General features: G+C 46.8%; 3 protein-coding genes across 3 annotated transcripts; all 3 read left to right on the top strand.

Annotated features, from left to right (window-relative positions):
• The first annotated feature begins 12,442 nt into the window (after positions 1-12,442).
• LOC124673409 lies at positions 12,443-17,222 on the top strand. The gene is made up of 5 exons (XM_047209492.1): positions 12,443-12,559; positions 12,911-13,045; positions 13,155-13,328; positions 13,546-13,631; positions 17,144-17,222. Exons 1-5 carry the CDS (start codon positions 12,482-12,484, stop codon positions 17,220-17,222), a joined length of 552 nt encoding a protein of 183 aa, XP_047065448.1. The 5' UTR covers positions 12,443-12,481.
• A 41,145-nt stretch (positions 17,223-58,367) lies between these two features.
• LOC124669807 (peroxidase 70-like) lies at positions 58,368-59,797 on the top strand. The gene is made up of 3 exons (XM_047206352.1): positions 58,368-58,574; positions 58,946-59,137; positions 59,231-59,797. Exons 1-3 carry the CDS (start codon positions 58,377-58,379, stop codon positions 59,795-59,797), a joined length of 957 nt encoding a protein of 318 aa, XP_047062308.1. The 5' UTR covers positions 58,368-58,376.
• A 5,218-nt stretch (positions 59,798-65,015) lies between these two features.
• Positions 65,016-66,160, top strand: LOC124669806 (peroxidase 2-like). The gene is made up of 3 exons (XM_047206351.1): positions 65,016-65,216; positions 65,321-65,497; positions 65,597-66,160. Exons 1-3 carry the CDS (start codon positions 65,016-65,018, stop codon positions 66,158-66,160), a joined length of 942 nt encoding a protein of 313 aa, XP_047062307.1.
• The last annotated feature ends 5,097 nt before the right edge of the window (positions 66,161-71,257 follow it).

The following is a 71,257-nucleotide window of genomic DNA, read 5'->3' as shown; positions in this document are numbered from 1 at the left end:
ATCCCCTATACTTGTGGGTCATCAGAGGTTTGTTGGAGTGGCATACTTAGCTAGCCACGTCTGCTTCTCAAGATCTGATCCAGAAGCTCCTCCTGCTGTTCCAGAAGTCCCCGTTGCTGCGGCCTCGGTTCGTGAGTGCCCGAGCCATCGCGACTGCGGTACGTATGTGCACGTGTACCCGTGAGGGATCTCCTTAGGCGCCTCGTACAAGAACCGGTAATCACTAGGGTCACCACCGATCTTGTAGACGACGTAATGCCGTGAACTCGGCACTTCTGGTGCTGCCAACGCGAACGGCAGCGGTGGTCGGGACTGGAGTGGTATCTCTCCTTGGTGAGTCCCTAGAGCAGGTCCCGACGGTGAGTACTGATGCCTCATGATCTCCTGGACCACCCGAAGGGCGACACGCTCCAAAGTGTTCACTAGGTTCTCAGAATGGCGGTGCAGCGAATGAGCTACCATGAAATTAATCTCCTGGCGCAGAGACCTGGTGCGTTCTTCTGAAGGGGTGGACAGGTCCACTCCATCGAGCGCGCCTTCAGGTGAGAACCCTTTCCACCTAATGCCGTGTGAGCGGGTCCTCTGGAAAGAGCCGATGAGGTCGGCTTCGAGGATAGCTTTGACCTCGTCATACTTCTTCTTGAGCTCCTCGGCCGATCTTCGTACGTGATCGGAGTACCTTCCGCCATCTCGGATGTAGATGGCGATGCAGCTTGATGTCGAAGACTGTCCCACCGGGCGTGCCGAATGTGTTGCGGTCGGAAACCCACCGGCGAGCAACGACGGGCAACACAAGAGAGCCGGGAGGCTCCCGGATCTGCGGCTGGCCCCGGTCCCTCGAGCGACGGCCCGCAAAGCCTCGGCACGCACGTCCGATGCCGGTGCAGGGCGTGCCACCTGACCTATACCTCGGTCGGAAGGTGATGGATTTGCTTCGCTTAGTTTCCTCGCATGGCATACACGTAAACATTAAATACGAGCCTCGATCGGCTCTCGAGTTATCCCGTGAATCGGCTCAAGGAGCCGATCCACCCATGATTCGTATGAGGTCTACGATCACATGGTGGTCCTGCTTGATCAATATGAAGCTAAAACGACCTACGACGATTTAGGGTTTTCACCAAATAATCGGAACATCCTACGCGTGATTGAGCTCCGGCAGCCACGCACGGTGATAATAAACCAACCCTAGACAAGGCCTAAAAACCAACATGAAGTTGATCCCCGGAACATCTTATCTAGGGCTAGCAAACTACACCCTACGCGCTACTGGATCCTTCAACCCGTTTGCAAGGCCTAACTATGTAGATATTAAACTAATCCTTGAAGAACAAGGAGCAATCATAACGGATCGGATCTACTAAATAACGATCAAGCGAGGTGCCGCCCTTACACCTAAGATAGGTGTAAGGGCGGCTAGACGTCTAAGGGTTGCATGGACGAAAGCATATGATACGATGAAACAATGCTAACCCTAACACATCTATGATAACTACGTTGCTCGCCATCAACAAGGCTTCAGCACGAGCAACGCATGAACAACGAATAAACGTATACTGCCTAGATCGCGAGATGCGATCTAGGCAACATGATGCTTATCCGGAAGAAACCCTCGAAACAAGGGGTTGACGATGCGCCTAGATTGGTTTGTGATGAACGTGATTGTTGTTTTTCTCAATAACCCTAGATACATATTTATAGTCCGTAGACTTTCTAACGTGGGAATAATCCCAACCGTGCACGAGCCAAATTCTAACTAACCGACACGTATCCTACTATATTTACAGATACACGGGCAAACTAGCCCAAACATTGTACACAAGGCCGATTCATGTATATCTTCCACATATATTCTTCAAGCCCATCTTAATCGCGGCCCACCTCTGATCCGGTCAAATTCTGGTGATAACAGATGTACAAAATTAAGAGAATTACGTAAGCTTGCAGTCCATAGGTAGTAACAACGCAGATGCGTCTTTGGGCAGCAACGGATCAGGGGCCACCAAAGCTGCAGCTGCTTGTCCAGTCTGTGTACTTCCTTCTCCTTCTTCATCTAAAGACGGCGAAGATTCAACGGTCCTTCTCCTTCTTAAGAGATGGTGGAAGGGGAGATTAAATAGAGGATAGAGAGACTGAGACAATGAAGAGCAAAACTCAGAGATGAAGCACTGCAACCACCCGAACATCATCTCGTTTACCTTCTCCTGAGTACGGTCGAGCTCCTCCCGATGACGAGACGGCACGCAGCGGCAGTTCGAGCCAATGGGGGTGCTGCTCCCGCTGTCCGCCAACTGTTCCGCCCGGCCATAGCATGCTGCAACGACGAGCTCAACAGCATGGCGCAGCGCGGCCTGTGCTTCTCCTACCCAGCGACGCAAAGGAGTAGCTCGGTCTGCTGCCGTCGCTTCCCTCCTCTCAGCGACGCAAAGGAGTAGCTCGGTCTGCTGTCGTCGCTTCCCTCCTCTTGCCGCCGTCCTCTTGTTGCTGTGCACGATGAAGATGGATAGGGCTGGAGGAAGTGGCCCCGAGCCGGCCGCCGCGCTGAGGAGAGAGCCATGGGGAGAGGAGGGGCTGGGGGAGAAGGACTGGCAGCGTCGCGAGGATGGACGGGATTGGGGGAGGAGTGAACAGAGGGGATTGGGGGAGAACCGCTCGGGCCAGAGATTTGGTGGCGGCTAGGGTTTTCAACTGCGGGGCTGCTCGTTTATATACAGCGTGGTGAAAACAAACAAACGTTCGGGATTCTCTTGCAGGCACGATCCGACGGTTCACATTCTCAAATCGCTGTGAGGCCCCCTATGGGGGGCATCATATATACCCCTGGATTTTGATTACTAGCTACTATCCTTGATATTTGCTAAGACGACTTCACTGATAATATCTATTTTGTTGAATATAATGAGAGGAACACCACAACCCAAGAAAGCATTCTATTATTACATAAAGAAGAAAATGAAGAAGACATAGTTTCATCCAAGCTTGGGGAAGAGTGGGATCTTCCACCTTCACCACCAACATGCGATGATAACTCTAAAACTGAATATGCTCTAGATGATGACATCCTTTTGCTTGATAAACCTCCATGCTTAGAAATATATACTATGTTATGTAAGGATAAAAATGATAAAATTACTGGTTGTGATGATTCTCTCGTCCATGAGAGTCCCATATTATTCTTAAAAACTCCTATTTACACAATAGAGGAGAAATATGCATATGTTGAAAAATACTTGTATGGTTTGCAACTATCTTATGCCTATGAAAAATCTTATTGAAGCCATGATGTCATGATTGAATGTGGTACTAATAATTATTTTAAAACAGAAAATAATGTTAATGAAACCCTTAATAAACTTAATGTTCCTCTTTATATGCTAGAATTTTCTAAGATTCATTGTTACTTGTTGCATACTTTATGGTATGTTTACTAGTATGATCACACCAAGTGACCCTGGCATTTTATTGCCATATATTGTTTCTAAGAAGTAGAAGGGGATAATGAAGGAGCAATACTCATACAACATCATTGCCCCTACTAAAAGATATGTAAACCTAGCTATATATATGGCTATAAATAAAGCGCTTTGCAGGGGACAACTCAAGTTGTTTTTTATTTTTATTTTCTTTTGAACTCTTGCTATTTCAAGAGACTATCTTTTTGGTTTTATATTTTAATTTTCTAATAAAGTACCAAGTTTTACCCATTTGGATATTTTAAAGTTGTGATACATATAAGGAGTTGCTGAATTCTGCACACTATTGTTTAGTGTGTGATTTTTATTTTTTTTGACAGCTCCTAAAATCACAAAAAAATCACTGAAGCTGAATTTTTTCTATCCTCTATATGCACGAAAATTGGTAAAAATTTCGGGCATGTTTAAGTGGTAAAAAAAAAATCCTTTTGCTGCTGATGAAAATCTGGAGAGATTCTGCCCACTTGTGTTTGAGCCATTCTTTGTATTTTAAAATGATTTGCCTCGAGTCTCTTGATATGCTAGGAATGTGTAGGAAACTATATGCTTGCTGGACTACCAAGGAATTTTTTTCTTTGATATATGTTGCAGCTACTATAATATTCTTGTACCACTAATGTCACCCCATAAAAAAATGGAAGAAAGTTTTGTGTTGATGTCTTTTTACAGGGAATGAAGAAACAACACCAAGAGATATCCAAGAATAACGAAGACAAGCTTGGGGATTCCTAAGGCACGCCACTCGACCTATTGATCTCTCGGTTTGCAAACTTTTAAATTTTGTTTTTTGAGCAACATAGAATGATCGTAGAAACTTGGAGCATCTTTGTCTAATGTTATGGCTAGTTTTGCTTGGAAATAAATAAGACCACCATGATAGATATTTTGCATGCTTAGGAAATATCTACGGAAACAAACTATCCCATGATTGAATGCCTTGATTAGAATAAGTTGTGTTCTATCAAAAGTAAAGAGAATGAAAGCAAAAATCTGAAATTCAAAGTTATGCTTAGTGTTGCTAGTTTCAAATACTTTGATGAATGATAATTTGTTAGTGACTTCTTAGTGCTACATTTTTCTCCTATACATGGATGTTTAATACTAAGGAGCCTTGTTTAATAATAAATTATTGGCACTATCGACACTATGGCATGCTTTTAGATCTTTTTGCTAGCCCAAAATCCTCAAAATAAGCTAATACTTGTACCCAAACACCTCAAACCAAACACCCACCATACCTACCTATGTGGCACTTGCTACTCCAAGTATAATATGTGTGCTATGCCTCCAAATACTTCAAAATATCTCTTTTGTGTAGTTTAATGCTCATGAGAAAGTAGGGCATATGGAGTGACACCACTATGTAAGTTATGTGTTTGACAAATTATGAGTAGCTTGTTAAGTAGGAACCATGCTTACATGGGGAACACTTTCAACATTCTACTTATATTAGTTGGTGTCATCATGTTTAAGCTTTTCATTATGGGTAGCCATCTTGTGCGAAATAAAGGGGGTTATCATGCTAAAACACTAAAGTATGGATATATGTTAGAGAAGAACATTGGGACGCTATTGGAAGCCATGCAAAACAATCATGGTGGAAGTTTTAGCATGGACATCCTCAATATACTTTCGTAAAACAAAAAGAAAATAAAAATCTAGTATTACAAGAGGATGTCCATTTGTTTATTATCCTGTCTTCCCGGTATATATGCCCCCAAAAAGTTGAGATTAACCAATCTCCTTGGGCACTTTGTACATGAGGCATGGAGGTACCCATTTGTGATACTTAGTTGAAATAATATGCATATGAATAAGGTCTGTGGTAATCTAAAGTTGAGTAGCATGAGGCATGGGTGGCTGTGCCAAGGGGCATGACACATCCAACTTGTAAGGGGTCAAACACATAAACCATATGAATCTCTTAAACCAAATATGCTTGGAACCCCAACCTTAAGATTACCGTCCACATGAACTACATATCTCAAAACTTTACTTTTTTTTTCTCTCAACTATCTTCTATTTTATTGGAGGACTAGCACATGTGTTCCCTACTTACTTTCTGTTATCCAAGAGTAAAATTATTCAAAGGCTTGTGCTTCCATAGACCCCCAAATCTCAAAACAGTGTAAACTCCATGTTAGTTTTATCACCTATATGCTCGAGAACGAGCATAGTTTAAGCTTGGGGATGTTGATGCATGTAAAATGCATGCATGAAATTTGTAGTTTGCTAACACATATTCTCACGTATTTTCAATTTATATGATGTTATATTCATGTTTTATATTGATTTTTTGGGATTTAACAAAGATCCCCTTCATTTTAGTTATAACTCTAGAGGACAAGAAAACCTGGTTTTGCGTATTTTTAGTTTTCAGGGACCTAAACGAAGTCAAATGGAGCTAGGACTCTCGGAATGTCAATATTTCATCAAGAGAAGCGTCTGGAGCACTTGGACCTCACGAGATGGGCCAGGAGGGCCAAAAGAAGCCAGGTGGCGTGCCCAACAAGGGGGCGCGCCACCCTATCTCTTTCCCTCCTCGGCGTCTGATTCGCTTGATTCTTTCGCCCACGAACTTCGTCTGACCTAAAAACCTCTATATAAAGGACTTCCCGAGGCTTCCTCGAGGAGGGAACCGCAGAAACACCAAAACAAAGCCAGAACCAGTGAAGATTGAAGGGGGAAACTCTGCCGGAGCCGCTGGAGGGATCTCTACCTTCTCCAACGTCTCCACCATCACCACCATTATGAAGAGGGAGTAGTACACCTCTGGACTATGGGTTTGTGGCAGTAGCTTTATCTATTTCTCTCTTGTTATTCATAGATCTAGTACCATATTAGCTGCCCAACATGATTATGGTCATATATGTAATTCCTATGTGGTGGATCTTTATTATATAATTTGATATATGATATTGGAACTTATTATGTGTAAGATGTATTGTTGTTCTGATTCAACTTTTATGCAGGAGCATGTGTGGGGAGAAGTGTATATTAGATGGAGTAGCATGGTGGTAGTGATTGAATAGTGTCAACAAATTCAAGATCTACTATGGTTTTTACCTTTCTTTTGCTGCCCCGCTAGGGATAAAGTGTATTCATGTGCTATAATTATCATGTGACAGTTTGACAATCTTGTTTGGTCAAGGTAGCATATTCGTGATTCAAACATTATGTTAAATTACTTAAAGCTATACCGTGTTGATTATTAATTCATGATTGCTTGTAGTTTTTTCCTTTAGTGAGGAGTACAAGAGAGATGTGTTACATCATCTCTATGTTAGGACTTGATGCCCATATGAATGCTTATCAAATGCATGTTGAAGTTCCACCAATATTATATCTTTGATGAATTGTTTGTGTTCACTACAACGTAAAAAGAGAGTAGTCAAGTAAACCCATGAACCCTGGTCCATTTTGAACCACTAGAAACACCTTTCCAACACAATTATCACTCTTTATATTTTCTGCAGTTTATTAATCCGAAAATACAAAAATACTTTCCTCACTTGCAAACACATACAAAACCCCAAAACAATTATCCTTTCATTACTTTTATCTTGCTTGCCTAGTTTACTTGCTTAGTTTACTTTACTTTATTTTATATTTATATTTCATATTACTAATATGAAACCTTGTGCTTGACAACCACACGGTAGAGTTGGGTACACAAGATAAAAACTTTGCTTTGCAGGTTGCTAGAAGAGGAGAAGAAGAAATCAACCTCTAGCCAATATCCTGAGAGTTCGATATAAACCCTCTCGAGTCACCCTTGTAGGGATAGTACGCTTGCTACAACATTCTACACTTGGAGTCCCAATGAGTTGGTACACACAGAGTTATTTCAAGGCGAACCATGTGCTTTACACATTTGAACAACACAAACGCCTAACCATTTGTTCATGTTCATGCCAGGATTGTTTTGGGGCCATTGATGGCACTCATGTAACAACGAAAGTGCCCTAAAGCCAGGCTCTTGCTTACATGGGAGAAAGCACTACACCGACCAGAATGTTCTTGTCGTTGTTGACTTCGACATGAATTTCACATATGTGCTTGCTCGGTGGGAAGGATCAGACCATGATGCTACAATTCTAATTGACAGCTTGGCGAGAGTTGATGGCCTAAAAGTCCCTGACGGTAAGTTCTACCTATCTGATGTTGTTTATGCTTGCCGCCCTGGTTTTCTTCCACCCTTCAAGTCCACAAGGTAGCACCGCAATGAGTTCTCTACAAGGTTCTATCCCAGGAATGCCAAGGACCTCTTCAATCTTAGACACTATAGCCTCAGAGTCACGGTCGAGAGGGCATTCATAGCTCTGAAGAACACATTTAGATCCTTGATTAGAAGCCTTTCCACACTTTCTCCACCCACGTTAAGCTAGTTTTTGCATGTTGCATTCTGCATAACTGGATCTTAGGATAGGGTCTTGATTCGTTCTTCCCGGAGGAGCATGAAGTTATGCCTCACGACATTGATGCTGGCCATGCTGTTGCTGCCAACAATAACACCACCTATAAGAACAAGAGACATGAGTGGGCGGATACTATGTAGGCTAACAGACACAATTCCAGGATCTGAAGAAGAAGAAGAATAATAAGAAGAAGAATCATTTCCATACCGTGTTGTGTTGTGAGCAACTCCCGTTTGTGTCCTGTTTATGTGCATAAGTCGACTACTTGTGTGCTGAACTACCATTTGATATTAGCTAGGGCTAAACTAGATGTGTAGGAATGAACGCATTATAGTTGTCATGCTTGTTAGTTTGTTCAAATGTTGTTATGCTGCCTCTTTGTTCCAAGTGATGAGAGGTAATATCATCACTTGGGAGAAGTGGTAACTAAACCACGGGACGGCAGATTAGCAATCAGGCCAAGATTCCTAGTTCATATGTAGATTGTAGCTTAGTTGCCAACCAAACAATATGCACAAATGGGCTGATTTTTTTTGTTAGGAACTAAATAAACTGTCATTCAGGGATATGCATTTGGTCCAGTTAAACATAGCTTTAAAGAGAAGATCTTGTCCGATGCATAAATATATTGCGAGCAACCAACAACGCCATAAGTTACCGGTGTGTCCCAAAAAAGCCTTATAAGAGCATCTCCAGTTGCTCCCCCAAACCGTCCCCCAAATGGCGCCGGATCGAGCGTTTGGGGGACGTGTTTCGTTCGTGTCGTGTTTGGGGGACGTCGCTCCCCAGCCGCGTTCCCCAAACGCGCCCCCAAAACTTAAAAATTAATTTTAATAGATAGAAGAAAACTCTGTACTAATATTCAAATCGGTGCAACATAAACAAATTACATATAAAAACTTCGAAAAACATAATTAAATTACATAATTTTTTTAAACTACTACTTCTTCTTCTTTGATGGCTCCGCCTCGTCATCCTTATCACGGTGGCGCTTCCTTCTCGTCACCTCTTCCGAAGAGACGGTATCGGTCGATGCGTTGGAGGAACTTGTGTCCTCCTCATCGTGGACGGTGCTCGGCGGCTGCGCCTTGACCTTGGCCTTCGCTTTCGTGTACGCCTCCACCTTCGACCGGGCCGCCGCCGTCGCCTCCTCAGACCCTTCCTCCTCCGCCTCCTCCTCCACAGCCTGCCATTCCTCCGCATTGTCCAGTGGCGACGGGGAATCATCACCGCTGCTGGGCGTCCGGACTCTATCCCACCAATGTCGCCATCCTGGAGACTTGCCCTTGCTGCCGGTGTCTGATGGAAGCCTAGAGATGTAGCTCATCGTGAGAAGCTTGGATGAATGGCGGCCGGTTGAAGATCCGAAAGCGCCTACGTACGGGTCTTATTGAGCGCGGATGAACGGCGACACAAAAGTCGAAGAGAGCGGCGGTTGCTCTTTCGAGGGTTGGCGCGTCGGTTGACGCGGTTGCCAATGCGAAGGTTCCCCTTCCCAGCAACTGCACCGTCGCTACGTAGGCGGCGGTTGAGCTTCCAAGCCGCTGATGCGTCGGGCCCGCACCTCCTCGCCTCTCATTTCGTTGTGTCCAGCGTGCCCGGAGTGTCCCCTGTGTAGCGGGGACAGGCTCGGGGCGTCGGACACCGTATTGAGCCGCGCCGGACAAAAAAGGCTTTTAGGACGCGCGTCTGAAAACGATTTTTTGTCTAACGCGCCTTAAATCCTTTTGGGAGACGATTTGGGAGACGCGAGTGAAGATGCTATAAGGAATGCTTTGGGACCTCGAAATGTAGATGCTGTAAGCTGGCCGATTACTGTAAAGAAAACCTATTGGCTACAACTTGATAGGCAGTCGCTTTAATTAAGCTGTTCACTGGATGGTCCTAATATTCCTAGTATACTCCAACTGTCCAACATGGCCGCCTTCTTGGTCAATTCCTTGTGAGACCGTGGTCAATCGACGCGCAAAGCTTGAATTAGAATACCCAAGGCCGTCCCCAATTGGCTAGTGTGACCCATAGACGTACACCAGTCATACCACAAGACAAGCACGTCCGGCCGATGGTTCCCCGGATATACGCATGGAATTCCGAGGCCTCGCTCGTCCTTGCTGCCATGCATGCAGGTGCAGGGATCGATGTTGCCGTCGTTGATCGATGTCGCCGTTCCCAAGCTAGCTAGCAAGCTCACACACCGGTACCGGCGGGGCGGTGAGCCGGCCGGCGACCCATCCTTTGACGTACGGCCGGTCGTGGGGCGCCCCACTTCACGGAGCCGGAGGAGGAGGAGGAGAGCCCAAATCTACACGCCACCGAACGTGCGCGACGTAAATAAGACGCGCGCATGTGTGTCACCAGTGTACGTACAATTCCAAGCACTGGCCATACAGAATATATATGATGAGTTGGAGTTGGAGCTCTACGCGTGAATGTACGTACGTACACATATGCCATGTTAGTGGTGGTGGCCGCTAAGTAGCTGAAATCAAGTGCATGCCGCGCGAGAAACAGCCACGCGACCCGTGCGTACGTCGACGAGAGGGGAAAGGGCCACGCGACCCGTGCCGTGTATGCTGCCATGGATGATGGATGAGAGTGGCAGCAACCCTACCTACAAAACGTACGCGGTACAGGGCATATTCCAAGCTGTCCGCTTTCGGCGACACCGGCCTCTTTTAATTCGGTTTAATGTTTTTTTCTTTCCGGAAATATATAAAGGTTGACACTTGTTTGGAAATATATATAATCTGCCTTTTCTGACAAAATGAGTAGCCCTTTTTGCTAGTTCTAGTCAACCGATAATTAAGTTAGTTTTAGGTTAACTTTAAAATCGTTCGATATTTATCATGATTCGTGGATACGAGAATTACACATGAAATTAGGTGCCCGAGAATTAATTAAGCTAGTTCTATGTCAACAGAGAACTAACCACACTCAAAATCAATAGACACGTACCCTTGTTGTGCCGTGATGAGAAGGTCTTAATTAACCATCCCATCAAATAAGTGGATAAGACTAGTCACAATGCATAGTATCATATAGAAATATCATGCCTATGATACTACATGTTATTATCTCCACAATGCATGGTATCATATACTAGTATCATAGTCTCCATATATAAATTATTTTGTAGAATCTCAATGCAAATATATGTACAAGATTAACTTGACATTAATATTTCTAGTAGTATGTGCTATGATACAGTATCTACCTATGATACTAGTACCCTATCTCTCATCCTTAATTGCACTGCCACATCAGCATTTTGCATGCATGGAATGCATGATACTACCTATGATACTCCCATTGTGGGTAGTCTAAGTCATTAAGTTGGTATATGGTGTCCCGCCATAATGTGATATGTTTCCAATGCCCACAAAAGCTAATCATCCAATGGTATTTCAGATCTAACAAACTACCAAATAAAATGCATCCCAATCAGAAATATCACAAATACCGCCACGCCCTCGGCCGCCACAAGGAAAACTATACCCAAAATCCTTTTTATGCGTAACTATTTTGGAACTTCGTGCATCTAAGGCGTCCTTTACCAAAATCAATATTGGTGTATGCGAACCTGGATCAATAGCATGATGGACAAAGAAATCCCCTGGTCCCATCCCGTTGTTAAGAAAAGCGAATAACTATTCCCATTAACAACATTCAACCATCCGACCAAAAAATTCCGAGGCCACTTGTTGAACACAAGACCGACTTGAAGCCTTGTTTCTTTCACGCCACCATATTACATAATGCAAAATAATTTTTTGTACAGCCTTGCATAAAACTAGTAGAAGTGCTAAGGATAACTTTTTAAAATTTGCTAAGTCAACATGAAAAATGTGCGGGTTTTATCTGTGAATATCGATCACCGGCTACCTTTGCCTGGAAATTTGCTATGATTAGGTGTACTGTAGTCTCTTTGTGCTTAGTCGACCTTAAATAGTTATCTCCTCAACTGCCATAGATAACCATGAGTCCTACTACTATAATTTTATCATTCATTTTATTAGCTTTTATGTACTCGCTTAAATCTTGATTTTTAAATCGAGTCGATGTATATATTTTTTCCGGGAAGTTGTCCGAGATTTAGCAAAACATGGGAAAATCGTCTCCGTATAGTTAATTTTCTGGCAACGTTGGACAAACAACAGTTGCCCATTAGTTAAGTCTTGGATCATGCATGCACTCACATGAAAGAAGCACACACCGTGCACAGCAACTGACAGTACACTACTATACGGCAGGCTGATCCTACATGCATATTTGTATTTCTCGGTAGCATTATGCAGGGAAAGGAAAGAACAGCTGGAGAAAGAGCCAAACTGCATTTTGAACCTATGTAGAATCGAATCTCTCCTCGTCATCCCATCATCCATTCAATTCCCTAAAGCGCAATAAGGTCACGTGAGCGGCGACCTCCGAACGTCTCTCTATATAAAGGCGCGCCCGTTGGGAGCTTCTCTTCATCCTCATCCTCTCTCCGCCTCTTCTCTATCTCTCTCTCGCTCTCCATTTTTTTTTTTTTTGAACAGGCTCGCTCTCCATTTGAAGTGGGACTAGATACAGCTAGTACTTTGAGGAATAATGTCGAGGGAACGCAAGAAAGCGGCTGCTCTACATGAGAAGATGCAAATCCTTCGCTCCATCACTCACTCCCACGCGGTAAACAATGCTTCTTCTTGCTTTTCCCCTGTGCTAGCTATATATCCTCAGTGTGATCTTATGCTCTCATTCGAATCACCTTCTAATTTGCGGTATGCACACACATCACATGGAATATTTGCCTCTTCTTTTCGTGTTACGGGAGAGAGCACACACATAGCGCACGCTCCTAACAACTTGAGGCACATTTCGATCGATCTCCATGATTTGCGATACTATGTACTCCCTCCTTTCACTGAATATAAAACTAGCTTTCCAAAACGAGGAAGTATTATGAGAGAAGAAGTAAAATAATTAAGTACTAACTTGATGTATGTTTTCGTTTGCCCTGAATAATGATATACACAACAGCTGAGCAATACTTCCATAATCATGGATGCGTCGGAGTACATCAAGGAGCTGAAGCAGAAGGTCGTGAGGCTCAATCAGGAGATCGCACGCGAGGAGGAAGCGACGCACTCGCACAAGGACAACTCATTTCCGACGGTACACACAGACACGCACCTATATATCACTGCACCTACGATCTTGGGAGTGTACTGTACTTGCATTATAGTACTATGATACAAGATGATTCAATCATTTTATTCTGCAGGTGAGTGTCGAAAGCCTAGGGCATGGGTTCCTCGTGAACGTGTCCTCCGACAAGAGCTGCCCCGGCCTCCTCGTCTCCGTGCTGGAAGCGTTCGAGGAGCTGGGCCTCACCGTGCTCCAAGCCACGGCGTCTTCCACCGATACCTTCCGACTGGAAGCGATGGGAGGAGGAGAGGTACGTACTAGATGACAATGCCTCTTCGATCATTAAACGATTACCTTAACAGTGAAGAAGTTCAAGATCCTTCGATCCAACTCTACATATAGTTCATCAATAATTCGATAGCGTCCCCACACGGGCGACAAGCAGTGTGCGTGTGACCGATCGATGTGTCGATCGATTGGTCGAGAGTACACAATTATCTTGGCTGATTCTTGGTTTTTGCACGCAGAGCCAGGCCCATAATGTGGACGAGGATGCCGTGAGGGGGGCGGTGCTGCAGGCCATGAGGAACTGCGGCGCAGACCAAGGGGATCAGTAGCTTGTAGCTGGCGCTCCAACGGCGCTTCCACTAGCTAGCTCTTTACCATTTCCTCCTCGATCGCCTGCACAAGGGCCATGTACTTGCATAGTCATGCCTCTTCTCTCACTCTCACTGAGGTGATCAGATATATGTCCAGGGCAATCGTAATCAATTCCATTATGTCATGGTAATTGTATGCGATCTAGCAAGGTATTGTGGGATTGAATGGGTATCTACTGGGCTCTTGTGTAGCGGTGTGCGTGTAGAATTTGCATGCCTTGTGACTTTATGATTAGCTCGTATGTATTTATGTTAAATTACGCCTGACTTGTGACTTTGCGCATTTTTCCATTTTGTAACTTAATTTATGGATAGAGACACACCTATTTGCAAGGTTAGCACGTATGCATACACAACAGAAAAGTCATATGGAATGGTTACTGAGATTTAGGTAGCTCGTGAAACATGGTGTTACTGGACCGTATAAATCTATTTCATGTGCCACCGGATCACAATTTTGAATATGTTGCCTCGAGCTGGTCAATCTGGTCCTCTTGGGTTCTATCTTGCAAGTTGCAAGGAAAACACTCACACATCATCTATTTCCTGAAGGATATGTTCCTCAGCTGAAATCCAATGTGAAAACCTCTGTTCTATCTTTTGTCTAAGAGAGATTTTATGTTGCATCTTACTAGACATTAAGTGTGTAATATATGGCCCGATCTAACGCCTATAATTGGTTGGGCCGAGGGATAGTTTTGTAATTTGTTCTCTTTAAAATTTTAGTTGTGTGCCCCTTCAATGTGTCATGTTCTTCCCTTTCTGTCGATCATACATGAAATACTAAGTTATATACTTCCAATTATTGGTAGAAATATGGTAACCATGTTGTTACTACTTTTGAGCGAATTCTATTTCAACACCCCTACTTTAATATTTTTATATGGGGTACCCGTATAGTAACTTTCAACCGTATCACCCATCGATCTACGAGAGTTTTATCAATTTTACCCCTATTTTAGGAGCGATTTGCCATGCGGGTCCCGGACTTTATGTACACGTGGCATGCCGCCTGGCGGGTTTTCTCCTAGATTTTTGTTGCGTCCGAATCAGTTCGACTCCATTAATCTGAACTAGCCCCGACAAAATGGTGCGAATCCATCTGGCTGGTCTGGATGAGTCAAATCGTTTGTCAAAAGATAACACAAATTAATACCAGCTGAGGACTGTACAACAGTTTCACAATCCAGCTAGTATACATGCATGAGCAGCGCACGAACACATGTGTGACCGCGAACAGTTAAGCTCCTCGATATACGCATGCGAGCATCTCCATCGGTGGCCTCAATAACGTTCCTAATAGCTTTATTGAAGCTGGGTGTTTTTGGGTTCACGACGGCAAACTTTAAAAATAGCCGGCGGGTTTCTAAGCCAGGTAAATTGCCGACAACCCTACGGCAACCCCTCCGGATGGAGCGTGAATCGGGCGCACCGGTGCCTCGTGACACATCAGATTTCACCCGTGGGCCTCGCCTGGCAACGACTAACCCTCAAAATATTGTAACTATTCCCCAATTCGCTCCCCTCCTACTCGTCACTTCATTTCTCCCGCCGGTGCACCAACTCTGCCCACACTGTCGCCGTCGCCATTTCCAGCATGCCTCCGAGGGAGAAGGCGCCTGCGAAGCCGTGCAAAGTCACGTTGAAGGAGAAGCCACCGCTGGTGCCAGCAGAGGAGTGGGCGGCCGAGCACGGCCGCTTCGCCATCTTGATGGTGGACCGCAAAAGGTGTCGCGATGCCACCGCCCGGCGATGCAGGCGGCAGGCGCATGTATGCCTCGGCCTCTGTGGGACGCAGTTCGAAGCCGGGCGCGGGTACTACGCCGTCACTAGGCACATGAGCGCCTCCCCCTTGTCGTCGACGTTCTTCACGGAGTCACTGTCGCTGTCGCAAATGCGCCTCTCGTAGATGGAGGGACGCGCCAGGTTCTCCCCCGAGTTCGGCGAGAGCGACGTGACCGTCGACCCCAACGCCACATTCTCGCCGGTGTTCGCGCCACGATGCCACGGTTTTGACCCTAAACAGTGACTTCACCGAGGACCTCACTTGCCGAAAGTGGACTGATTAACTCCGCGTCTGCCTCAACAACAAGGCACCCAATTAGAAACAAGAAGGCGAAGGCCGAGAGAAATGGGGTGCCGACATTGCCCGCCATTGATGCCTCCATCGAGAAGATGGTGTCCTCCTTCACTACCGAGAACAAGGATAGGGATGGCAGGGGTGTCGCTATGTGGAAGGCAATGCTGGAAAAACAGGATGTCAAGATTGGCCTCGAGAGAGAGAAGGTGGAGGCCGCCAAGATGGAAACCCAAGCCGGCATGATGAAGGCCATGGATGAAACATCCAATATCACATTGGCCAAGATGACGCAAGAAGCAAAGATCTTGATGGAGAACATGTCGAATCCATTGGCGAGAGCATAGTACGCGAGATGTACCGCGAGCGCATCGGCAAGAAAGTGATGGCAGCCCAAGCGGCGGCGGCATCGGCAACACCACCGGCCGTGAAGTAGCTGCCCGTGATCGACGCGCAGCCGGTCGTCGACGAGTCGGATGTCGTGGAGGTGATTCCACCGCTCATGCCGTTCCTTTGATCCATTTGTCCATGAAGCCAAAAAAAATTGGTAGCCGGACTATGAGATGATTGCGATTTGGTGGCTAGATGTCAGCCAAAGCTTGAACTGCTATTCGAAGAACTCCATCCGAATTTCTACCTCTATTATGACTAATTTCTGTTGGGGCGTTTGTTGGGAGCGATGGTGGGTCAACCCTTCGCAAGTGAAAGGAGCAGGTGACGGAGTCCCAAATATATCATTGCCGGTACACCTGATGACTTCGCGGGTGAAAATGATCTTGCTCCAAGATCAGCTGTAGTAGTAGCTGGAGAAGCTTGCCACTACTGTTGGCCATGCCCCTATGCTCAGGGCATCTCGGCATCTCCAACGGGACCGTTTGCGTCTGCGTGGTTAAAAAGTGCGTTTAGGACTAGGCCTAATGGCCTGACGCATAGTGATTGGGCTGTCCATGGAGACGCAAATTTGACCCAAATATGCGCATCTGGTAAGTCCCCGCGGACGTTGTGCGGACACGCCGAGTGTCCGCTCGCGTCTGGCGGACATTTCGTCGGGCAGTGACCCAGGCTCGATGCGTCTTCTCAGCCGCGCTAGTACTGGCGCCAAGACGTCGCTTCGACAGTCTGCGCGACCTCGCCTGCTGAGTGCCCGCCGCCGACCTTTGCCAATGAAGTAATGGTGATGCCACGCGTGCCGCGCCCCTCCGATGCTCCGGCGTATACTAAGAGGGTGCACGCTCGTCATCCTCATCCTCTCCTCCACACAAACCCTAGGCGCCACAACCTCCACTGTAGTGCCGCCTCCCCACAGCCCTCACCCTTTGCCATGAGCAGCGCTTGGCGCGGTCAGGCTACTGCGCATCCACCTGCGACTCCACCTCCCCCCGTCGAGAGCTCCGACGAGGAGGAGGAGGACGACGACGAGAGCACGAACAACGTCATCGACGCGAAGTTCATGGTTGGCGCGGAGTAGGAAGCAGAGGAGGAGCGGGCGGCCTACGCGGCGTTCGACGCCGAGATGGAACGCCGCAGGGAGGCGACCGCCGCAGAGGATGACTCCTCCGAGTTCGACTGGTCCTCTGTCGATAGGACTGACCCGGAGGAGAAGGCGGCGGAGCAGAGGACTCTAGTATAGTCCTTCGAGACGCTCAAGAAGACCGAGGATGCCGCCAATGAGACGCTGCGGCGGCGCCTGCTAGAGGATGCGGCAGCCCACCGAGCTCTAGCGGCCGCATAGCGAGCGGTGGAGAAGATGAGGAGGGAGGGAGGCAACGACGGGACTGGGCCACGACAGCAAGTAGCTAGGGCTTATTCCATACTATATTATGCTTTTTATTTGAATGAAATATATTGTTGGAAATATATATGGATCGTCCGGCTTGGGAGCACACCCAGACGCAAACGGATACACGGTAAAGAACGACCATTTTTCATGTCCGCGGCGCGAGGGAAACGGATGTGCACGACCATTTTTTGACTTCCGATATACGTCGTCCCGTTGGAGATACCCTCGGAGGATAACAGCCAGGACGAGAGAAAGAGAGGCAGGAATCCAATGAGTTAGCCTGGCAGTGGCAAGGCCAGCTACCAACAAAACAAGAATGGCTCCAACAATCATGGAGAGCGGCCAACGAGAAGACATGGGAGCGGATTGGAGAGCCACTGGTCACTCACACTCCTCTGGCTCCATCTTCTCGGACAAGGTCGGCTCGCACCACACACCTGTCGTCTACTAAACCCCACGACGCTGAGGAGTGCGGACGCGGCAAGAACTGCTTGCCAGCAAGGAAGAGAACAAGGCGGCGCCATTTCTTGCTGGAGCACGAGAACCTGATGGATGTGCCGCCCGCTAGCCTACTATGCTCTCGTGATCACTTCTGGTGATCGAGCAAGACAGGAATATCTTGGAGGGGAACTGATCGATCCAACAAACAAACAATGCTAGCTGCTTATGTCAGAGAATATTACGTCCATCCATGTGGTGGCCGGGCCAGCTTACCTCACTGTGCTCCTGGCTGCTATGTGAATGCACGAGCTTGATTATCACGAGTGATCCACGACCGGGCCAATCATATCTAATCTCTAGTCGTTTTCTGCTGCTCGATTTCATCTGAATTCTTTTCAACAAACAAAAATTTCTTCTGAATTACAGTACTCTGCTGCATGCTGCCTCCGATTTACGCTAGCTCCAGGTTGTAGCTAGAAGTCGCCTGACCTCCACGCACCGATGGATCACGAGGGGGTTCTAGATGCACTTCTGCGTGACGTCATTGAGCCCAGCGTTGCAGAGTCGGAGCGCATGTCGTCGTTTTCATTCAGCGGGGTCGTGTGATTGGTAGCTAGCAGGAGATTTTCGCATCTTGGTAAGATCGCTTCGTGGATGCTGTCCCAGGTAATACAACCTCTAATCCATGTTGTGTAACTTCTTTAGTTGTAAATAATTCCCCTACTGCGTATCAGTTGGGAAACAAATTCTCCGGTGTTTGCTTCGTTTCAATCAATGCCACTGTTGTTTGATTACATCTTGTTTGCCGAATACGATCACCTCCTACCCTCTTGGTGAGCTTACCAAGTTCACCATATATGTCCTCAATGTGTTCGACCCAATAGGAAATGACGTGACGACAACCATAGATCACATAAAAAGGAAGGATATGAAGCCCTGACCAGTCTCCCCGGAGACAACGATTCAGGACGATGGATAATGTACTTTGACGGTGCATACTTGTACGAGGGGGCAGGCGTTGGCGTTGTCATCGGAGCAACTCAAGTATGTAGTCTAGATGTGCTTTGATCGGGAGCTGTCCACTAATAACATCGCTGAGTATGAAGGCCTGCGGGCTGGCCTTCAGGCCGCTGCCGGGTTGGGCATTCGTGAGCTGGTGGTGGTGCGTGGCGACTCACGGTTGGTGGTCAAACAAGTCAACAGGGAGTACGATTTCCCCTAGATGGCGGCATACATAGATGAAGTAAGGAAGATGGAGCGGAGATTCAAGGGCTTGCAGATGGGTCATATCCACCGCAATCAGAACATCATCGCCGACGAGGTCTCCAAGATTGCCACAAGGAGTGTTCGTTGAATATCTGTTGGAACCGTCCGTAAAGCCTAAGGCTGCAAAAGCGGTTCCTCCTGCGGGACCCCCTGGGGAACCTTAGGTCCTCCTTAGGGAGCCCACACTTGAGGAACTTGCTGAAGGGACGTTGCCTAGCAAACACCACTTGATGTACCTCGAGGGAAGTACCACGCCCTGGGCGGAGGACATCCTTCGGTACCTTCGTGAAGGTGTCTTTCCAGATGATGATGTGGCTGCTGAGCAGACAGCCTACCAGGCAAATATGATTCGGGAAGTGGTGTTTTGCTTCGTTGTTTTTCGTAGGACGAAGGAAAAGCGCTGATGGAGGTCATTCACGCTGGCATGTGTTCCAGCCACATAGCCTCAAGGACTATGGCCGGAAAAGCTTTCAAACATGGTTTCTATTGGCCAACTGCGCTGCAAGATGCTGAGGAAATTGTCAGAACATGCGAGGCCGGTCGGTTTCACGCCAAGAACATTCACCAACCAGCGCAGGATTTGCAAATCATACCAATATCTTGGCCGTTTGCAGTCCGGGGGCTGGACATCGTGTGAAAGTTACCCCGTGCAGTGGGAGGGTACCAGTACCTGATGGTTGCTATAGACAAGTTTACCAAGTGGGTGGAGGCGAGGTTGAGCCGGTCCGAGTAATGACCGTGCAGGCGGCTTTGAAGTTCATCAAAGGAATAGTTTGATGTTTCTTGGTGCCCAACTGCATCATCACTGATCTGGGCTCACAGTTCACTAGTGGAGTTTTCCAAGCCTATTGCATTAGCTTGGGAACCAAGAATTTCGACGCGTGCGTGGCACATCCCCTCAACAATGGGCAAGTCGAACAGGCCAATGCAGAGGTACTGAGAGAATTGAAAACGAAGATGTTTGACCGGTTTAAAGGATCTTGAAAGAATTGGATTGAGGAGCTTCCGACCGTGATATGGTCCCTGCGCACCACGGCTAGCCGGGCCACGGAAGAAACTCATTTTTCCCTGGTATATGGAGCGGAAGAAATGCTGCGCTTGGAGCTGCAATATGGACCTCCCCTCGGGTGCAGGCTTTTAGAGATGAGACACATGAACAGAGAAGAATAGATGATGTCAATTTTATGAAAGAAGTTCGCTGCCGAGACATGGCGCGTTAAGCACACTATTAGCAGGGGCTATGTTGCGACCACAATAGGCGGGTGCGCCCCTGGGAGCTCCAGGCGGGAGACCTTGTCCTGCGCCGCATCCAAGATGCCACATGATCCAACAAGTTGACTCAAAAATGGGAAGGGCCATTCATGGTGACCCAAGTCTTCAGACCTGGCATTGTTCATCTGGAAACGGAGGACAATAAAGAGGTGCCCAATTCATGGAACATAGAACACCTCAAGAAGTACCACCTTCCGAAGTTCTACCCCTGAGTGGCTCCTATCCAGTGTATCCGGGTCGACCCCGTGTGTCAATCACTCCTTGAGGAAGGTCGGAGATGCCGTTAAAACCATCAAGTGTATCTGGGATAGCCCTGTGTGTAAAGCACTATGCGAGGAAGGCCAAAGACGCTGTTAAAATGATGGAAGCTGAATTGCATGAACCCTTGTGTTAGTTACTATATTTGTTGAATTCTTACATGAGAAGTGGAAACGGAAAGTGAAGGGAAAAAAAGAGAGTGGCTCATATCTGGTCCTTCCATCCGCGTTCGTATTGAGGGGAACCAGAATAGGGAAAGCATATGCGCGATCGCAACCTTTCGGTGGCTTGCTGGGTTGAGTGGATGATGACCCACAAGTATAGGGGAACGCAATAGCCTTCGAGGGAAGTAAAACCCAAATTTATTGATTCAACACAAGGGGAGCCAAAGAATATTTATAAGATTTAACAGATGAGTTGTCAATCCACCTGCACCTGTAAAATAGACTTGCTCGCAACAGTTTATCAGTAGTAACAGTTTTATACCAGTGGTAGTAGTGAAGTAACAACACTAATGAAATAAAAACAACAGTAACGATGATTGCAGTAGACAGCAGGATTAAAATACTGTAGGCACAGAGATGGATGAACGGACGCTGCATGAATGAGATAGTCCATATAATAGCAAGACATAGGCATTGAAACTAATAATGATATAAGCACCCTAGTATAATAAAACCATATGTGTGTGTTCCTATTTAGTCGTGCGTGCTCGCAATGAGAAACTTGCACGATATCTTTTATCCTACCAGCCCGTTGTAGCGGGGCCTCAAAGAAAACTACTGGTAATTAAGGTACTCTTTTTAATAGAGCACTAGAGCAAAGTATTAACACTCCGTGCACACACGTGATCCTCAAGTCATAGCCATCTCCTCCGGTTATCCTAATTATTGTCACTTTGGGGTCTCAGGTTTCGGATAACAATATGTGTATACAACTTGCAGATATGATCAAAAGCAATAATTATCATCATGAATCAATAACATGTTCAGATCTGAGATCATGACATTCGGGCCCAAAGTGACAAGCATTAAACATAGCAAGTTGCAACAATGTCAAAAATACTAACAACGGATACTAGGCACTATGCACATAATAATCTTATAGCTATTACATGACCAATCTCATCAAATCACTACAATCCCATACAGCCTATAGTGGGGAATTACTCACACATGGATTGGGGAATCATGGATGGTTGATGGAGAGGCGTCGATAATGGAGATGGTGATGATCTCCTCCAAATCCCCGTCCCGGCAGGGTGCCAGAACGGAGTTTCTGGTCCCGGATTTGGGTTTCTGGTGGCGGCGGAGCATCAGAACTCTTTCTAGAAAAACGTCGAACCCCTCGGTATTTTCAGGTCAGGGGCTTCTTATAGTGCGAAGGAGAGGTCGAGGGGGTGATCGAGGCGGCCAGACCACCCCTATGTGCGGCTAAGCCTGGCCCGCAACTAGGGCTGGTGTGGGCCCCTCGTGGCCCCCTCTGTATCGTCTTCTGGCTCCGTGAGTCTTCGGGTGAAATATGGATTTTGCGATATTTTTCGGGAATTTTCCTGAAAGTTGAATTTCTACACAAAAACGAGACACCAGAGCAATTCTGTTGAAAACAACGCCAGTTCGCATTTGTTGTATTGAAAACACACAAGATAGATGGCAAACAACAACAAAAGTGTTTGGGAAAGTAGATACGTTTTGGACGTATCAGTGGCCATCCCCGGCAGCCACACTCAAGTAAGGCTTGTAAGGAAAGTGCCCGCGCTGAAGAAGCCAGGGGCTTCTCCTTCTACAAGTAGGGATATCCTTGGCACGTGACGCAAGCACAAATTCTCACCTCGAGCGTGGCATGGGGGTGCCTAAGGGTTGCAAAATTTTCATGGATCTATCGGAACCGGTCAGGAGGTTCGCGCGTGGAATAAGCTGGCCCGAGGGTAGAGAGCCTCGCAGGCGACCATACATCATGGCAAGATAGATGCGGGTGAGAAGAACCTGTAGTGTCAACAGGAAACCAAACGAGGAGTAAAAGGATAAGAAAAAGGACGAGACGGGAGACGCCTAGGGAGGCGAAAAGGGAGACAAAAAAAAGAAAAAAAAGAAGGAGAAAAGAAAAACGAAGGAGAAAAGAAGTGTTGCGGGGAAATCCGAAGGTGCATTGTGAGCGAGCACTCCCACCTGGGAGGGAGGAGTGTGTCGTGCGAGAGACCACTCCCACTCGAGGAACACAGTGCTGGAGGCAATGGATAAATATGATGACAACGGTAACAAGTTCTTACGTGGCAAAAGTACTACTTAAGTACATAATGTCGTCTCTCATGTATTGGTGCCTAAATAAAGATTACAAGACCTACGGAGACTCAAAAGGGGCGCTGGCAACGGGGGCTGCCGCGGCCAGAGCCGCGCGGGCGCCTTCAGGTGCCAGACGCATGTAGGTGATACATGCATTTTGCATCATCATTATTGCTACATATAGGATTAGTTTTCATTGCTATTTGCCTTCATACATTGTTATTTATGCATTTTTAAATGATTTATCAGACTTTCCTACAAAGTTCCCTTCATTGGTATTTAATTTCTAGGAGGTAGAAAACCTCCTTTTTCAATTTTATTTGTTTCAGGAATTTCAAGATCGCAAAAATTTGAGAAAAAATTACTTGATCAGTTTTTCACCCGAAGGAAGCCATGAGCGAAAGAAACAAGCGGGAAGGGCCACGAGGTGCAAACGAGCACAGGTGGCACGGCCCAACTTCCAAGCCAGGCCACCTAAACTCGTTCGCTCCTCGGACATTGTTTCGGCCCCCCTTTTATCCTAGACGTTCCGTTTCGCCAAAAAAAACTTAAGCCATATTTTTCCCGAGATTTATTGAGGTGGCGGCGAAGGCGAGTCCTCTCCTACTCCGGGAGAGGGCAGATCCCGCTGCACCGATGCCTCCGGTGAAGGGGAAAACGTCGCCATTGACATCTCCACTCCTCCTTGTCTTGGGAGGAGGCATATCCAACAACATCCCCACCAGCACTATCATCACACCATCACCATCGACGAGATCGGCGTCACCCCCCTCATAGTTTGTGTTGAATTGAACCCTGGATACTGTTATTAGTGTTGTTGCATGTTTGTGAATTGTGATTGATACTTTATCATTATTTGGTGGGGACATTATATATTCAGATTGTGCTGGAACCATTATGCCTCTGGTCCATATTATGTTTGTCACTTGTGAGTAGTTACTTACGTTCCCGAGGGCATAGGATGATCTGGCTATGATTCTATATGATGTGCAATGAGTATTTGATCGAGTTTTCTATCTTTTATGTTTTTCTATGATGGTTTTATGCAAATGTCGACTGCATATTACTTCACCTATATGGGCTCATAGGGTTGCACTTTGATGTAATGCATTAGTGTTGGAGGGATCAGAATGATAGAAACCGTCTTCCAACACTATGGGTTGCATTAGAGGGGTTTATGTCGGGGACCCTAAATCTTATTGCTATGATGGAACATTTATGTCTTAATGATTCCTTTATGCACATGAAAATAGCTCTAGGACCCATCATAAGGGGTGTATTTGCTCATGCTTATGGTTGCACCTAATTACTCCACCCCTAATTGAATAAAACTTGACAAGATATTTTACCATGTTGTTTAGAACTCAGATGCTAGTGAATTCATGCCGCTCTTGGGAACCTTTATCTCATATAAGCACACACACTTGAGCTTGTCCTCTTGCTGCATAGAGGATTGAGATTTTCTCTTTTGAGAGCCTTTACTTATTTGCTATTTAGTTTTCGTACTTTTTTTTATTGCAAACTATCTACCCAAAACACAAAAACCATCACTTTATTATTACTGCTCTCTTGTTATTTTGCTAACCAATACCTTCAGCTCTTCGTGGGTTCGACAACCTTTCTTTATTGAAAAGTACTAGAATTGATCTCATGCACTTGGGAGCCATCAACAGGTCATCCTCCTCGCCTGCCGCCTCCTAGCCGACGTACATCACACGGTTGTGGCCGACGCTGAACACCTTGAACGGTGAGGAGGTTGGTGCCATCGAAGGTGCAAGTGAGGAGGTCCCCAAGGCATAGGCGATGATCGTGGAAGAACCTCTCCCACCCGCGCGCCAGCCACAGGTCTCCAGACTCGTCATAGTAGATCCGCAGGAGGAAGTCATCCCAGTCCGCCACCTGCATTCTCATGCGGCGAGGGTGGCGCACCCTCGGCGCCTAAGAGAAAACGGGCGGCGGCTGTCGTCGTGGAGGACATAGATGAAGAACCCGTATCCCTCCAGCGGCATGGGGCTAGCCACGCCGAGTGCATGGGGGAGGTCACTCCGAAGTAGCCAACGCGGTGTCCCCTCTGGCCGCCGCATCTGCCCTCTCGTCCGCCCCCGCATCCTTCGTCGTGCCCCATCACTTCATCAAGGACCGCCAGGTCGTCCACATCACCATAGAACGTCCACTACGCCCGGTTGCTGCGACGACCGCACCTCCTTTCGCAGCCGACGCGCACGGCGGGGAGGGCTCGATCCATGGTGCTTGCTGGTGGCTGGTGCCATACTTCTTGGTGCCATTCTGTAAAATTTATGTATATTATTTGTAGGTTTGTCATATAAATAAATAAAATTAAATACTATATATAATTGATTACTTCTTCCTCTTTGTCTCCTGGGCGACTTCCCGTCCGTAACCAACAACGTCAAGGCGGTCCAGCGGGCAGCGGCAACGCGCCGTCGACACGGTCTGGAGATTGAAGACAAAGGATATCTCAAGAATTTTATTTAATTTTATTTTTGTTGAGATGCTTTGTAGTATCATATGTTTATTTTAATGCCAGGATCCTTTTCAAAAGAAAAATAACTTGATAATGAAGCTAGAAGTAATTTTGTATTTTTGGAATAATTAGTTTACTAGTGTGCCCCAAATTGTTGAGTTTGTATACATAAATCATTCATTTAATGTCCAAATGCAAAAAGAGAATTGTAAAAGGAGTTCCCTGTCAAGCTCCAATAATTGATGCTTTTTGCGGAAAAAATAAAAATCAAAGTAGTAAAAGTAGCGAAAAATAAGTTAATTCAAGAAATGTTCTTATACGAATAGAAGAAGTTTAGCCGTTTAAATTAATTAATTGAAAACAAATGTCCAAATATTTTTTATCAATACAATTTTCATGTAGTTATAAGCAATGTTCAAGTCCATGACCAAAAAATTTGATTTTATTAATGTATTTAATAGAAGATGCAAAATCACAAAAGGTAAAAATATGAAAGCGTTCTTCTCTTTAAAATTAAATGCATAAAAATGAATAAGTCAGAACAATTGTTCCTAAATCTCAGATAAATTCATATATTGCTCTAGAAAATGGCATGATTAATGGTTAAGACGAAAAAACAAAAAAGTAATGTAGTAAAAGTGAAGTAAAAAAAGTAAAGAAAATAGAAGATGAGAGAGAGAGAGAGAGTGAGAGAGAGAGAGAGAGAAGGTGGTACAGAACCTTATTGGGCCTAAGGTAGCCCGGCAGCGAGCAACAAATAGGGCTAAGGCTGGTCTATTTATGTTGAGGGGTCCGTTGGGATTTTCACGTTGGCCAGTTATTCCAGAACATGAAAACCCAGCCCAAAAGCTTTATTTTGGTCCGGCCTACTTTTGGTTCTTCTACTTTTCTTTCTCTTTCTTCTCACACTATCTACCGCGACCAAGGCCATGCCCTCCACCAAAGCTGTAATGATTGTTTCTCTGAGAAAATTTGCAAGGATCGATTGGAACTGTAAGCGCAACTATAGTTATTTAGTCTCAATTTACCTCCATAGCGGCTATTTTCTCGCTAAACAGGTCCAAAAATTTTAATCTAATTTTTTTTAGCGGCCCAATTTATGGACACCGCTGTGTCACGAACTGCTGCTACTTAATGATTTTATAATATTTGGACATAACTATATCTTTAACTATCTGTGAACTATGTTTTGGACACAATTATATGTAAACTATGTTTTAGTTATATGCATATCTTATGTGACCACTAGTAGGAAAACCCTTATAGGCGAAGCTTAGTTCTGTGGCGCACCATTTTTGGTGCGCCACAGAAACTTATTTTGTGGCGCACGAAGCTCGGTGCGCCACAGAAATAGCTTAATTTTGTGGCGCACTGCTAAACCGTGCGCCACAAAAACTTGGTGGGCCCCACACCCTGTCACCCCCAATCATTGGTTTTACAATTTCTATGGCGCACAAACCTCGGTGCGCCACGTAAATTACTTCTTACGTGGCGCACGGCGACGATGCGCCACAAAAATAAGGTATTCTGTGGCGCAGCGTATTCGTGCGCCACGGAAATAAGTTATTCACGTGGCGCACTACGGTCGGTGCGCCACAGAAATAAGCTATTCCGTGGCGCAGCTGTGGTTGGTGCGCCACGGAATTAGCGAACAGATCTACAAAAGTGAGCAACCTCCCACCTACCACACTACACAAGCCATTCTTCTTCCTCCATCTAGCTCGTCCCCCCTTCTCTCTCATACCATTTTGACTCCACTTTTCACTTGCTTGGGTATTTATTACACTTACTTTGGTTGATACTTAATTGGAGTTGAGGAGAAGGCTCTCCATACTCTCTCCTCCTCTCGAAGTCATCGATCGCGGTCTCGTCTCGGTATCGAATCTAGAAGGTGAGTAGTTGGAGGAGACATACATATGCTTGGAGGAGACATGCATATGCTTGTAGATCTTGTGTGGCCGTCGTGTGTATGGATGCTTGTTGCAGGTGAAGCGCTTGTGTGTGTGCCGGTGTGGTGCATGGATGTTTGCCGAAATGTTGATTCATTTCCGTTTCGGCAAGTTTTGCACTACCCATATGTCCTACTTTGAGGAGAGGTCATGCCGAATTTTTCCACTCCATGTAATACCTTGAGGAGAGGTACGGCCCATGCATGTGTGTGCATTTGGTGCGGTTCTAATTTCCTGTTCTATGTATACCATTTGCGGGCAAGCATGGTCCTCTCGATGAGTTCCGCTCGAATCTCTAGATACAAGATAGACGCGAAGGAGGACATGATTCGGAACAATAGGCGCCGGATAAGATGTCCGTGTCGATCATGCAAACTCGAGCGCTGGATCAACCCCGATTCCGGACAAGCGGAGGAGCACCTGCGAGGCGCGGTTTCATGCAAGACAACCGAGCGCGGCCGGCCCCATCAAATGGTGCGCATGAAGACCATGTCGGCGAGACGACTATCATCATGAAGAAGACTATCATCATGCCGACGGGGACTATCATCATGAAGAAGAAGTCGACGGAGAAGATCATCATGAAGAAGAAGATGCCGGCGGAGAACATCATCATGATGAAGAAGAAGATTCCGGCGCGACCACGCTAATTTCGGCCTTGCGGGACTCTCATGTTCAAGATCTGCTCCTCCGGAGACGAGCAACGATAGAGTTGCAGCTAGAGAGAGAGCCAAGCTGTCGCAAATGGAGAAAGACGGGATGACTCCGATCTTTCCCGGGTGTCGTCCGCAGGATACGCGCTTGCATGTAACGCTTGATTACCTGCGAGATGAAGACGCGGAACAAGTGGACCGATTCCGGCTTCGAGCAAGAGCTTAAAATTCTGGCACGATCGTCTCCCGGAGGGAACACATTGCCAAGTAGTACCGAGGAGGCCAAGAAAGTCGTGTGTCCCCTTGACCTACCGCACGAAAAATACCACGCCTGCATTAATGATTGTGTGATTTATAGGTGCGAGTACAAGGACAGAACCACATGTCCGGTGTGTGGCCACGGACGGTACAAGGTTGGGAACAAGAAGGTACCTCGAAAGGTGGTATGGTACTTTCCTATCACTCCCCGTCCGCAGCGGTATTTCGTGGACCCTAAGGAAGCAAAGCTCATGCAATGGCACGAGGAAAGGCGAAGCCCGAAGAAGATCCGGAGATGGGCTATATGTCGACACACCCTTCGGACGACTGGACAGATGGCAAACATTGGACATCGCCTTCCCTAGGTTCGGGGGCGACGCAAGGAACATCAGGCTGGGTATGAGCACCGATGGACTCAATCCGTTCGGCAACCAGAGTAGCACGCATAGCACCTGGCCTGTGTTTGTATGGCCTTACAACCTACCCCGTGGCTGTGCACCAAGCAAAGGTACATACACTGAGTATTCTCATTCGAGGGCCGAAACAACCAGGTGTCGACATGCATTTGTATCTCGGGCTGCTCGAAGAGGAGTTAGACACGTTGTGGAAGACGCCACCCCGTACGTGGGACGCCTACACTAGAACTTATTTCGATATGAGAGCCGCGTTGATCACGACGGTCACGGACTATCCTGGTTACGCATATGTATCCGCCGGGTGGGCCACGGATTCAACGGTTGTGTGAAGTGCATGGACGATACCCCGCATCTACAACTACCAAGGGATCCCGGGTCCTCGAAAACCGTCTACCCAGGTGCTCGAAGGTGGCTTCGCTTGGATCACCCGTGGAGAAAACGCGGTGATCCGTTCAATGGTAAAGATGAGCCCGATGGACCCCCACGCCCGAGGAGCGGCGCAGAAATCGATGATCTTCTGAAAAATTGGAAGGAGTGCCCGGCGCCGGGAAAGAAGCGACCGAAGCCGAGCCGCTGCTCGGTGTATGGAAAGCGAGGTCCGTTTTCCACGACTTGGAGTACCTGGAAGGTCCTCCACACGCCCCACAGCCTCGATGTCATGCACATTACGAAGAACGTTACCGAGAGTCCGCTTGGCACTCTTTGCAACTCGAGAGAAGTCCAAGGATGGACCGAAAGCAAGATACGATCTTAAACATTTTGGCATCGGGAAAGATCTTCAAGCCCCGATATCGACGATGATGATGATGATGATGATGATGATCGGACGGAAGGGACTCAACGTCTCCGTAAAAGGGCTAAGAAGAACGCGGTGCAGCTTCCCGCTGCCTGCTTCACAACGAGTCCGGAGGAGCTCGAGCGTTTTTCAGGTGCCTCCTAGGAGTGAAAGTTCCTCACGGTTACTCGGGGAATATAAGCGAGATACTGGACGTAGCGAAGAAGAGGTTCACCGGGATGAAGTCTCACGATTGCCACGTGCTAATGGCGCGGATACTTCCCGTTGCGATCCGAGGCATAATGGACGAGCACGTCCGTGATACGCTGTTTGGCCTATGCAACTTTTTGACGTTATCACCGGGAAGTCGATCGGCGTGAGGCAGCTCAAGATGCTACGAGGATGAGATCGTGGTGATACTATGTGAGCTCGAGATTTACTTCCCGCTCGCATTCCGTGATATATGCGTCCATCTCCTTCTCCATGTCGTTGAAGACATCAAGCAGCTCGGCCCAACGTTCCTCCACAACATGATGCCTTTCGAAAGGCGAACGGTGTCATGAAAGGATACGTTCGCAATAGGGCCCGTCCAGACGCAAGCATGGCCAAGGGGTTTCTAACCTACGAGTGCATCTCCTTCCGCCAGAATTATCTAAGCACCGAGGACGACGAGGATCATGTTGGTCTACCACCCGGGACGCACCTCGGGAGGCTCGGCTGAGTCGGTCACCGCGAGGGCTACCGCTCGATCCATGTCGGCATTGAAAATCGACGCGACGACTTTGACGAGGCTCACCGGGTCGCGCTACAACACTTAAAACTGACCGAACCTTTCGTGCAAGAGCACAAAAGCATGGTCGAGCAGAATTACATCGATATGGGCCGGCCGAGGAAGATGGGAGACGTAACCAAAAGCACAACTCCAGCTTCACGCGTTGGTTCAAGCAAACTCAACTGGTTGAAGCACGAGAAATACGCCTTCTACCGAAGATGAAAAACTCATATACACCTTATCACGGGGACCCGCGCATAACGTAAGGACCTATCGGGGTACGACATCAACGGTTACGGATTCTACACCGAGGAAAAGGACAGAAATAGTGAAAATCAAAACTCGGGAGTAACTATGCTTTGTCATACGCCGATGACGAGACTAATGTCAAGGAAAGATTTTTGGAAGGATCGAGGAGATATGGGAGCTCAATTCTCGTGGAGAGACGGTGCCAATGTTTCGTGTGAGATGGGCCAAGAAGGTCGAAAAGAAGGCCGATATTTCACAACCATGGTTATACCCGATGCAAAATCGAAGAACGCATCCGCGAAAAATGAGCCATGGGTACTCGGTAGCCAAGTTGACCAATGCTTCTTCATCACCGATCCGTCGAGGCCTAGCCGTGTTGTCGTGAGGAGGGGCAAGAGGAGCATCATAGGAATGCAAGGAGACGCCAACGAGGAAGACTTGGACAAGAACGGTGACCCGAAGATGGAGGAGGAATTCGACGAGCACTTCGACATGCCTACTACTAGTAAAGTAAGAAGGAAGACCTCCCTACCCTCTAAAGGTTGTCCATTCACGCGAAGAAATCTCAAGGTGGCCGGTATAAAGTATTCAACCGCCAACAACCGAAAGGGCAAGAAGATTGCGAAGAGACGCTAGAGCTCGGAGCCGGGACGAAGAAGATCTTTTTTTGGTGTATGTGTGTGTGACAAGTACATGCATGTGTGTGTGAGAGAGACAAGAACATGTGTGTGTGAGACAAGTAATTTGTAATTGAAAATCTCTAGTAATTATTATTAAATGTTGTGTTGTTTCTTGAAAATGTAACAAAAACATTTTTAAAAAGGAAAAAGTAGGGGCAACCGGGGTTCGAACACAGGTTACCCAAGCCTACCAGTGGGCTTAACCATCGGGCTAATGCTTGTGTTTACGACGAACACGGCATCAGCCCTGTTTGTTTACCAAGTCGGTAAATTGCGTGGCGCACCTAGTATCGCATGCGCCATAGAATTCCTTAATTCGTGGCGCATGTCCCGCTTAGTGCGCCACAGAGTTAAGGAATTCTATGGCGCATGCACAACTAGGTGCGCCACGAGACTGCGACTTGGTGAAATGGCGGTTCGCTCTTCCCCCCATCTCTCTCTTCCCCATTCGTATCCGCGTGACGAACCCTAGCTTCCACCGCCGCCTAGCACTCGCCACCGCCGCCGAGCAGGAGGAAGAGGAGGAGGAGGAGGAGGAGGACCGCCCCGCCCACGCTGCGAGCAGGAGGAGGAGGACCACCCCCCGCACACGCCGCGAGCAGGAGGAGGAGGACCACCCCGCCGCGCCGCGGCAGCGGGGAGGAGGAGGAGGAGGACCATCGCCGCGCTCGCCATCACCGCCTAGCGCCGCCGTCGGTGAGATCCCTCCCTCTCCCCTGTGCCTCCCTCCCTCTCCCTTGTGCCTCCCTCCCTCTCCCCTGTGCCCCGGCCCCTCCCTCTCCCCCGTGCCCCGGCCCCTCCCTGCCTCTCAATTTGGTTCTCAATTTGCTTAATTTCTTGCTGGTGATGTAGTTAATTTTGATTGAGCAATTGACAATGTTGCATATACATATAGTCAAATAGAATTTTGATGGTCGGTATAAATTTTGATGTAGTGCTTGCTATAGCTTATGTGGACATTCAATTTATGAATTTTGATGTGTTAGTCAAATAGAAATTTGATGGTCGGTATGAATTTTGATTTAGACGAGATGATAAGAATTTTGAAAATGTTTAAAAGAGGGTTAACGAGATATATTGGCGGTAGCTACGGTCACATGTCAAATGTTTAAACCTATGAATGCCTATGATCCTATAGCACCCCAATTTTGCTTCCCCCAAATAATGCATTGGATGATGCTTTCATGAATATATTGGCGTAGCTACTGGTCACATGTCATGATATACCGATTCTTGCTTGGGGTTTCAAGATAATAATGCTACTAGTACATGAAATGCTGCTGTTTGAATTTAGAGATAAAAAAGCTACTGCCTACTATTTGAATGAACAAGCTACAACCTACTATTTGGGAATAAAAATAAAAATGAACAAGCTAATGTTGTTGTTGTTTCTGCGTACGTAAATGATGCTCATGCTCACATGTTGGCAGTAGCTACTTGGTTGGCTTGCTCTTGGTTATGAAGAAGCATATCTTGCCTTTTTAAATTTAAGCTTGTATTCTTGGTTATGAAGAAGCATATATCTGCCTTTTTAAATTTAAGTAATTATCTACCAAAAATTTAAGTAATTATGAGTAATAGCATTTTCATTTGAAGACACTAGCATTTCCATATGATGCTCAAGCTTCTGCTATTTAATTATCTACGGAATTTTATATGTTGATGTTCTTTATTGCTCTTGCTAGCTAGGATTTGTTAGGTTTTTTAATACAAATGAAAAAATGAACAAGCTAATCATGAAATGATACTTGCCTAGTTGATTTTGAATGAAATGCTACTGCCTACTATTGAAGTCATTTTTCTAAGTCATTAGCTACTTGCCTTGGCTGCACTAAATATGCTAACAGTTGGTTAAAAAGATGCTCCAGGTTTGTTGTAGTGCTCCAGGTGATTGCTCTAGGTTTTGTTTGATGTATTGTAGATTCTCCAGAGTTAATTTGTTGTAGATGCTCCAGGTTAATAATATTTGTTGTATTGATGCTCTAGGTTAATAATGCCAGTCTGTATTGATGCACCAGGTTTTGTTTGATGTATTGTAGATGCTTCAGGTTAATTTGTTGTAGTGCTCCAGGTTAAAAAAATAGGAACTATATATGTCCAGCAATATATGTCCAGGTTTTACGGTTTATGGTGGATATGGTGGATATATGGTGTATATGGTGGATATTTTTGCAGGGATTTCATTGAGTTGCCCATTTCTCCCGAAGCGTTGATTAACTTCCGTTTCGGTTGAGAAATGGGCACTCTACGTAGAAAAATTAGCAAAAGTCATGCCGAATTTTCTGGTTGACTTTTGTACTAACTTGTTGCCTCTTTTTAATGAAGTGCAAATAAACATGTCGGGCAACACTTCTAAGCCCGGGAGCCGAACGATGAAGCGAGAGAGGCCAACAAGGACTTACGGGAGGGCTACGAGCAGCCCGGAAGGCCGCCGCCGAGTCGCCGACGATGAGGAAGAGGGCCGGGACGCCGCCTCCGAGGGAGAGGGCCGGGACAACGCCTCCGAGGGAGAGGGCCGGGGGCCGCCGCCGACACCGGCGACGATGACGATACTGGGACGACGCCGCCCGGACCGGTGAAGAGACGGCCGGTGAAGAGAACGCGGCCAACCGCACGGAAGGTGATAGCGGCGGCAACCCTCGGGGAGGGTAAGAAGAAGAGGACGGCGAGGAGGGCAAGGAGGGATCGGAGGCCGCAAGTGCTCGCCAACGTCACCGATCATTTCACGGTAGTCTCCGAAAGTGGCCTACCCTTGGAGCCTTCGTGGGTTGCCAAAGGGTACGGCATGCAACTAGGGTGCATCGTCCAGTGAAACCGTGCCGATCCTAACTCGAGGACCTCGAAGCAAGGAGAACGAGGCTATCGTCCAATCCCTCCTCCGGAAGCTTCACCAACGATACACGTTCCCGGAGCCGTTAAATAAGAAGGTGGACTCTTTAGCTCTCACGAAGATGAGCACCGCCTTGAGCAAGCTGGAAGAACCGGCTGAAGGGAAAGATCGAGGCCGGTGAAAGCTGGGAGAGGATAAGTAGCAAAGACCCATCGCTCTCCTTAGAAGACTTTAATGCATTCAAGTCTTACTTACGGAGTGACTGTTTGTTAAAAAATGGACCGCACAGGGGAAGAAAATGCGGGATTTGAACTTAGGGACCCACCATTGCGGAAGCGGCGGTTACCGAGGAAAACAGCCCACTTGGGACAAGGAGGATGCCGAGATGGTACGTGCGGGGAAAGAAAACCCCTGGCACAAAATCCGGGATGAACAGGGCTAGGAACTTTGTCCGGTCCCGCTACTACTTAGGCCGGAAGACGGGGGAATTTATTACGGATCACGAAGACGTGAAGGGTTTCGAGAAGTACCTGGTAAGGATAGTTCTATATTATTTCGCTCATCTTATTAGGCAATGAAGCCAAATGGGCTAACCTTAAGTTCCTTTGTCTAAAGGATGAAGAGTTGAAGAAGGCTGGCCCGTCGTCCCGAGGGTCGACGGAACCGTGGGACACGCCTTTCAACGGGGCGATGAACAAGTACAAGGAGAGGGAGCCAGACAAGCCACCGACGTCGGCTGGCCGTGTGTCCGGCTTTGGCACAAGTATGAAGCTATCCGAGTACTACGGATCGGATGCCAAGACGAGAAAGTTGGAGAGGAGGTCATCGGCTAAGGATAAATCCGAGGTTCGGAGAGCTGAAGAAGAAGGTGGAGTCACTAGAGAAGCTGGTGGCCGAAAAGCCTGTGGAGAACACGGAGATGATGAACAAGTTATTGGACGAGAAGATCCGGCGAGATCATCCCCCGGGTTGATTGAGGGGTTAGCTGCTTGGAATGCGGGAGGTCAAGTGGGGCCGATACATGTGCCCAGCCTTAGCGGCAGCAACTCAAGCTTCCACGTGTCGCCGACGGTGCCGCTCCACCCGACGCCGGCGTCGGGGCTCCACCAGACGCCGCCGCAGCTCCAACCGCCGCCGCAGCTCCAAGCCGAGTCGCATCGACGCCCCCAACCGCCGCCCTTGTATCGACGGTAGCCGAGATCGACGCCATCAAGGAGGTAAACTCATTAGTTACTCCTTCGCGTCATCTTCTTTAACTATATATGCCTTTCGTGACTGCCATCTCACGATGCCCAACATGGCGCCCACGACTCGGGATGAACAATGCATGCTTACGCAAACGGTGGAGCCCGGCGGCAAGTTGGTGGAAGTTGCTAGCGGCTTTGTCATGGCTTCCCGCGTTATGCACGGCGCTACATTGACGGAAGACGTGGCGAAGGTCAAGTTGGTAATGGTAGTGCCGGAGTACCGCTACGCCATCCCCCCTTTCAACCTCCGGGCACGAGAAGAAGGCGAGGTTTTGTCCCTTGGGGATTGCACCTCATGGCTTATGAAATGGCCGAAGAACCAGATTCGTCGGGGGGGTCTTCCGAGTTGTAAGAGAAGCACCGGCGCCACCTCCCCTATCATCCGGCCCAAGATCGCCAACGCCGACGACACCCTTAAGGAAACGGCGGTCGCCGCCCCACTACCCTGAAGGAACCGACGGTCGCCGCCGCCACCCGGAAGGAACCGACGATCGCCGTCACCACCGGACGCCACAAACGGTTGTTGGGAGCGCTACCGCAACGACCGCCTACTAGACGCACGGTACGCCAAGCGGCGGCATCGCAACCGCCACCACCTAAGGTCCAGGACATGGCGCCACTTGATGGCAATGATGTAGATGATGATGATGACATCGATGCCTACATCAACAACGGCGCCTGCAGCCAAGATATGTACATGCCTCCTATGGATGAACAAGCCTTCCGCACACACGGCGATCAACTTAGTCGTCCCCCTACAGTCACGAAGCAGCGCCTGGTCTTCACGGGTCTTTCTCAAGACACTCCTCCGGAGGCTGGCAATCCAGCTCAAGTCAAGCCTGCTACCGTTTTCAGCCCTAACACGCTGCGTAAGACGATCATCGGGGATCCACCCAAATCAACCCCGGCAACCTCAGAAGCACCACCAGCACCCGAAGCACCACCATCAGCACCACAAGCACCCCCGAGTAGGTCAAGTGAAGAAGGGAAGGAAGAGAGGAGCCAAGAAGGGCGCATCTTCGAGCCAGCCTGCTCCTAAGAGGATCCGGGCCGACGACATGGTACCACCTACACCGGATGGCTTGCCCGGGTGTCATGAAGCTGGTAAACCTATACTGCCTCCGGACATGGAACACCTCGCAAGTGGACAAATGCTCCCTTTGCAGCACTCTATTCATTATCAAGAGAGCGTCCTTCTTAAAGAAAAGGATCCAAATTACCCGGTGTTCTCGGTCAAGGTGCCGTCCAACCAGAACTTCGTCAATGAAGACCCAGCGGATATCTTCTTCATAGCGTTCGAGGACGTCTTCAATCTATTTCACTCGAAACGGCTCGACTATAACTTGGTCCGCCTATACGCGATTAATCTTCGAGATGAAGATCAACGAGAGAGACCCCGCCACATCGCGGTAGCGGATCCCTACTACATGCGCGATAGCCAGCTCCAGGACGGCTCAAGGACACGGACCAAGGCGGTGCGGTACCTCCGGAACTTCATGCTCATGCACAAAGAGAGCAACACCATTCTTACTGCTGTCTTTCCCGAGTAAGTACACATCCGCTCACGGCCGTCGTAACTTATGCTTTCTTATATATTTCTTCCATTGCCGATCATTTCCAACATTCCATTTCAATTGCATGTGTTGAGCAGGGACAAATACTGCACACTCATCATCCTAGATCCAAAGTGGTCACTAGCCCAGTATTTCGACTCGTCGAGTACGACGACGAAGAAAGACTACACGAGAATAAGGGTGTTCTCGATGAGGCTATCCTTGGCTACTCCAAAAGTGGAGGCACCTTCGACAAGAATGGGCAACATATCAGGCCGGACACTAAAAAGATCGGGTTCAAGCACGTGATCAACTTCCCTTGTATCAAGCAGCCAGCTGGCAGCATTAAGGAGGCCTTCTATGTCCTCCATCACCTTAAAGGGTTTGTCGAGGATGCAGAGATGATGTCTCTGCCACCTAGTAAGCGAGACCCCATTAAAATGTCGAGGGAAATCAGTGATGATGATCTTAGAGAAGACTTCCATCGCATCCAAGTAAAGCTCTCGGAAATTATCTTACAAGATGTATCCAACGGATCGGGCCTCTTACACGTAGCCAGAGCGTTGCCTAAGAGGGATATCGAAGAACGCCTACATAAGCAGGGTGATGGAAGGACGTGGACGACGAAGGACTTGTACAAGCCGTTCCCGGAGCCGCTCAAGAAGACGTCTCGTTGACCGAGGCCAGTGTGCCTAGCATTACTTTGAATCGATAGACAATTTGCACCGTGTTGTAAACTAAACTTGCTTAATTTGCTCGAAACGGTGGTCGTCGTTGTTGGACTTCGAGTTACTATTGTAGTCGTTATCGTTGAACCATATTACTTATGTGATACCGATGCTATATTTCTTTTAGGTTTATTATTATTTCCTTGCTTTAATTCTTGTGAATATGTATGCATGTGAACCCTCTAACTCTTTCCATTGCGTTATATACTAATATGCCTTGTGTCCATAGAGATGACGTACTACGTCGTGTTCGAGGGGAGGGTTCCAGGAGTGTACGAGGAGTGGGAGGAGTGCAAGAAACAGGTGCACAAGTTCGGCGGCAAGCTGCTACAAAGGGTACCCGACTAGACACGAGGCGGTTGCCAAGTGGAGGGCGCACCAAGCTAACAAGAGCAAGATGAAGACCTTCCTTGTGCTCTCGCTCTTGCTCACCATCGTCGCGGCGGTACTCTATTTCATCCTAGTGTAGGCGGCGGCCGGTGTCACTTCGTTTGTATCTAGAGATGATGAGAACTTTCTTAATTTGCATGGATTATGAGTTGTATGGAGCTATATGTATAACTCGATCGGGCTCTAAGTAATGTGATGATGATGTGATGATTATATATGTCCATATTATATCTGTCTATATTATATCAGTATATAACCTGTATACGGTGTATAAAACCAGTATAAAACCTGTATAATACACCAGGGAGCACAAAATCGAGTATACCTGTACATAGTTCTGTGGCGCACCAAAAAATAATTCTGTGGCGCACCTGTTTCGGATACACCACATGCGCCACAGAACTACTTATTTCTGTGGCGCACCTGGCCCGGTGCGCCACAGAAACCTTATTTCTGTGGCGCACGACCAGGTGCGCCACAGAAAGCTTATTTTTGTGGCGACGTTTCTGTGGCGCACCTCCCATGCGCCACAGAAGCCATTTTTGGTGCGCCACTGATGAGGCTTTTCCTACTAGTGGACTATGTTATTGTGCGATGCATTTGTGAACTAGTGATGTATATACTATATATGGTTATATGGTGCGTAGATATTAAATTATTTTCCATTATTTAGCAAATTGAATATACGAGCTTAGCCTGCTATAGCCCGGCTATAATCTTTAGTAGCCTTAGAAACGACCACGGCTATAGGCTATAGCCTGCTATTTTAAACACTGACAAAACTCTACCTTAAGTTCTCTTATAAATCCTCGTTCAACATTCTTCCGCAGGAACTTACAAAATGGAAGCAGGAAAAGGCGACTAAAAGTTCAGAGTTGTCAAGCCGAACGAGCAGCTTAATTGCAGTTGTTTCCAAAAGCCTCGCCAATGGAGCGGCGCGCTCGTCTGACACCGACGTGTGCCCAACCCATGCTCACCAGTGCTACGTGCATTTTCCTCCACTATGGGCAGCAATTTTCCGGACAAAACTGCGAGAGATCTTTGGACCTAAAGGATCACGAGACGTCCCTCGCTTCGGCACTTTGCATCACTGGAATTTCAGGCGGAAGCAGCGAACTCGCATTGGATGGAGCCGTGTGCCCACGATTGAGTGGTACTAATTTACTTTCAAGACGATAAATTAGACTCCGACAATAGCTAAAGTTATTAGGTAGTTTTTGGTGTCTTTTTGGGAATAGTGAGGCGGCGTTTACATCTTGAAGTCATAATAAGGTTCTCCCTGCTATATCCTCGCTCTTATGGTGCACCTAGCATTGATATCGGATCTGGTCAATTTTTGTGTTCGTTGGTGTACGTGATTTCAGGTTAGTCTCTTTTGATCTATGGTTATCATCTTTGTCGACGGTTGCTATACAGTGGTGCGCTGGTTCTTTGGGGTTTTAGCACGAAGAGTTTCCGTTTGTCTACTACAACAAGCTCTACTACGACAAGTCTTACCCAACTTCGATGATGAAGGGGCGAGGATAGCGACTTGAGTTCGGCTCGGGTCAGTGTGGAAAGATCAATTTGTTATTTTTATTGATTTTGGTTCTAATTGTACTGCTATTGATGATTATTAATAGATTAGCATAATTTTTGCAAACAAAAGTATGCTCACACCTTGGACACCATATTTTAACATGGAAGATCATCCTACGGTACAAACTATGGGTAGTAAAACATTTTCTTTTTATGAACATACTGCGTAGTGTATGCGTCTATCTTAAGATTTAAGTTCAATGTACAAAGACGAATACACGTACAGATGTATATCCAGAGGATACAACTTCATCCACCAACATACTACAAGGTATTAAACACTATATTCATCATTATTAGTAACACGACCCAAGTCATCGCGGAGGCTGACTCTAGGAGAACGGAAATTCAATTCGGCTATTCTGGATGCATATGCTCCCTCCACATAAAAAACACATTTACAATTTCCAAAAAATTTAGATTTTTTTTGCATGTACATCATCACAATCTATGTTCATTTGTAAAGTTTCGCGAAAAATCTATATTTTTTGTATTCCGTAGAAAAAAAATGTCTCATGAAAGGTTTTATTTTCGCACCAAATTTTGTCTTTTTTACATAGGCCACAATACGAGTCGTTTTTTCGATAAATGACTTTCTACACATGTAGCATGTGAAGAAGTACAAAAATAACTTTTGTTTGATTTTTTTGACATTTTTTAAATGCGTCAAAGTTGCATTTCAAATAAAGGGAGCATATGCACCCGGGATTTTGGCACATGGGATCATATGCTCCCTTTATTCTGAAATGCATGTTACATACATTTTTTTTTTAAATTAAAACGAAAAATTCGCACGTACATCTTCACGTGCTATACACTCACAAAGTCGTTTCATGAAAAATCGACTTATCGTGTAACATGTGTAAAAAGACAAAATTCAATGCTAAAAATAAGGCTTTTCAGAAGATAAATTTTCACCTTTTTACACCACAAAACATATTGGTTCCCCGCGAAACTTGATGAACACATGCATATTGTGGAGATACTCATGTAGAATTTTTTGTTCAATTTTTTTGACATTTCAAAATATATTTTTTTTTGTAGAGGGGGCATATGCACCCGGGAGCCGAATTGAATTTTCCGCTAGGAGAAATCATTTCATCTACTCCTAGAAACTACGTATTTTAAATTCTAGATTATGGATCAACCTTACACACCAGTTTTTGTAAATCTCATGAAGCACTTCATGAGTTTCAACAACTCTTTCTAGATTGAAACGTCATTTCAAAAGGCAGTCTAGCTAGTTAGAGGAGATAAATCTAGTTACATCAAGGGATAGTCTATTAGTCGTGGCTTGAGTCAAAACCTTCAACCTAAGCTAATAGTAATAGGTATAAACTTTCTCATCTCTATCATATTGCTCTTAGCAAAATTGAAGTGATGCAAAGCAAGGGTGCCAACCTATAAGTCATGCATGGGAAAGGGTCACATAATCGGATTTGGTCATATCCCAAATCTTTTAGTAAACAAGGAAAAACAAACCATCATGCAGTTGCACTGTTAAAATAAATAAAAAACCATCATGCACTAGTGAAGAATAATAGCAAGGACATCCCAATCGGGAAACAACAAAACAAAAAGACGTGTGTCCGATCAGACATGTAGGAAATGGGTGCCGCGTGTTTACCGATGTGGGCAGGCCACATGGGCCACGAGCTTTTTAGCTGACCCATTTCACGTGTGGGCTTCTAGGCAAATGATGGAATAAGGTTAACTACTGCGATTATGATATGACCACTAATCACTGATGCTCTACTAATGCCTTTAGTGTTACATGGTGTTTGTTGACACGACTAGGTGAGGATCATGAGCTCGGGCACTGCACACACCTTGCACATATTATGGGATTCCAATCATCTAATGCAAATAATTTCTATTTAATTTAGGTTTGTCTTCTACGGTCGCAACATTGATGTCAAAGAGGTTCTCACTAGTGTGGTAATTTACTTTATCATCGGCTTTGAGATTCCCATTGAGGTCCTACTCAAGATTGATAGCATCCATAGAGCATACCTTTGGGCGGCTTATGAGAAGGTCTCCGGTGGAAAATGGAAGGTGAATTGCGACCTCGTTTGCAAATCAAAAGATAAGGGAGGGCTTCAAATTCTCAACCTCGACAAGTTTGCCGCGGCCCTCCAAATAAGGTGGATTTGGTTGGAATGGACGGATGATATGAATCCTTGGATTGGTCTCAGAAATTCTGGTAATGCACATAATCTCACTCTCTTTGTGGGAGCCACAGAAGTCACCATTGGGGATGGTAGAAAGGCCTTTTTTTGGGGATGTTCTTGGATAGATAGAAGCCGGCTTAGAAACATTGATCCCCTCCTGCAAGAAAATTTTCACCGCCCGGAAAGCCATGGAGAAGAACTTCCGGTTTTCGTAAATCAACACGCAAGGGGGCCTTAACATGGAGCACATTGCACAATTTATCAACAATTGGGAGAACCTCCAACACATTCACCTCACCGATGACTCTACCAAAACGATCAATTATGGAAGCTAGCCAACAATGGGTCCTACTCGCCCTTGGCCTACAAGATGCAATTTGAGGGCCTCACTTCTTCCTCGATGCCTATCTCAGTTTAGAGACCTTGGGCACCTCCAAAATGCGAAAAAAGAAAATTCTTGTTTAATCCTACAAAATAGACCGAGTTCGGATAGCGGATACGCTTGACCGACGTGGATAGTAAAAATGTGAAAGTTGCAAACTTTGCAATCAAACTTAAGAATCCGCCGCTCATCTTTTTTCAAGTGCCGCTTCACAAAGAGAATTTGGCTAAGCATCAAGCAGTGGCTTGTCCTTGATGATGGCAATCCGTATAATTGGCATGATGGCATGCCATTAAAGAGTGGTGCAGTGCTGTTGTAAAAAAAAAAGAGGTTAATCAAGGAAGGCCATGGCTTCCCATTCCATGCTTGACTCATGTGTAGTTTTGGGAAAGAGAGGAATGTGCGTATCTTTTGGAACCACTCTTCGACCGTTACCATGGTGGTGTCTAGAATGAAAAAGGAAGCTAAGTTGTGTTCTATGGCTGGCGCCAAAGATGCTGCGAGAGTAGATCACTGTGTTGGGGCCTAGACCTTTGGGTTTCTAACACTCCTAAAACTTCTTCTTTGTTAATGACCATGACAAATCTTTTGCCTTGTTTCAACAAAAAGAAAAGATGAATATAGATTCTCTACCTTCCTAAGGTAAAGTACTCGCCCTCACTGGCAATTAACGCACGAGCGTAAGCTTCCTCCACAGAAACCGGAAAATGGAAGCGCAATGCGACGACTAAAAAGATCAGTGGCCCAACGACCTGGATTTGAATTCCTCAGTTGCTTCCAAAAGCGGCCGCATATACTGGCCAGTGGCCACTTGCCGGCATATACTGACCAGTGGAACGGCAGGCTCCCGCCTGAAACAGTGAAACCGACGTGTGCCCAACTCGCGCTCACCACTTCACCAGTGCCGGCCGCCGCATTCGCAGTAAGGATCAATGGAGATCGACATAGCTCGCTGCCTTCTGCGCTTCGTTGAAAAAGTGAGCGCCCCGACGACACCGTAGCTGTCGCACGCATGGAAAATTCAGTTGGAAGCTGCTGAATGGCATTGTATCGGAAGAACTACCGGTATTTTTGCAAATGGCAATCCAAATATGATCAGGAACAGCTGCAGGATCACGAAAATACTGTACTTTCGAGCCTGAAAAGTCGGGCGCGCGTGTATTTCGGCTGTCCAATCAACCAGAAGTTCACGTACAGCTCAATTTTGAGAAAAAATGGAGGTAGGCAAGTAGCATTACGAGAGAACTGATTAGTTATTCTACCAAGTTGCCGGAACCATCCAATGCAGCGCCAAGCAGTACACGATGGAGGGGAACTTTTTTGTTGCTGCGCGCGTCGTCACCAGCAGCGCACTCGTTAGAGAGGATCACTCATTCCACATATGTCTGTCGATTTATCATTCTATTTTGACTAAGTGTGACCTGTTCGTGCCACGCCAATCCGACCAGTCGTCGTCGTCGACGGTTCGTCGGCTCGTCGCTGCTCCTGTCCGCTCCGTGGAAATTTCAAGAGCCGAAAACGATCGGATCAGGATCCATCATCCATTCATGCATGTTTGGTGCGAGATCGGCGTCGCTGTTGTTGAACGGATGGATTATTTGTTTTGCACTGTTTTCGCTTGGAAGCTGACAAATAAAAAATTCGAAACAGTTGCGATATGACATTTGAGAAGTGTGGGCGGCCGGGCCGGACAGCTGTGTGATGATAGAGAGTCATCTTTCTTTTCAGCTAGAGATAGTCTGCCGTGATTGGCATCAACTCAAAAACTTGTTAAATGCTAGGACTGTTCACTAACCCTCCCTTGAATAGCATTACCAGTTGAATGAACATGACGTGTGACAGCGCACTATACATATGAACAAATATATTGTCGTATTTTTTGAGAATAAATATCAAGTCGTTGTTATGTACCAAAGTGTATGCCTAAACATTTCAGCGGTAAATCTAACATTGCCTGTGCTGATAAAAATAGGAAAAAACCTTTGCTTGTGTTTCAGGTGCTGTGTTAACACTGCAAAAATTCACTCTATCTTCATAGGTATCCTAACTAAAACCTCACAGTGACATTTATCTCAGGGTGTATGGATGGGAATTTGCTGGGCTACGGTTTCGATGGAAATTTCCGAAAGAAGAGGCTAAGAGTGTCATATTTGGATCTTCAAGCGACAAGGCGCCATGACCCGACGGGTTCACCAGGGCCTTCTACCACTGGTAGAAAAACAGGCTTCCGTCCAGCACCATAAGTCGCGAAGGTAAAGGAACCGCGACTAATGGGACCTTTAGTCGCGGTTCGGGTGGCGAACCGCGACCAAAGACCTGGGCCCAGGGCGCACGGTGGCCAGCTGGTGCACGTGGGGGGCTTTAGTCGCGGTTGGCCAGGCCAACCGCGACTAAAAAGGTGCCCGAAGGCCTTTAGTCGCGGTTGGCAGAGCCAACCGGGACTAAAGCCCCTCCCCATATATACCCATCCAAGCAGCCAACACTTAGCCATTTGGAGCCATTCTCTTCACAAACTTCACAAGTGAGTATTAGGTTTGCTTTTGGTTCCTCTTATGCACATAAGGTGTTTGATGAAATGCCCCAAGAGCATGAAACAAACATGATATGAAGTGTTGGAGCCACACTTGAGCTTTCTCATTTATTTTTTCCTCCTCGATCGCGGTTAGCAACTTGAACCTTTGATGTGTCATTGATAAAATATGCATGTGTGTGTAGTTCATTGTTTAATTTATATTGTTTGTAGCTAGTTAGTTTAACAAATGCATGATGGTTAATTATATATTTTATATTATAATAATGCAGATGAATCGGCAATGGATGTACGGTAACCGACTCTCCGGCGAGTTCAGTACGGGTTTGAAAGATTTCCTCGTAGTGGCTAATGCGAACAAGCAGGGGGGTTTTGTTATCTGTCCATGTGTTAACTGTAAGAATCGGAAGGGTTACTCTTCCTCAAGAGATGTTCACATGCACCTGCTTCGGCACGGTTTCATGCCAAGCTATAATTGTTGGACCAAGCATGGAGAAAGAGGGGTTATAATGGAAGAAGATGAAGAAGGGGATGATTTCATCGATGAAAGCTATCTTGCTCATTTCGGTGATACTTTCATGGAGGATGCTCGAAGGTGAAGGGGAAGGTGAAGGGGAAGGTGAAGAAGAGGCACGTGATGATCCCGTTGATGATCTTGGTCGGACCATTGCTGATGCAAGGAGACGACTGCGGAACCGAAAAGGAGAGGGAGAATTTGGATCGCATGTTAGAGGATCACAGGAAGGCGCTGTACCCGGATGCGATGATGGTCTGAAAAAGCTGGGCTGCACACTGGATTTGCTGAAATGGAAGGCACGAGCGAGGTGTAGCTAACTCAGCATTTGAAAACTTGCTGAAAATGTTGAAGAATATGTTTCCAAAGAATAACGAGTTGCCCGCCAGTACGTATGAAGCAAAGAAGGTTGTCTGCCCTCTAGGTTTAGAGGTTCTGAAGATACATGCATGCATCAACGACTGCATCCTCTACCGCGGTGAATACGAGAATTTGAATGAATGCCCGGTATGCACTGCATTGCGTTATAATATCAGAGGCGATGACCCCGGTGACGATGTTGAGGGCCGAGAAACCCGGGAAGAGGGTTCCCGCCAAGGTGATGTGGTATGCTCCTATAATACCACGGTTGAAACGTACTGTTCGGGAACAAAGAGCATGCCAAGTTGTTGCGATGGCACAAAGAGGACCGTAAGTCGGACGGGGAGTTGAGACACCCCGCAGATGGAACGCAATGGAGAAAGATCGACAGAGAGTTCAAAGATTTTGCAGCTGACGCAAGGAACATAAGATTTGGTCTAAGTACGGATGGCATGAATCCTTTTGGCGAGCAGAGCTCCATCCATAGCACCTGGCCCGTGACTCTATGCATCTACAACCTTCCTCCTTGGTTGTGCATGAAGCGGAAGTTCATTATGATGCCAGTGCTCATCCAAGGTTCGAAGCAACCCGGCAACGACATCGATGTGTACCTAAGGCCATTAGTTGATGAACTTTTACAGCTGTAGGGCAGACCTGGTGTCCGTGTGTGGGATGAGCACAAAGAAGAGGAATTTGACCTACGAGCGTTGCTTTTCGTAACCATCAACGATTGGCCTGCTCTTAGTAACCTTTCGGGACTGTCAAATAAGGGATACAATGCATGCACGCACTGCTTACATGAGGCTGAAAGTGTACATTTGCCAAATTGTAAGAAGAACGTGTACCCGGGCATCGTCGATTTCTTCCGAAAGGTCATCCGAGTAAGAAAGAAAGGCAAGCATTACAACGGCAAGGCAGATCACCGGCCGAAGCCTGCGGAACACTACTCGGTGCTGAGGTATTTGATATGGTCAAGGATTTGAAAGTCATCTTTGGAAAGGGTCCCGGCGGACAATCGGTTCCGAAGGGAGCCGACGGGCACGCAGCCATGTGGAAGAAGAAATCTATATTACGGGAGCTAGAATATTGGAAAGTCCTAGAAGTCCGCTCCGCAATCGACGTGATGCACGTTACGAAGAATATTTGCGTGAACCTCCTAAGCTTCTTGGGCGTGTATGGGAAGTCAAATGATACAAAGGAAGCACGGCGGGACCAGACAAAGTTTGAAAGACCACGATGACCGGCATCCGGAACGGTTTCAAGGTCGTGCCGACTACGCTCCGACCAAAGAAGAGAAGGTCATCTTTTTGAATGCCCGAGCGGTATGAAGGTCCCGTCCGGATTCTCGTCCAATATAAAGGGAATAATAAACATGGCGGAGAAAAAGTTCCAAAACCTGAAGTCTCACGACCGCCACGTGATTATGACGCAATTGCTTCCGATTGCTTTGAGGGGCTCCTGCCGGAAAATGTTCGAGTAGCCATTGTGAAGCTATGTGCATTCCTCAATGCAATCTCTCGAGAAGGTAATCAATCCGAAGTTCTACCACGGTTACGGAACGATGTGATCCAATGTCTTGTCGGTTTCGAGTTGGTGTTCCCGCCATCCTTCTTCAATATTATGACGCACCTCCTGGTTCACCTAGTCGATGAGATTTCCATTCTCGGTCCCGTATTTCTACACAATATGTTCCCCTTCGAGAGGTTCATGGGAATATTAAAGAAATATGTTCGTAACCGTGCTAGGCCAGAAGGAAGCATCGCCAAGGGCTATGGAAATGAGGAGGTAATTGAGTTTTGTGTTGACTTTATTCCTGACCTTAAGCCGATTGGTCTTCCTCGATCGCGGCACGAGGGGAGACTAAGTGGAAAAGGCACGATCGGAAGGAAATCAACGATATGTATGGACGGCCATTCTCTGACTGAAGCACACCACACGGTTCGACCAATTCCAGCTTGGTGGCTCCGTACTTTGAGAAACACAAGAATATTTTACGCTCGGAAAACCCCGGGAAGCCCGAATCCTGGATTAGGAAGGCCCACATGGAGACTTTCGGCAGTTGGTTGAGAAAACATTTAATGAATGACGAACATGTTGTAGATCAGTCGTACATGTTGGCCAAGACACCATCTTCGACTATAACGACTTTCCAAGGGTACGAGATAAATGGGAATACATTTTACACGATCGCCCAAGATAAAAAGAGCACCAACCAAAACGAGTGGTGTCCGCTTTGATGCGGCAACCGAGAATGGGCAAAAGGTCACATATTATGGTTACATAGAGGAGATATGGGAACTTGACTATGGACCCTCCTTTAGGGTCCCTTTGTTCCGGTGCGAATGGTTCAAGCTAACGAGGAGGTGGGGTAAAGGTGGACCAGCAATACGGAATGACAATGGTGGATTTCAACAATCTTGGTTACCTTGACGAACCATTTGTCCTAGCGAAAGATGTCGCTCAGGTTTTCTATGTGAAGGACATGAGTAGCAAACCGAGGAAACGGAAAGATAAGAAAACGATCAGTACATCATGCGATGATCCAAAGCGCCACATTGTTCTTTCAGGGAAAAGAAACATCGTGGGAGTGGAGGACAAGACAGACATGTCAGAAGATTATAATATGTTTGCTGAAATTCCGCCTTCAAAGTGAACACCGACCCAAGCATTAAGTTAAATGATGAGGATGCTCCATGGATACGGCACAATCGTAAGCAAGAAGGGACACAAGGAAAGAAATGATGTGTAATAATTTATTGTACCAAACTTTGTTGAATGGATCATGTGAATTATATTACCCGTGATGTGTTTGGTGTCCATTTTCGAATGATTCAATTGACTCGAGATAGCACTGATGATACATGAAATTTGGAGTGACTAAGTCATACTCCTGCATACATGAAATTTGGGTCTATTTAGTCATACTCCTGCCTAGGCGTGTAATATGCATACTTGTAGTCTTCATAGCCGCTGTCGTTGTACTGGTAGTCGTCGCCTTCTAAGTTGCCGCCATCGTCGTCGCTGCTGTCGTCGCTGTCGTCGGGCGGCGCTCGTGGCTCGAGGCGAGGGTAGCGCAGGCGGGGGATATCGCCGGCCGTGATGTAGTCCATGACGCTCTGCGGAGTCCGGCCGTACCACCATAGCCGACGGCCGGCCTCGTGGAAGTTTCCAGGAGGCAGACCGTCCTCCTCATACCTGGCGAGCGCCCTCTCACGCCGATTGATGAAAAAGGCGTCCCAAGTATGCTGGTTATCGGGATGCCAGCGGGGATTCATCCGCTGCTCCGGCGTGAGGTCGAGGTAGTAGTGGTTCGTGATGGCCGCCCGGCGCGCAGCACTCGAGGGACGGGAGGGACCGGCACGCCGCCGGCGCTTAGGCTCCGGACCGGTGGGGACGCGGTAGCCCGGTGGGCAAGGGTAGTTCGAGGCGCAAAGCTCCTCCACCTCGCCGGTAGGTTAGAGTGGGTGCGGTGGAAGCCATGAGAGAGTGATGAGAGATTGTAGAGATGTGATAATGCGGCCAAGCCGGGCTACATATATGTAGTGACAAATGGCGGGAAAAATGGGAGCGGGAAGACAGGAGGCGGGAAGAAAGAGGCGGGAAGAAAGAGGCGGGAAGAAAGAGGCGGGAAGAAAGTGGCGGGAAGAAATTGGCGGGAAGAAAGTGGCGGGAAGAAATTGGCGGGAAAAAATTGGCGGGAAGAAAGAGGCGGAAAGACAAGGAAGAAATGGCGGGAAGAAAAAGGCGGGAAGAGGGGGTCGGCGGAGACAGAGGCGGGAAGAGGGGACCAACGAGAAGATAGAGGCGGCCGGGAAGAACTGGTTTTATTTTTATGAATTTATTGATGTATTATTTGTATTTTTAAAATTTTGAATTGAATTAGTTTTATTTTTCTGAATTTTTTGATATATTATTTGTATTTTTTAAAATTTTGAATTGAATTAGTTTTATTTTTATGAATTTTTTGGTATATTATTTGTATTTTTAAGATTTTGAATTGAATTAGTTTTATTTTTCTGAATTTTTTGATGTATTATTTGTATTATTAACATTTTGAAATGAATTTGTTTTATTTTTCTGAATTTTTTGATATATTATTTGTATTATTAACATTTTGAATTGAATTAGTTTTATTTTTCTGAATTTTTTGATGTATTATTTGTATTATTAACATTTTGAAATGAATTTGTTTTATTTTTCTGAATTTTTTGATATATTATTTGTATTATTAACATTTTGAATTGAATTAGTTTTATTTTTCTGAATTTTTTGGTATATTATTTGTATTTTCAACATTTTGAATAGAATTAGTTTTATTTTTGTGAATTTTTTGATATATTATTTGTATTTTATGATTTTGAAAAAGAAAAGTAATTTGAAAAAAGACCGCGACTAAAGGTCTCTGCGCGCGGGAACGAAAAACCCGGCGAAAAAGCCTTTAGTCGCGGTTGGCCTGGCCAACCGCGACTAAAGGGTCCCCTTTAGTCGCGGGTCGCCTCCCCAACCGCGACTAAAGGGGGGGCTATATATTTCCCCGCGCGAGCGGGCGGTTCGCACTTCTTCTTCCTCGCCTCGATCGATCCGTCTCCCTCTCTGCAGCACGACGCCCTGCCCCGCCGCCGCCCCGAGCAGCCGCCGCCACGCCCCGCCAGCGCCCTCGACGCGCGCCGTGACGCCGCCGCCGTACGTCTCGCCCCGCCCGATTCTTCGTCCCCGCCGCGCGCGATTCTTCGTCCCCGCCGCGCGCCGTTCTCCGCGCGCCGTTCGTCGTTCGCCGTTCGTCGTTCGCCGTTCGCCGTTCGCGCCGCGCGCCGTTCGCCGTTCGCCGTTCGTCGCCGCCGCCCGGCCCGCCGTTCGCCGGCTGTTCGCCGTTCGTCGCCGCGCGCGCTTACAGAGAGAGATGAGAGAGGCCGCGCGCCGGCCACAGAGAGAGAGGAACTTTAACAAATTAAATTGGAACTTAAATCAAATTACAAAATGGGTACTAAAAAATTGACTAAAATTTTGACTTAATAAATTAAATTTGTTAAATCAAATTGGAACTTAAATCAAATTGGAACTTTAACAAATTAAATTTTGTAACTTAAATCAAATTGGAACTTAAATAAAGTGTACTAAAAAATGGGTACTAACAAATTACTACAACTTTGACTTAATAAAAATTGAACTAAAATGGGTACTAAAAAAATAACTAAAATTTTGACTTAATTAAAAACTTTGTCTTAATTAAAAACTTTGACTTAATTAAAAACTAAAATTTTGACTTAATAAAAATGAACTAAAATTTTGACTTAATAAAAATTGACTTAATAAAAAATGAACTAAAATTTTGACTTAATAAAAAATGAACTAAAATTGTAACGCCGCCGTACCGTCGCCAACGCCGTCAACGCGCCAACGCTACCTCTATTCATAAAAATGTAACGCCGTCAACGCTACCGCCTCTATTCAACGCGCCAACGCCAACGCCGTCAACGCGCCAACGCCAACGCGCTCGTCCTCGCCTCCCTCTTCCGCGACACCCTCTCCCACCCCTTCCTCGCCCCCTCCTTTTGCCACCGCTATTTCACCACCGCGCGTATACGGAGGGGGCACCGCCACCGCGAGGGTTATGTGTCCTCGGCACCGCCACCGCCCTTTCGCCACCGCCCTTTCGCCACCGCCACCGGTCTCTCGTTTATATGTAGAGAAGAGATGTGATAATGCATATACACAATTAATTTGTTTTGACTACATGTTTTCGGGACTCGACATATGGCGGACGATAGAGCTGACCCGATTATGGACAACTATGATCCGGACGTCGAAGAACATATCTTCGGCATCATAAAAGGCGATGTTCTATATGTGCCGACCGGACAAGAAGAAGATGATATCTCTTCTTATCCGAACCTTGAGGGTGAAGATGAAGGGCATGGTCAGCAAGATGGTGCCGAAGAAACGTCGATAAACGACGATCTTCAATTGGAAGTAGCAACCACCTCCGGCGCCGAGGTATATATATATACATTGAGCCTCCGGTGATACAAACTAACCGATTTGAATAAATATGTGTGTACTAACGCGCGCGCCTCTCTTTCTTATTTTAGCCCTCGGCCGGATCGTCGAAACAATCGAGTACGTCGTCGTCAAAGCGTGGCGCAACCAAGACGATGAAAGCAGGAGAAACATGCACCATCGATGTTGTCAAGGAAGCAACCGGCAGGCCGCTGGAGCCCACCAAGAACGCCACCAAGTTTATCAGCCAATGCGGAGCCGTTGTTAGAGACAACGTCTCGATCACCGTCCAGGAGTGGAATGAGCCAAAGAAGGCACGTGTTGGTTTCACTTTTGTCGATAAGAGAACAAAAAGATTGCTTCAAAAAGCTTATGGAACATTTCGTTCTACCTCCGGAATACCGCAAATACGATGAGGAGGGTAACAAGATTGCGGAAAACAAGGAGAGGTGCAAGCTAGTCAAACAGTTCGCTCTTTCTAAGATGTCCAACGCATTCCGGAAATACAAGCAAAATCTAGCCCATGACTTTGTCAAGCAGGGCAAGACTCCGGATTTCAAAGGACAATATGAGAAACCGCAACATGATTGGCCAGAATTTGTGAAGCAAAAGAAATCGGAGCAGTTCCTTGAAATATCGAAAAAAAATAAGGATAATGCGGCCAAGAAGGAGTACAATCATAAAATGGGGCCAGGAGGGTACCGATTTTGGCAGCCTAGGTGGGAGAAGATGGAGAACGAGCTGAGGGCGCGAGGAATCCGTCCAGGTACGGAGGGATGGGACCCAAGGGCCAAAAGCTGGTGGTACGGGCATGGGGGATCGCTGAACCCGGAGACATGGGAGTGTGTTTACCGGGGCAAAATAATTACACCCACCCAAAAGCTTATTGAGGCAATGAGGGATGCTCAAGAGGGGAGGATCAAGTTCAACAGAGAGAACGACGCCACGACAAAGCCCTCGGGAATCCCGAACACGGAGGACGTGTACGAGGCATGGGGCCCATTCCGTGGAAAATAGGGTTCCCCGGAACGATGACCCGTACGGTTACTGAAGCCGTAAGAGAAAGATGGATCGGGAAGCAGATGTTGTGGCGCGGTTGGCATCGGAAATGGATGTCATGAAGAAAACCGTGAGTGTACTAGTAGCCGAAAGAGATGCAGCTCGGGCGCAGCATGAAGATCATCCATTGGATCTCGGAAGCGGCCAGCGAGCGGAGAAGCGGCGTGGCTTCCACGGAGGCCCCATCGGCTGATGCACCGACGATCGAAATTACTGCACCGGAGCCTCTGGTGGTCGAAATTACTGCACCGGAGCCACCTCGCTACCCCGTGGACGATATAAAGGAGATGAAAGCATGTCATCTGTATTATCCTATCGGGAACATGTCCATGAAGGTAGCCATCGGCAGTGCTTTACCACCTGGAGCACTCCACCACAACAACCCCATTCAAGATGGCTATGCTCGTGTCACGGTGGAGGACATAGTCAAAGGGTTTGAGGACCTGGACATTGACATTGCTACACCTAAAGGGGCGACAAGACTTGGAGATGTCAAGCGCCAGTTCATTCTATGGCAGAAGAAGTTTATCAAGTTTCCAGGCGAGGCGCCAACAAGTCCACCCCCCTACGGTGGTGGTGGTGGCGGCGGTGGCGGTGGTGGTGGTGGTGCTTCACCTACACCTCCTTCACGAGGGCCGACGCCGCCCCCAATTCACCTCCGGTGGGTAGCAGCCGCCGCCCCTAGTCCGCCCGGGCGGGTGAGCGCACGCCGCCCCCAATCCACCTCCGGCGAAGAAGCGAAGCGAGTCCTGGATTATTAACCCGGACCCTTACGTACCTAAGAAAACAAAGGTACCGGAGGTATCACCGAAGCCTCTCCCACGAGGCCTTGGGAATGTAGTGCCGAGGAAGTCGAGGCGGGCGCGGCTGCTGATTTAGAGAAATGGAAGGCGAGCTGCAAGAAGAAAAGAGAGCCCGAGCCCAAGCCAGTATTTTACGATGAGCAAAAGAAGTGGGCTAAGTCATTTTTGAACACACCGTCCCAAGCCGCAAAGAATCTGCCTGACGACTATGCACGTGAACTAAAGAATCAGGCACGCATATTCAAGGAGAAGAAAGAGGAGGCCGATAAAGCGGAATTACAAAGTGCACAAAGCGGGAAACGAGTTGTTTCCCAGCTCGGGGAACAAAGTAAACAATCGATTGCCCCGCTTATAGTGACAACCGCCGGTCCGGATGCCCCCGAAATCATAGAAGCTGCGGCAGCACACGGATTGACTCTAACGAGTGCCAGAGAACAAGCGGCCAACTTAGGTATTACTCTTCGTGAACTGTTAGGCCTTGATGAGGCGCCAGTGCAGGAGGTAGTACTTACATATGTGAAGAATGGGCCTCTCGTCGAGCCCACGCGAGAAGAGGATCTACCTCCACAAATGAGAGGTCCGCTGAAATGGTACAAGGGTTACATAAAAAATAAAAACGCCAAAGAATATATTTTTGCGGAAGTTGGATATGAGCATCACTTCAAACAGGTACTCTGTACAAATTCATCCGAGTGAATTGTTCCAGCTTTTCAATCTGCGCGAGCTCGACAAATCTATCATCAGTTGCTACGTTCGTAAGTGATTTATTTCTACCCCATCTCGTTCATATTGCCCGCACAATATATATGTCCTAACTATATTGTTGTGTCCGCTATTATATATGCAGATTGAAGATTAAGGAATGCAGAGTAAGGAACATCCATGATGTTGGGTTCATTGACCCACACATCGTTAATGGATATACGTTACAGCATCACCCCACCGACGTGGAGGCAGACCTGTGGCAGTTTCTTACAAAGCAGCAACTCAAAAGTGATATTCTATTTCCTTACCATTTTGGGTGAGTGTTTATGTCTTGAGCACATTCTCTTTTGTTTACTCCATGCATGGTATGTGGCCGGCTAATCGATGAGTTATGCATGACGTATTGTGCATGTATTTTGTCCGCAGGTTCCACTGGATTCTGCTAGTAATTAAAATTGACAAATCAGAATGTCTCATCCACGACTCTCTGAATATGGATGCGGCGACTTGGGCCGACATGAGAAAAATGATTCAAAAGTAATTGTTTTCATTCATTTGCGCTCTATATCGATCGGCTTATTTCGTTCATTTCCTAATTAAGCTTCAAGTAATTAACTAATAACTCTCTTTTTCATTTAATTTTCTTTGCCTCGTAGGGTTTGGAGACGGTTCTCAGATACAAAGGTCGGTGAATTCAAAAAAGAGCTACATTTCATGCGGTCAAAGGCTAAGAATGGTGGCGATATTCAGCCACCGGGGACCAATCTATGTGGATACTATGTCTGTGAGATGATCCGGAGATACACCTCTGAGCGCGTTCCGAGTGATACCAATGCTCAGAGGAATAACCTCCGGATGATGCTTAGTCCGGAAGCTCGCTTCCGACCACTTCAAGAGGAACTAGGCTGGATGGTTCGGGAGGGAAGTCCTCGATCCTAAAGGAAAACACCATTACGAGGACGTAGAACTATACATGCATTAAATTATGTATGGAAACTTGTTCAAACTTGTATATGGTCATCCGATGATATTGAATATATATTGTATATTCCTCTTGAATTCTTTTTGGTTCTAATTTCAAATTTGTCTGAAATTGTACATTCATATGCATGCATGTATGTAGTACCGTAGAATATGTGAAACTCCTTCAAAATTACAATAAAACACAAAAGAAATAAAACAATACAAATTAAACAGAAAACAGGTTTAGGGGGGCAGGTTTAGGGGGGGGCCTAAAACCCTAAACCCGCGGCGGCCTTTAGTCGCGGTCGGCCGAAGAACCGCGACTAAAGGGCCTCCGCCCCGACGGTCGCCTGGCGCCCACGTGGACGGGCCTTTAGTCGCGGTTCGTAAGCAACCGCGACTAAAGGGTGGGGGCTTTAGTCGCGCCTATTTGGTCGCGGTTGCGCAACCGCGACTAATGGCAGTTGCGAACCACGACCAAAGGCCCTTTTTCCACCAGTGTACAAAGCTTCTTGGAATATTATCAGGCCGGAGGTCATGCATGTTATCAATGATTTCCACAGCCTCCGTGTGACAAAACTTGTATCGGATCAACCCCGCAAGGCCGCAAACATGGTCCAAATCCCCAAGGATGGTGCCGAAGATGTGTCAGACTTCCGGCCAATTAGTATCATTCATCCCATTGCAAAATACATTGCAAAGTTGATGGCCTCATGACTTGCGCCCCACATGGACTCCCTCATTTCAAATGCACAAAGTGCTTTTATAAAAAACAGAAGCATCCATGATAATTACATATATGTGAAGAACCTTGCAAGGAAATTCCACCAGACAAAAACCCCTTGCCTACTCTTCAAGCTAGCTATAAAGAAAGCTTCCGATTCAGTTTGATGGGACTATCTTATGGATCTCCTATTTCATTGTGGCTTCCTGCAAAGCTTTTGCGATTGGGTTTGGGCCCTCCTTTCAACCTCCACCTCCGAGCAATCGGTGTGATGATGTTGATCTTGATGGTATCATCCAACCCTTCCGAGCAATCAGAACCACCTTCCCAATATGCTACTTGGTCTACCTTTGGGTGTCTATCGGCTCACAAGGGTAGACCTCTAACATCTTTAGGATGAAATAGACGTGAAGTTTGCTTCCGGAAATTGGAAAAATGAGAACATGGTCAACCTCCATGTGTTGATTCGGGCCATCCTCACTCTGCAATCAATCTACATATCACTTCCGTTGATATTCAAGAAGAGGTTTTGAAGAAGATTGTTTCCCGCCTAAGACCCGACCTATTGGCGGGTGATCGGAGGAAAATTCAAGGTAAATTGGAAAAAAAAAATTGCCGCCCAACTAAGCTTGGTGGTCTTGGTATCCTCCACCTTGACAAGTTTTCGAATTGCCACCACCCTAAAGCTAAGATGTGTTTGGAAATGGGTCGATTGAACAACGAAATGGGTTAGGCTTGGAAATACTTGCAATAATAATGATTGGGAGCTCTTTGCGGCAGCCACGCTGGTTAAGGTTGGGAATGGAGAAAAGCCAAAAAATTGGAACTCCTCTTGTCTTGATGGAATTTGCTCAAAGGACTTCACGCAATTTTTTTACGACAAGTCTAAAAGAAAAAAAATGCTTCGTGCGGAAGGCTCTAGAGAACAATTTTTTGGGTCAACCAAATTAACACTCAAACGGTCTTTGGTGTGGAGCATACCCAATGATTTGTCACGCTATGGGAGTTTATCTCCAATACTCAACTTAATCACGAGATCCCCTGTAGTATCCTAGTATCATTTGGAAATTCTCAAATGATGGTAAATACTCTGCCAAGTCGGTGTACAAGATGAAACTTGAAGGGCTCACTTCTACTTCCCTTAATGCATCAAAGTGGAAAGTTTACCCCCCCCCCCCCCCCCCCCACACACACACACACACACACGCACAGTAAAATGAAAGTTCTTTGTTTGATTGGTAATGGAAGATATGATTTGGACGGTGGATAGAATTCAACGAAGAGGGTTGCCAATTGCAAATTGTGGAAGTTGCCCCCTTTGCAACCAATAGAAACAATCAGCCGCACATCTTCTCTACAATTGTACATTTTATATTAAAATTTGGAAGGAGATCCTTGCTTGGGTTGGCATCCATAACATGAATCCGGAGCTTTGGGGTAAGTGAAATATCCATGAATGATTGATGGACCAAACTGGCTCTACAAAAGAGGAAAGGAGAGAAAGGTTGTGGCCTCTTTAACCATGCTCATCTCTTGGGAAGTTTGGAAGGAGCGAAATGCTAGAGTCTTCTGGGACACATCTTCTAATGCTAACATGATCATCGCTAGAATTAAGGATGAGTCAAATGCTCGGTGCCTTACCGGAGCAAAGTTTCTGATTAATGTAATACTTGGAGAGAAGGCTAACTACAAAGCCATAGGCTTGTCCTAGAATTTTTTTTTCTGAAACCATCTTCTTTATTAATGAAAATAGAAAATCCTTTGCCTTGCTTAAAAAAGAAGTGGTGTATGAGTGATCAATAGCAGTCAGGCCACCAAAATCTCGACTTTTAATTAACCGAAGGATGGATAAACTCATGCATGATACGTCTCTGCGGATCAGTACGCCGTTATTTATGTCTCCACTTGCATATCTCAATCACTCAAAATTAGGTTCTTGACCTTTCTCAGAGTTCGAACTCACTCGAGACAAACTTTGCATGGCTGGCGTACTATACCTGTTAACAACCACATGTGTTCGGTGGAAGAACTGAACTTTTTCTTTTGTTTGGACACCATTTCCATTGCCCTTCAGAACAAAAATAAAACACACTGATGAAAGAGAGCTGTAGAATATCTTGTGTGATTGTGTTTCTTCAGGTATGGAGTGGGACTACTTGCGATATCCGCGTCGTCTGCAGCGGTATCCACTGATTAACCCGGCCAATGCCAACTTATATTGTGAACATTTGGTGAGGCATGATGATTCAGTAGCCTGACACCCAACGGCTCCCCCATTGTTCATTGGTGCGTTGCATAATTTGCAGTACGAATGCCATACCAACCATAATATATATCCCCAACCAAAATAGATGCAGCATCAAGCCTAAAAAAAGGCAATTTCGCCTGTCATGCTACTAAAATGCACCGTCACGGTCTCAACAATGGCTTGAAATGTGGCAGCTATATATACAGGCGTAAGGAGTTCATGCTAATGCAGGCCATAGCACAGAGATCTAATCTGATCAGGATTAGTGTCTTGCATATACACTGAAGCAGTACTGATAGTAGCAATGGCCTCGTCTCTGTCAGCATTGCTGCTCCTGTGCCTAGCGGTGTCAGCCTCGGCGCAGCTGTCGCCTAAGTTCTACGCGAGGTCGTGCCCCAAGTTGCTGGGCACCATCAAGGGCGTCGTGACCGCCGCCGTGAGGAACGAGGCCCGCATGGGGGCGTCGCTGCTCCGGCTGCACTTCCACGACTGCTTTGTCCAAGCAAGTGCCCCATCATGTTTCTTACTTTCTGAACTTTTCTTTTTGTTGAAGTAGTTTCTACTGCATGTTGTAGTGCTGCTACTTAAATTAGGATTTCGCCTAGATCAATCAGTTTAGACTGCGGCTAGAGTCGTTACGGTATCATAAAGCTGATGGAATAGAACACTACTACACCTACATGCATGTGTACCTAACTACCGACAAGTTGACAGTCCGAGACTTAAGCCCATTCTAATTATTCTGACTTTCAAATTATTCAGTTCACACCAATTGCAAAAATAGAATGTACTGAATCTTATTATTTTGCGGGAACAATTTACTGAGTCTATCTCGACAGAAGTAGTAATTCTGTATGTGTGTGACTGTAACAGGGGTGCGACGCATCCGTACTGCTGAGCGACACGGCCACCTTCACCGGTGAGCAGGGTGCCGCCCCGAACAACGCGTCGATCAGAGGCATGGGCGTCATCGACAACATCAAGGCTCGGGTCGAGGCCTTGTGCCCGCAGACCGTCTCCTGCGCCGACATTCTCGCCGTGGCTGCTCGCGACTCCGTCGTCGCCGTAAGCTCCACCGTCATGGCCCTGCATGTTCTCAGTCATCAGTTAACTAACTAGCACAGCCAGTGAATTAAGTTTTGAGGTATTTTGTTGCAGTTGGGAGGCCCTTCCTGGAACGTTCCTCTGGGAAGGAGGGACTCGACGACGGCGAGCCTGGCTCTCGCCAACAGCGACCTGCCGCCGCCATCCTTCAACGTCTCCGACCTGATCTCCAACTTCGCCGCCAAGGGGCTCGGCGTGACTGACTTGGTCGCCCTCTCCGGTGCGCACACGATCGGGCAGTCACAGTGCAAGAACTTCAGGGACAGGATCTACAACGATTCCAACATCGACACAGCCTTCGCCGCGTCGCTCAAGGGAAACTGCCCCCGACCGACCGGCTCCGGCGACGCCAACCTGGCGGCGCTGGACACGACGACGCCCACCTCGTTCGACAACGCATACTACAGGAACCTTCAGTCCCAGAAGGGACTCCTGCACTCCGACCAGGTGCTGCTCAACGGCGCCGGTAGCCGTCGCACCCGCACACTGGTCGGGACATACGCGTCCACGCCGTCGCGGTTCGGCAGGGACTTCGCTGTGGCCATGGTGAAGATGGGGAACATCAGCCCGCTCACCGGCTCGCAGGGGCAGATCAGGCGCAGCTGCTCCAGGGTGAACTAAGCTGCTCTACGTAAAATTCGGAGTGTTAGATCAAACGGCGACCAAGGCTGTGTCACCAGTTGTGGGATACAACAACTGGTACAATAATTGCGTGCTCCAATTTCTTAGTCTCCTGGATTGTCATCTCAGCTGTGGATTTCTTTCTCTCTATTGGAGCCTCATCAACTGTGGAAAATGAGAGTGACGTGTATGCTATCTAGCTATCCATGTATCTCGTGAAATTGAAATGTATGATTGTTTACTTTTTCAATGTACTCCACTTCACTTCTTCCAACTTATTGAGGAGTCTAGGATTTTGCTTTGCATGTCCAACTGCATAACGCTCTATAAGAGAAATATTTTTTCTTGGTCAGCTGTTGATTGCGGATCAACAATTTTCGTTTATTTTACCCTTGCACGAATCTTGAAGTGCTATATGACGATCCGACTTAGAAATGGTCGTTTTCTCTTTTTTTTTTTTCCTTTTCTGAAGCTGCTCAGTTATTCTATTATGTGCGCACATGATGCTAGAAGATCTAAATAATCTCGATGATCATGCCATCTCCTCTTGTCCTTCCAGAAAGCTGAAGTATTAACTGTCATGTTGGCTTAATCATTCATTTCTCGGATGATTCTGTATTACAATTTGGTGGAGGAACTTTAGGGCATTCTTGGGGAAACACGCCTGGTGCGGCCACTATAAACTCCCATGCTACACAATTTTCATTTGTGAGTAACCCCTCATGTTAATGATAAATTCATATTGTAATAATATAGTAAGAGTTATCTTAATTCTTGTATTCACAGGTCTTACAAAATAACAACCTTCCCCTCATGCTATTTTGCTGCTATATAAGTAAATATAGGAATACATATAACTCTTATAATTGAAACTTGTTTCGCGATAACATAAATTAAATGGCCTTTTTGGTGTGCCAGGCGCGACGAATTTTATTTTATTTTATGGTTATTGTTACTGGCCCAATCTAACAAGGCTACTATAGAATAAAGAAGTGCAAAAATTGACGCATTCCGAATCTGGTGATTGGCGACCATGTAATCCCTTCGTGCATTTGAGCAGGCTTCAACTGTTTGATTCTTCCTATATTCCCTAGTTCTTGCATTCAAGGAGGCTTCAACATTTTGATCCGTCCCACAATTTCCTTGGTCCATCTGCGATATATGTGCTTCTTATCATATAATTATAGTAATTATGATATATCATAATATTTGATTTAATTTAATCTTAGAAATTAAACAAGTTTTTTCTGCTTGAGTTTTTCTGCATGATCCAAGGGTCCCTTGGTTATGGCAATCATCCTCTTTCCGCTCTGTGTCGGCATTTTGTTTGATCTATCTGTTTTCGATGGTATATGTTTCTAGGGTTTCTAAATATGTTTCTTCTTCAGGAAAAAAAGAAAAAAGTGGGAACGCTCGGTTCCATCCGTATCCGCTCGATTTTCATCCCTACATATATTATACATATGTGCTCTCTTTGACATCAAAAGTTCGTTGTCTCTACCATTTGTTGATCATTTGTTATGCAGTTAGATCCATGTGACAATCTGGGTTATAGAAAAATATTGTTGCCTCACGTCGACACATTTTTGGATATTCATATAAAAAATATAATTATATCATATTTTTTAGAGCATGATTAAACAAATGCTCTTATGTTTCTTCGGAATGGAAGCTTATCCCTCGCCTCTGCATCAAGTGATGCATGCAATCTTTTCCATTTATTGCAAGGTAAATGTGCACGTGTGGTTTTGTCCGGGCTTTTCTTCGGTAGTTGAAATATTCAAAATATTACATTTATGGATTAACTAAGGTTGAGATAAGTATCAACCATCTAAAAATGAAAAGTAACAAGCTATCCATTTTGAATTCGACTAATATGCTGCCAATACGAAGACTCAAAAAAGAAGTCATGAGCAACCGGCATCCAGTAATGAAAGAGGGTCCTGCTGATCCACCTAGAGAAGGTACGTAGATGCATAATTGTGTTTGATGGACATCTCAAAAAATAACCTGCAATTTTTTGTAGCATTTTGTTTGTCAAAAACGTCCATATTGATCAACATAAAGATGAAACACCACGCGTCTTTCTTGTTCACCTCATTTAACCAATTATCAAACATATTAGTAATATTTGTTGGGGGAGGTATATTATAAGAGAAATAAACTATGTGCCAAATAATGCAAGCAAAAGGACATGGGAGAAACAAGTTTTCTACATTCTCCATTGATTAACAAAAGGAGCACTTCTTACACCCATTCCAATTCCCTTCAGCCAGGTTATCCTCTGTTAACAATATTTTGTTAATTAGGACCCACATAAAAATTCTTATCTTCAACTGTATTTTGAGTTTCCATCGATATTTATGTAAGAACCTAGTATGACCATTCATTAAGTTTGAGTACATATGTCTTACCGTAAAAACCCTTGAATCGGTAAGTTTCCATTTAAATGTGTCTAGATTATTAGTGAGCCGAATTACCATTAGAAGGAAGAAAATATTCATATACTACATGCCCCACCACCATAAAATTTACTAAATAAAGAGAAGCAAATGAAAATCATTTATTGATCAGTATTTTTCTTATGGCAACCAATAGGTATCGTGCTGCACTCGAAATGAACAAGATATATAACTATGTACAAAAGCAACAACGAATTAAATATACTATCTGGAGTACCCAAAAGGACAACTGCATATATTGTTTATCATATATCAAGAGATTGATCATAAAATACAAATACAATGAATCGAGATTAAAAGTGGGCGTGACCCAAGTCACAATCATTTAACATATTGCATCATAGACTAAACTAATGCGTCTTATAAAAGCGCTCTACTAACCGTAGTTGTGTTTTTATGCAACTTATGGTAATTTTACATTCATTATTGCAACATGTAAAATGTGAATACCACAAATTATCCAATATTTTGCTAGCCTTAAATAATTTCCATCAAAAGGATATTTCATTTTCAAAATTATAACATTATTTTAATAATCTTCAACCAATTAACATTGCACTTTTAAATCAAACAAAAAAAACATCATAGTTTCTTATTTACCACATTTAATAATTTATGTGCTGGTTGGGGTATAGCTAAGCAATCAAAAAATGCAATATATACCATTACTTGGTTCTGATTTATTATAGATAATAGGTTAATATTTTCAGTAAATGTTGGAATACAACCATCATATCTTCATGTCACAAACCAAAACTATCTATTAGCCACTTTAACGAGTGCAAGTCTCTGAGGTGTGCATTCTTTTCTTTGCCAAAGTTTTATCTGACCATTCAATAACACTTTCTGTGTAGTCCCACCAACTATGGTTAATATTCTTTGCCAAAGAATAATAGATGGTTTTCAATCTGAAAAAATAAGTGAAATAGGAGCTGCATTATTCATATTCTATATCGCTAAAGCATGACCAACATGAAACATGAGTGTTTGGTTTGTAGCAATGCATAGGTTAATATTTTTAAGTAAATGTTAATATTAATACCTTAATTGTGTACTCCTACCAACTATGGTTAATATTCTTTGCCAAAGAATAATAGATCGTTTTCATTGTGAAAAACTGAGTGAATATTTGTCTCAAGAGATGTAAATATAAATCATTTGGTCTAGACAAAACGAGTGAATGACCAACGCCATGTCGGCATTATAAGTATGTTGAAAAGGATATGTAACGAACATATGTATGAGAAAATGCATGTATTTGTGAGTTTTCTTCACCATTAATGGCCAAATTTATACGTTCGCATTATTATTATTATTATACTTCTATATTATTATTACCTTCTATTTGGTCTCTGTTACTAATAATTACGTAATTGACAAAAATATGTTCAAAATAGGAGAAGTATATTACATCATACTTTAAGAGTCATTTCATAGTAAATAATATAAAATTTAATATGATGCTCTGGTAATTGTGCAGACTAGTATGCTAGTTAATCCCAACATCTTTGTGCGGGATATTGGGGTCATTTTTTTCTGTGTGATATATATTACAAAATATATAGTGAATGCAGGAGGCCAAACAAATTTTGCCCATAAGATGCACGTACGTAGCTAGGAGGGAACCTCGAACATCCAGTCAAAGGTCAAGAAAATAAAAGAGAAGCAAGTCAACAAAACAAGGCTATACACATGCAACATCCCAATCTGCAGACTAGCACTCTCCCCAGTTCGTTCTCCACTTGCGTCACGGATGCATGTCGTGATCATTCCATCAATGAAATCAGCTACAGTATCAATAGTCCATGTACAGAGTTTCGAGCCAAGAGCAATCCTGCATGCATGGCTGCCATGCAATATACCCGGACCTGCCGTTAGGTTATTTTTGTCTTCTGAATCCACCTAGGCTCCACGCCTATGTGCAGTGTAGTGGAAAGAACTATTTATTTTCCTTCGCTCGCGTGCATCGTTCTATGCTTACTTTTTGACTTAAAATATATATCTTGGGTTCATATATAGTTCCTCAACCCTTATGGCCTTATCCCATTGAAATCTGAATGATGATCATGTACGAGATGGAGATGTTGCACGGCAACCACTTGCTGCAACCATCATCAAAAATCGCAGCCCATGATCAGCCGATAGTGGAATAACATATATAGACTAAAGTACTCCTCAATTTGAGGCCACGTAGTTGCACGAAGAACCATGGTTTCGTTTCGCGCTCAATTTGAGGCTCATATGTAGCCAGAAACCGCCGAATTTCGCGTTCGTCGATCAATCATATACGCCCATGTGCATAGCAGAAAAAATTGCACAACCTTCTCATTGACCGGCGTCTCCAAGCTAATCGCCTGATAAGTTGAAGCAACCATGAGTTTTCCGTCGATGAATGGGCGTTTGTATTATTCTGCAACTGTTGATTTGACTATGCGTGCCTCCCCTCCAAGCATGCACGATACACTCCACCAATTGGCTGCAGCATAACGGCCTCCCTCAAAAGATGGCAAATTTTGTGCGTGGCACGCACGCGCGCCAACGGCAGTACGTCGGCAGATGCCCACAAGTCACAACTGCCATGTGCCAGAAATGGCCAAGCTTACTGTATTAAGAAAAAAGGCCAAGCTTGCCAGAGCCCAGAGGCTATATATTGTGCATGGAATGCAGGGTATTGGCATTGCATCCAGCACAAGTGTCTCGATATCGCAATCCAGTGCTTCTCAGTAATTGCATTTGCAGCAGCTAGCTAGATAGCCATGGCCTCTTCGTCTCTATCACTTGTGTTGCTCTTGTGCCTTGCCGCCGCCGCGTCGGCGCAGCTGTCGACGACGTTCTACGACTCGTCGTGCCCCAAGGCTCTGTCCACCATCAAGGACGCCGTGACGGCCGCCGTGAACAAGGAGAACCGCATGGGGGCGTCACTGCTCCGGCTGCACTTCCATGACTGCTTTGTTCAAGTAAGCTTTTCACGCATATATGTGCGTTTCTCTTTCGGTTTTACTTCCCTTCCCAAATGGGTATATATCAGGGTTAACAACTATTACGTCATGTTTCCATATAGGGTTGTGACGCGTCCGTTCTGCTGTCCGGCAACGAGCAGAATGCTTTCCCCAACGTCAAATCGCTTCGAGGCTTCGAGGTCATCGACAGCATCAAGGCGAAGCTGGAGACCCTCTGCAAGCAGACCGTCTCCTGCGCCGACATCCTCTCCGTCGCCGCCCGGGACTCCGTGGTTGCCGTAAGATCTCACCATCACCTTACATTTCCCCCCTTGGTGACTCTAGCTGGTGTGCTTGATCCACTAATCCCGAATGGATTTCTTATTATATTGGTGCAGTTGGGAGGACCGACGTGGACGGTCGGTCTAGGGAGGAGGGACTCCACCACTGCAAACGAGGCCCTGGCCAACAGCGCCCTGCCCGCTCCATCCTCCGACATCGTCAACCTCACCGACGCCTTCGGCCCCAAGGGCTTCTCCCTCACCGACATCGTGGCGCTCTCCGGCGCGCACACCATCGGGCAGGCGCAGTGCCAGAACTTCAGGGACAGGCTCTACAACGAGACCAACATCAACTCCGGCCTCGCCACCTCGCTCAAGGCCAACTGCCCGCGGGCGACCGGCTCCGGCGACAACAACCTGGCGCCGCTCGACCCGACCACCCCGTACTCCTTCGACAACGTCTACTACACCAACCTCAAGTCCCAGAAGGGCCTCCTGCACTCCGACCAGGTGCTCTATGCCGGCGGCAGCGGCGCCGCCGACAACATTGTCAGCAACTTCGCCAGCAACCCGGCCGCGTTCAGCAGTGCCTTCGCGTCCGCCATGGTGAAGATGGCCAACCTCAGCCCGTTGACGGGATCACAGGGACAGGTCAGGCTTAGCTGCTCCAAGGTGAACTAAGAAATGGTCGGTACTGGGATCGATTAATAAGGCCAGCAATGGGCCAATATAATATACTCAATGCATGATACAGACACCCTTTTTTGGATCACAATCTTGTGAAAACTGAGAAAGTGGCATGCTGTTGTATCTGTATCACAATTCGCAAGCAAGGGACTCATGCAAAGGCATGAAGCGTTCCCATCCCATATATACGTCTGTTACTTCTTGGCTATAAAATTCCCTGTTCAGCAATCAGAGCTATCACTGAATCGCTGTTTATGAATTAAGATGTCACGACAGACCTGTATTTTTTTTAACATAGACAGACCTGTATGAATTGGTTTTTTTTGAACATATCACTAGTAGGAAAAGCCTCATCAGTGGCGCACCAAAAATGGATTCTGTGGCGCACGGGAGGTGCGCCACAGAAACTTCGCCATAAAAATAAGGTTTCTGTGGCGCACCGGCCCATGCGCCACAGAATTAAGGTTTCTGTGGCGCACGTGTGCTTAGGTGCGCCACAGAATTGGTTTTCAGTGCGCCACAGAATTTGCTTGTATTATACACCATTTTGTGCTGCCTGCTATATACATGCAGTTTATAGACAGCAATATACAGGTTATATACAGCAACATACATAAATATTCAGATATAATATAAATAGCATGTACATTCCACAAATATAATGTAGACATCATCATCACATTACTTACAGCCCGATCGAGATACATATATAGTGGCAAGTGTCAAATGTTTTACATACAACTCTTAATTCATACAAATTTCACAATTTTGAGATACAAAGTGGTCTTCATCCGGTTCCTCCTTTGCTCCCTCCTCTCTACCCACCAGGCTCGCTTGCAACGGGGTCTTCATCCGGTTCCTACTATGATTAAAATGGAAGAAAGTGAGACCAACAAATCCGATGCACAAGACAAAATGGAATAAATGCCTCATACATTGTTGGTCAACACAAATACTATGGTCAGAAACCATAGTTGCAGTATACGCCGCAGTATACTTTGCAGAAGGGCCCCCCTTTCCCCGGCCGCCGTTCCGTGAACGGGTCCTTGACGAGACAACAACGCCGACCTGCCTCTCCGGCGCACAACCACGGCAGTCCCAGCCGCCTCCCTTGTGGCCGCGTCTCCTGCGCTCTTTTCCATGGCCGGACCATGATTGGACTCACCGGGGGCATAATGATAATCGCCATCACCACTATCGTCAGACTCCACAGGTGCAGAGTACTTTGCAGCAGATACCACTTTTCTTCCCTCACCGTCCAGTGAACGAGTCTTTGATGCAAAGACCGTGCCGGCCCCTGTTGCCGCGCTTCTGGCCGTGTCTCCCGCGCCCTGCACTCTTCGCCTTCTTGCCCGGTGAACCAATAGACTGATCGTTGGAATAAGGAAACCGATAACGGCTGAAGCGGGGCAACAGGGGCCGGCATGATGCTGGGCAGGCCGGCACGGTCTTTGCATCAAGGACTCATTCACTAGACGGCGAGGGAAGAAAAGTGGGATCTGCAGCAAAGTACTCTACACCTGTGGAGTCTGACCATAGTGGTGATGGCGATTATCATTTGCATATGTTTCCATCATTATATGATGATAAAAACAAAATTGAATTTACTTTGAGAGAAAATAGCATTTGCTTCGAAGCGAATATATGTTTCTATCATCATTCACATTTTTTGCGGGTAAAACATGAACTTCATTACTCAGGACGGGCTACACAATTAATGGTCGGACCCAACCATATGAAGAATAGCTTCAGGTCTTAAACCGAACCAAGCCTCCTCAAAACGGTGCTCCAACCTTGCAATATTGGCTAGATGGTGACTAACCCTAACCTGACTTCGTTCCACTTTTACAAAGGAACACATTCTACAATCTTTGGATAAACGCACAATAACCGAAGCTAGATGTAGAAGAGGAGATCGATGCACACCAGATGGTGTTGCCAGGGCAACCAACTGAGCACCATCTGTTTCAACCATTAGTGGTAGCCGAGTATGGGATAAAGCAAGATCAAGTCCCTCGGTGCACGCACGAGCTTCAGCTTCCGGTGGGATCACACAGTCATAGAGGAAACGACATGAGGATAAGATCGGATGGCCGTTAGAATCACGTAAAACTGTGCCCATCCCGGCAGATTGGTCTTCATCGCAGAAAGAACCATCAATGGTAAGTTTTCCCCACCCAACAGGTGTTCTGCACTACGGTTTTTCAAGGGGCTTCACCAACTCCTGTTGTGGATGAACACATTTGTTGGTGAGCATTGGTTGATTCCCTTTGACTAGATCTTCCATCATTTTGTACCTCATGGACTAGGTGTCAATAACCTTCCAGAACTTTTTTTTGAGATGACCCAGAACTTTTTTTGACCCCTCAATAAATGGTAGAACTTCTAGAGATTTGATTGACTCTACCCTTCTTGTGGCATGGAGAGCTTGACATGCATGCAACGAAACCTTCTACGCAAAGATTTTAACTTTGGGGGGTACCGAAGACTGCCAGATTTTTTTTCCCAACATGGATCATCACCATCCGAACATCCGCTAGAGGGAGCAAAATTTCGTTGATCTGGACGATCATTCGGCCCAAGCTTGTATACACTGTGTATAGTAAAGCTCCCAGTTTTTTTGAGGTTGTCAAGCCAGTATATCTTCGTCCAAACGTAGTGACAATTTCATCCGCAATATGGCATCAACCTTTATCGGCAGAAAAATTGATCGAACCATATCAGTTTTCCATCGCCCAGCCTCATCTATCAGTTCAGAAACACGTCGTATGCGACGATTACGATGCGGAGTTAACACTTTAAAGTAAGGCTGACGTGGGACCCAACTGTCGCTCCAAACTCGTACGCTTATCCATATCCTACACAGATCGGTGACCATGTGGACGGGGAGGGGGGGTCCTTGTAAAAAAGGTGTCAATGAGATCACCATTTGGGTAGTATCTTGCTTTGAAAACACCACGACGAGGCTATCTAGAAATGCTAGCAGCGATGTGCTAGTAATTGTTTGATTAAAAACCCTCATGTATCACTCGTGAGAACTGTACACTATAGCATGGAGGACTGGAACCGGCCCGCTCCTGCGACCGGTGGGCGACCCGCACCGGCCACCGCCTCCGCGCCCTCTGCGCCCGCTGGCCCCGTCTCCGGCGTCCCCGGCGGCCGGCTACCGCCACCTCCGCCGCATCTCCCGGCAGGTTTCGTCCCTCAGGTAGTCCTTCCCCACCCGGGCACGTTTTCGTCAGATCTGGATCTTGCACAGGTGGAGGAAGTCCCAGAGACGCCACCGGAGTTACTGCTCCCTGCCGGCGCCCAGGCGCGATTCAATGCGGCGGGAGGTTGGCCGGGCCTGCATCGGGCCATCAATGCCCCGCAGGTCGCTCACGCAAGCTCTACATCGCCACCTACGCCATTACTCCACCGCGCGGAGCTCGAGGTTTGCCAAGTCCGGCATGGTCGGGAGGGGACGTCGGGGTCAAATCCGCCGCGCCGGACGGCTTTGCCTCCTCCCAGAGAAGCATTCACTGAGGGCCAGCGACCTCCGCCACCCGCCTGGCTCAAAGGCAGGTGCTTTCATTGCCTGTTCAAAGGGAGAAGGGGTCACCGTGCCAGCGAGTGCCGAGACCCGGTTAAATGCCGGCACTGCTTCAGGTCAGGACACCGCGCCCGCAACTGCAAGCACGCTCGAGAGCCTGAGCCAAGTCCGTCCACCGCCTGTCCTGCGCCGGCTGCCCATCGTCGACCCGCCGCTCGGCCTGTTGCTGTCGGAGCTGCCGGGGGCCTCCATCACCTTGCTCCCGCTCCGGCGCCCGCGGCGCCCGCGGCGGTCAACCGGCCGCGCCCTGCAGCCATGCCTCGCCTCAGCAACATCGCCCGCCCGGCCGAGGACTACGTCGTCATCCACACCTCCGCTGAGATGAACGAGGAGGCGGCGGCCATGCTCACCTGTGCGGCCTACGCGCGGTTTGAGCGGCCGCCGGCCAGGGACGCCAAGGACACCATGCTGCGCGCCATCTGCTCCCTGGGCGTCTTGAAGGAGGCCGTCCAGGTCACGGAGCACTTCCCCGAGCCTTTCCTGCTCCGCTTCGTCTTCCCGCACAACTGCGCCGCCGTCGTCAACCGCCACGAGTTCTTCTTCAACGACCTCAAAGTCCACGTCCGCCCGTGGCGCCTCGAGGACAATGCCGATCAGGTAACCATGGAGCAGCATGTTCGTCTCTGCATCGAGAACGTGCCTCTCTATGCTTGGCAGGAATCGGTGGCGCAGCAGCTGGTTGGCCGGGCTTGCTCCCTGGACTACATTGAGGAGGCCTGCAAGAGGAAGGACTACACCAAGACTCTCTGCGTTTGGGTCTGGGTCCAGGACCCAGGCCTAATCCCTCGCGTGCGCTGGGTCACGCTGCCGGGGCCGAGTGGAGCTGCTCAGCGAGGACGGCGTGGGCTGCAACGCCGGTGCATCATTCACCTTGACATCCTGGAAGACATGCGCCACGACGACACTCCGATGCCCGGCAAGTTCGAATGGAGGTGGGGCACGGTGGATGGGGAGCGCCTCATGCGTGACCCTGCTGAGCGCATGTTGGAGGGCGGTGATCACCATGGCGGGGGGCGCAGAGATGATGACGACGATGACCGCGATGGCCGGCGCCGTGACCGCGCCCATGGCTGGAGGCACAAGGTTGCCCGCAGTCTCTCTAGGGCTGCTGGCTCCAGGGCTCGCGACGACGGCAGGTCAAGGCAGGACCGCGAGCAGCGTCGTAGCGTTGGCGCGCCTGCGCCGGCACTTCTACTGTCGGCACCGGGTAACGACACCAGGGCCATGGAGGAAGCGCCGGTCCTGGAGGAGGTGCCGCTCGTGGAGACGGTGTTGGAGGTCCATCGGTCAGGCGCGGTGACGCCGGACGACGCGCCGGTGCTGGAGCTCCACGACGATGCTCAAGTGATGACGGGGCTGCAGCCGCTGGCTCTGCCCGGCTTGGAGAGCTTGCCGGTGGCCATGCCTGAACTGGGCATGCCACGGCACATGGGGTTTGGCCTCTTGGAGGCTGGCGGTGAAGAGCTTCTGGCAGGCCCGGTCCGGCGTGGACGCGGGCG

The sequence above is a fragment of the Lolium rigidum genome, chromosome 7 (assembly GCF_022539505.1).
Source record: "Lolium rigidum isolate FL_2022 chromosome 7, APGP_CSIRO_Lrig_0.1, whole genome shotgun sequence".
NCBI classification, from domain to species: Eukaryota; Viridiplantae; Streptophyta; class Magnoliopsida; order Poales; family Poaceae; genus Lolium; species Lolium rigidum.
Note: the sequence above shows the minus strand (reverse complement) of the source record. Positions and strands in the feature narration are given on the sequence as shown.

Excerpts from the sequence above, each read along its gene's own strand:
- LOC124669807 (XM_047206352.1), top strand. The coding sequence starts at position 58,377 with ATGGCCTCGTCTCTGTCAGCATTGCTGCTCCTGTGCCTAGCGGTGTCA. Across the intron at positions 58,575-58,945 it reads TCCACGACTGCTTTGTCCAA|GGGTGCGACGCATCCGTACT; the intron begins GCAAGTGCCCCA and ends TGACTGTAACAG. Across the intron at positions 59,138-59,230 it reads CTCGCGACTCCGTCGTCGCC|TTGGGAGGCCCTTCCTGGAA; the intron begins GTAAGCTCCACC and ends ATTTTGTTGCAG.
- LOC124673409 (XM_047209492.1), top strand. The coding sequence starts at position 12,482 with ATGTCGAGGGAACGCAAGAAAGCGGCTGCTCTACATGAGAAGATGCAA. Across the intron at positions 13,046-13,154 it reads AGGACAACTCATTTCCGACG|GTGAGTGTCGAAAGCCTAGG; the intron begins GTACACACAGAC and ends TTTATTCTGCAG. Across the intron at positions 13,329-13,545 it reads AAGCGATGGGAGGAGGAGAG|AGCCAGGCCCATAATGTGGA; the intron begins GTACGTACTAGA and ends TTTTGCACGCAG.
- LOC124669806 (XM_047206351.1), top strand. The coding sequence starts at position 65,016 with ATGGCCTCTTCGTCTCTATCACTTGTGTTGCTCTTGTGCCTTGCCGCC. Across the intron at positions 65,217-65,320 it reads TCCATGACTGCTTTGTTCAA|GGTTGTGACGCGTCCGTTCT; the intron begins GTAAGCTTTTCA and ends GTTTCCATATAG. Across the intron at positions 65,498-65,596 it reads CCCGGGACTCCGTGGTTGCC|TTGGGAGGACCGACGTGGAC; the intron begins GTAAGATCTCAC and ends ATATTGGTGCAG.